Genomic DNA, 69,305 nt, shown 5'->3' with positions numbered 1-69,305 from the left:
ACTACCGATGTCAGGCTTACCGGTCTGTAATTCCCCGCTTTCTCTCTACCACCTTTTTTGAACAGTGGGGTAACAGTAGCTACCCTCCAATTCATGGATACTGTTCCAGAGTCTATCGAATTTTGGAAGATGACCAGCAATGCATCTACAATTTCTAGGGCCACTTCCTTAAGTACCCTAGGATGTAGATTATCTTCTATGTTTCTATGTATTCAATCTTTCCTTGTAGCTGAAATTCTCTAGTCCTGGCAACATCCTCGTAAATCTCCCGTCTCGAGCAGTCACATCTTTCCTGCAATGGGGCGAGCAGAACTGCACGCAGCACTCTAGCCGGTGGCCTAACTGGTGTTTTGTACAGTTCAAGCAGAACCTCCCTGCTCTTACATGATACAGAAAGAGGCACTGCCCCTTTAAATACCTGGGGGGCACCCATTCCCCTTTAAATGGCCAAGCAATTGTTTTTGTTGAAAAGGGGCTGCAGTCCCCTTTGACTCACCCCCCCACCCTCTCACACACCACAAATACTCACAAGAGAGAGAGGAGGAAAAATGCTGTTCTTTGTCCCTTTAAAAGTGGCTGCCCACCAAAATGTTCACAGCACCAGGGCTCTTTGTTCTGGATAAAAGTCAAAAAGAGAAAAGGTTCACTTATTTTTAAATGAATGCACTTGATGAATAACCTTGCAATAAAGGTAATGCAAAGGAATAAACACTCACAAGCTGAGTTTTTTTTCCACCCCCTCCTCCCCTTCCCTTTAACAGCTCCTGCAGACAATGAAAGCAGGAAAGCGGCCTGCAGCCCACCGAGGTCCCGCCCCCCTCCCTCCCGCGGTGCCATTGGTTGGAGGACCGTCAGCCCGCCCGGTCCTCCCAGCGTTGACCGCGCTCCTGATTGGCGAGCGCCTTGCGTCAATCACCCCCCTCCGGTTACGCGCTCACGCCAGCACGCAACGCCCAGGGGTCGGTTGGATCGGCGCACGCCACCGCAAGGTAAAAAAAAGACACCCCACACAAATGAGGAAAAACAATAATAATAATAATCGCACTTTAGAGGGGAGGAGGTTGGGGGAATTAATGAGTGTTTTCAATTTGTTTCGGAAAAAAATATTTGAAAAGCTTCCCAATGGTTCGAGGCGGGCTGCGCATGCGCTCCAGCCAGCCTTTGACTCCCCCACGTGGGCCCGGGGGCCGGACACGCCCACTTGCCTTCCCCTGCACCAATCACAGCGCGGGCAGGCGCTTCTATCAATCGTCACCTGTCAATCACCCTCCCTTCCCCCTCGTGGTGTCGATTGACAGCGGTGTCAGCCAATGAGGTGCAGGAAGGGGCGGGACCAGGGCCAGGACTGACAGCAAGCCTGAACGAACTCAATTAAATACCTGCATGCAGCCAAAAAAAAACTTTTATTTAGTCAGCCAAAAAACAGCAAAGCAAATGAGGTTTGCTGAGTCAGCAAAGTCTATTTTAGAAACATAGAAATATAGAAGATAGGAGCAGGAGTCGGCCATTCGGCCCTTTAATGAGATCATGGCTGATCATCCAAATTCAGTACCCTGTCCCTGCCTTCTCCCCATACCCCTTGATCCCTTTAGCCTTAAGAAATATATCCAACTCCTTCTTGAATATATTTAATGAATTGGCCTCCACCGCCCTCTGTGGTAGAGAATTCCACAGGTTCACCACTCTCTGGGTGAAGAAATTCCTCCTCATCTTTGTCCTAAGTGGCTTACCCCTCATCCTTAGACTGTGACCCCTGGTTCTGGACTCCCCAACCATCGGGAACATCCTTCCTGCATCTAGTCTGTCTAGTCCTGTTAGAATTTTATAGGTTTCGATGAGATCCCCTCTCAATCTTCTAAACTCCAGTGAATATAAGCCCAATCGACACAATCTCTCCTCATACGTCATTCCTGCCATCCCAGGTATCAGTCTGGTGAATCTTTGCTGCACTCCCTCCATGGCAAGAACATCCTTCCTCAGATAAGGTGACCAAAACTGCACACAATACTCAAGGTGTGGTCTCACCAAGGCCCTGTACAACTGTAGCAAGACATCCTTGTTCCTGTACTTGAACCCTCTTGCTACGAAGAGGGCCAATATACCATTTGCCTTCCTAACCGCCTGTTGCACCTGCATGCTTACCTTCAGCGACTGGTGTACAAGAACACCCAGGTCTCTTTGCACTTCCCCTTCTCCCAATCTATTGCCATTCAAATAATAATCTGCCTTCCTGTTTTTGCCACCAAAGTGGATAACCTCACGTTTCTGCCCAATCACCCAACCTGTCCAAAAAGTACTGGAGTTTCACGACATCCTCCTCACAGCATACCCTCCCACCCAGCTTTGTGTCGTCTGCAAATTTGGAGATATTACATCCAATTCACTCGTCCAGATCATTAATATATATTGTGAACAGCTGGGGTCCTAGGACCGATCCTTGCAGTACCCCACTAGTCACTGCCTGCCACTCGGAAAACGACCCATTTATTCCAACTCTTTGCTTTCTGTCCGCCAACCAGTTCTCTATCCAAGTCAATACCTTGCCCCCCAATCCCATGTGCCTTGATTTTGCATGCTAATCTCTTATTCTCCAGTCTCTCCACGTAACTGAAGTCCCTCATCCCTGGTACCACTCTGGTCAATCTCCCCTTAACCTTCTCTGCTCTAAGGAGAACAAACCCAGCTTCTCCAGTCTCTCCACGTAACTGAACTCCCTCATCCCTGGAACCATTCTGGTAAATCTTTTTTGCAGCCTCTCTAAGGCCTTCATATCCTTCCTAAAGTGTGGTGCCCAGAATTGGACACAATAAGAAAGAAAGAAAGACTTGCATTTATAAGAACATAAGAAATAGGAGCAGGAGTCGGCCATTCGGCCCTTCGAGCCTGCTCCACCATTCAATGAGATCATGGCTGATCTTCTGCCTGAACTCCATTCACCGGCCCTATCGCCATATCCCTTGATGCCCTTACTGGTCAGAAATCTATCGACTTCTGTTTTGAATATACCCAATGACTGAGCCTCCACAGCCCTCTGGGGTAGAGAATTCCAAAGATTCACCACCCTCTGTGTGAAGAAATGTCTCCTCATCTCGGTCCTGAATGGCCTACCCTTTATCCTGAGGCTGTGGCCCCTGGTTCTAGACTCCCCAGCCAAGGGAAACATTCTCCCAGCATCCACCCTATCAAGCCCTGTAATCATTTTGTATGCTTCAATGAGATCTCCTCTCATTCTTCTGAATTCAAGAGAATACCGGCCTAGTTTACTCAATCTATTCTCATATGACAGTCCCACCATCCCAGGAATCAATCTCGTGAACCTTCATTGCACTCCCTCTATGGCAAGTATATCCTTCCTTAGGTAAGGAGACCAAAATTGTACACAGTACTCCAGGTGTGGTCTCACCAAGGCCCGATATAATTGGAGGCAGCGTTGGTGGTACCTCCAGTGATTTGAGGTGCACTGGAGAGGTACCACCAATGCTGCCTCTGCAAGATCCTGCACATTCATTGGCAGGATAGACGCACCAACGTCAGTGTTCTCGCTCAGGCCAATATCCCCAGCATCGAAGCTCTGACCACGCTCGATCAGCTCCGATGGACGGGTCACATTGTCCGCATGCCCGATATGAGACTCCCAAAACAAGCGCTCTACTCGGAGCTCCGACACGGCAAGAGAGCCCCAGGTGGGCAGAGGAAACGCTTCAAGGACACCCTCAAAGCCTCCTTGAAAAGGTGCAACATCCCCACTGACACCTGGGAATCCCTGGCCCAAGACCGCACAAAGTGGAGGAGAAGCATCCAAGAAGGTGCCGAACACCTCGAGTCTCTTCGCCGGGAGCAAGCAGAAGCCAAGCGCAAGGAGCGCACGTCAACCCAAGCACCCCACCCACCTGCCCCATCAACCACCGTCTGCCCCACCTGTGTGGACTCATCAGTCACCTGAGAACTCATTTTTAATGTGGAAGCAAGTCATCCTCGGTTCCGAGGGACTGCCTAAGAAGAAGACATAACTGGAGTAAGACTTCTTTACTCCTGTACTCAAATCCTCTTGTAATGAAGGCCAGCATATCAGTTGCCTTCTTAACCACCTTTCATGACCAGCGGAGGACCCAAAGCGCTTTACAGCCAATGAAGTACTTTTGAAGTGTAGTCACTGTTGTAATGTGGGAAACACGGCAGCCAATTTGCGCACAGCAAGCTCCCACAAACAGCAATGAGATAATGACCAGATAATCTGTTTTTTCGTCATGTTGATTGAGGAATAAATATTGGGCTCAAAACACCGGGGATAACTTCTTCGAAATAGCACCACGGGATCTTTTACATCCACCTGAGGGGGCAGATGGGGGCCTCGGTTTAACATCTCATCCATAAGACAGCACCTCCGAAACTGCAGCGCTCCTTCATTCCTGCCCCTCCGACAATGTGGCGCTCCCACAGCATTGCTTCCCCCGACAGTGCGGCGCTCCCGCAGTACTGCCCCTCCAATGGAGCAGCGCTCCCTCAGTACTGCCCCTCCTACAGTGCAGCGCTCCCTCAGTACTGCCCCTCCAACAGTGCGGCACTCCCTCAGTACTGCCCCTCCGACAGTGCAGCGTCCCTCAGCATTGCCTCTCCGACAATGCGGCGCTCCCTCAGTACTGCCCCTCTGACAGTGCGGCGCTCCCTCAGTACTGCCCCTCCGACAGTGCGGCGCTCCCTCAGTACTGCCCCTCCGACAGTGCGGCGCTCCCTCAGTACTGCCCCTCCGACAGTGCGGCGCTCCCTCAGTACCGCCCCTCCGACAGTGCGGAGCTCCCTCAGTACTGCCCCTCCGACAGTGCGGTGCTCCCTCAGTACTGACCCTCCGACAGTGCGGAGCTCCCTCAGCACTGCCCCTCCGACAGTGCGGCGCTCCCTCAGCACTGCCCCTCCGACAGTGCGGCGCTCCCTCAGCACTGCCCCTCCGACAGTGCGGCGCTCCCTCAGTACTGCCCCTCCGACAGTGCGGCGCTCCCTCAGTACTGCCCCTCCGACAGTGCGGCGCTCCCTCAGTACCGCCCCTCCGACAGTGCGGAGCTCCCTCAGTACTGCCCCTCCGACAGTGCGGTGCTCCCTCAGTACTGACCCTCCGACAGTGCGGAGCTCCCTCAGCACTGCCCCTCCGACAGTGCGGCGCTCCCTCAGCACTGCCCCTCCGACAGTGCGGCGCTCCCTCAGCACTGCCCCTCCGACAGTGCGGCGCTCCCTCAGTACTGCCCCTCCGACAGTGCGGCGCTCCCTCAGTACTGCCCCTCCGACAGTGCGGCGCTCCCTCAGTACTGCCCCTCCGACAGTGCGGCGCTCCCTCAGTACTGCCCCTCCAACAGTGCGGCGCTCCCTCAGTACTGCCCATCCGACAGTGCGGCGCTCCCTCAGCACCGCACTGGAGTGTGAGCCTCGCTTTATGTGCTGAAGTCCCTGGAGCGGGACTTGAACCTGTTGGTGAAAAATAGATTCACTCGAGTCTGTCTCAAAGTAGAAGCTCACAGTTTATTGGTCAGAGGGCTCTGGGAGGAGAGCCATCGACCCCGTGGTCTAGTGATCACCTTCTCACCATTCAGTGGTATCGGAACTTCTTTTATACAGACAAAACATTGCACACAAATGTGTTCACCCAACCATGTTCCCCCAGCAACAATTCTCTTGTCCTCACCCAATCACGTTCCCCCAGCAACAAGGTATTGAAACTTCTTTTATACATTCTCGCAAAATATTACACACAGGTGTCTTCAACCAATCTCGCTCCCCCAGCAACAACTCCCCGGTCCTCACAGGATACTAGTTTGGCAACATAAAATGATATGGAACCTTCCAGAACTTTGGGCACTTTTTAATGGTTAATTACAAAATGGGCAGTTTTGCAGCTACCAATTACTGTAACTCATCAATACTCACAATTCTGATTCATCGACTTTGCATCATAGAATAGTAGAATTACATTAATACATCCAAAGGGCTTCCAGCAAATAGTTTGCAGAAGGCTGCACCACTGAATAAATGTGAAATATTTAGTGTTTCCCACATTCAATAACTGTTCATTTTATTTTGCCTCATTTGAACACATTAATCTGACTGGCTGAAGGGCACTGATGTAATTTGATTGGAGGCCTTCTATCAATTATCTTGCCTACCCTCAATCTGGCAAGAAACTACTTAAAAATGTCGACTATTCCTCAATTCAATCAATGTCAAGCACAATGGTTTTAATGGGAACAGACACAAACAGTTAATTCCTGCCCCTTGCCCACCACAACAGCACTTAGACACACTATGGGGAATCCTCATGGGACAAAGATGGAAGTTTTGTGAATTTAACACAAAATGGGGGCAGCGAATGTTGTAAAGCCTAAGGGGGAATTACAGTTTGTGTCCCGAGCTGAGCCGCCCCGTCTTAAGCTGAGTTTGTTTTGTCTTGTTTCTTATTTACAAGTTCACTTCTTACAATACATTCTTTAATTCTTTATGTTGCTGCTTTAAGCTATATAATTTTCACCCTAACAGATATGTACTTGAAGTGCCGTAACCTACAAGGCTGCGGACCAAGTGCTGGAAAGTGGGATTAGGGAGGATAGCTCTTTGTCGGCTGGCATGGACAAGATGGGCCGAATGGCCTCCTTCTGTGCTGTAAATTTCTATGATTATATGATTCATTGATCATCCCATTCCCAAGCTGCCTCTGTGTTAACACCTCAGATGAGCCGTCGCACGTAGGGTGACTCCCTCAACCTGTTCTCCCGGTTACAGGACCAGTTTGTGTCTCTCAGGAATGCCCAAGGCTCTGTTGTCTGGGCACCAACTCACTCGTGACCTCACATGTTGCAACAAGTCTGCTGCCTGAGCAGTTTGCAGTGTTATTGGGTCTGTGGGTCTCTTAGCAACCACCTTCCTTATCTAGGCAAAGGGCTCATCTCCTGACTTTGGGTGTTATCATTCCAAACTTCAGCATTCTCTGTCTTTTAGCTTCAATCTGTCTGTGTCCACCCAGTGACAACACTGAGCTCCTCCCTCCAACCACTGACACTCGCCCTATTGCTGAGAAAGAAAGACTTGCATTTATATAGCACCTTTCACAACCTCAGGACATCCCAGAGTGCTTTACAGCCAACGAAGAACTTCTGAAGTGTAGTCACTGTTGTAATGTAGGAAACGCGGCAGCCAATTGGTGCACAGCAAGCTCCCACAAACAGCAATGTGACAATGACCAGATAATCTATTTCAGTGATGTTGATTGAGGGATAAATATTGGCCCCAGGACACCGGGGAGAACTCCCCTGCTCTTCTTCAATGTAGTGCCATGGGATCTTTTACATCCACCTGAAAGAGCAGACGGGGGCCTCGGTTTAACATCTCATCCGAAAGACGGCACCTCTGACAGCGCAGCACTCTCTCAGTACTGGAGTGTCAGCCTAGATTTTTATGCTCAAGTCTCTGGACTGGGACTTGAACCCACGACCTTCTGACTCAGAGGTGAGAGTGCTGCCCACTGAGCTAAAGTGCCTGGAGCTAAGCCAGCTGGGATACTTGACATAGGATTACATCGGATATACGGCACAGAAACAGGCCATTCGGCCCAACCAGTCCATGCCGGTGTTTATGTTCCACTCGAGCCTCCTCCCGTCTTTCCTCATCTAAATCTATCAGCATAACCCTCGATTCCCTTCTCCCTCATATGCTTGTCTAGCCTCCCCTTAAATGCATCGATACTATTCGCTTCAACCACTCCCTGTGGCAGCGAGTTCCACATTCTCACCACTCTCTGGGTAAAGAAGTTTCTTCTGAATTCCCCATTGGATTTCTTGGTGACTATCTTATATTGAGGCCTCTAGTTATGCTCTTCCCCACAAGTGGAAACATTCTCTCTGTATCCACTCTATCAACATTTTTCATAATTTTAAAGACCTCTATTAGGTCACCCCTCAGCCTTCTGTGTTCAAGAGAAAAGAGACCCAGCCTGTTGATCCTTTCCTGATATGTATACCCTCGCATTTCTGGTATCATCCTTGTAAATCTTCTCTGCACCCTCTCCAGTGCCTCTATATCCTTTTTATAACATGGCGACCAGAACTGTACGCAGTACTCTAAGTGTGGTCTAACCAAGGTTCGATACAGGTTTAGCATAACTTCCCTACTTTTCAATTCTATCCCTCTAGAAATAAACCCTAGTGCTTGGTTTGCTTTTTTTATGGCCTTGCTAACCTGTGTCGCAACTTTTAGTGATTTGTGTATTTGTACTCCGAGATCCCTTTGTTCCTCTACCCCACCTAGACTCGCACCCTCCAAGTGATAAGTGACCTCCCCATTCTTCCTACCAAAATGTAATACCTCACATTTATCTGTTTAGGCCTTGGTCACTCTGCAAAAACTCTGAAATGTTTCATAATGAAATCAGGGAGCCAAAAAGCTCAGGTGAGGCAGTTTAAAAAGACAGTCCCTGACCAGAGATTGCTGGATGCTGACACTTGGTGCTCACGAGGATAGAATGTCCCATTCCCCAGGCACGGACATCCAGCACCTCAATCACAGCAACAATTCACAAAACACTGGCAATATAACTTGGAGCAGAGACGGTTAAATGGAGCTGTGATCGAGGTGCTCAAAATTATGAGGGGTTTTGATCGAGCAAACAAGGAGAAGCTGTTGTCACTGGCAGGAGGGTCGGTAACGAGAGGACACAGATTTCAGATCATTGGCAAAAGAATCTAGAGAGGAAATGAGGAGACTTTTTTTACACAGCGAATTGTGATGATCTGGAATGCACTGCCTGAATGGGAGGTGGAAGCAGATTCAATAGTAACTTTCAAAAGGGAATTGGATATATACTAAAAGCAGAAATTTGCAGGGCTGTGGGGAAAGAGCAGGGCAGTGGGACTAATTGCATCGCTCTTTCAGAGAGCTGGCACCAGCACGATGGGCCGAAAGGCATCCTACTGTGCTCTATGATTCTATAACATCAGCTTCTCTCTGCTCACGACTACTGAGAGAACAGGGAATAATCTTTAAATCCAGCCCAGTTATTGGGGTTTTAACATTAACAAGCCCCAGTTGCCTGAATTAACATGGTTCAGTCCTGGATGTGATTAAAGGCATCGGAAACAGTGGAATCGACCCACCGCAGTCACACTGTGGACACTCTGGTGTGTCAGCGGGTGGGATACACCAGGGAATCCCTTTCCACACACTGAGGTTGACTCTAATGATCGGGAGTCCCAGGTTTTCGGATACCAGATAATCAAGCTCACAAGAACACAAATTGTCTCTCCAGACTTTATTAAGAGCGCTGCATAACACAGATCGGGTGATAATTCCCTCAATCTGGAGAATAGAAGTACAGTGGATTCACGCGCGATCTTCTCGAGTCTGTTCCAACTGACAACGGCTTAAGTGGCCTGTTCTTATACACAAGCTTGGTTACCGCTCAGGAAATGGGATTGTTTGGACCCGTCTGTTGACCGCCTCCTGAACTCCTGGTAATTCAGGGAATTTAGTCCATCTGTGACCAGACTATAACCACAAGCCCGTCTGGTTATCACACCTATACGGTCCGTGAGGTTATTATTAGATTCACACCCAGACGTTGTGCCTTCACTTGTCTGGCACTTCATCGCATAACACGGGTACAGAGGCTCAGTAATGTTTCATTCATCAGAAAAAGACAAAGTACAAAATACTGGTCAGCTTAACAGAATCTCATCATAATTATGTGGCTCTAAATATAAAAGTCACTGATAAATCCAGGAGGGAATTCAGGAGAAACTTCTTTACAGAGAGTGATGAGAATATGGAACTCACTACCACAGGGAGTAGTTGAGGCCAATGGCATAGATGTATTTAAGGAGAAGCCAGATAAACATAGGAGGATATGTCGGAGGAAGCTCGCGTGGAGCATAAACCCCGGCATGGACCAGTTGGGCCGAATGGCCTGTTTCTGTGCTGTACATTCAATGTAATAACATGAACAGTCCACCGGTGCGCTCGAGGCCTTCCGCGACCGGTGGGTACCGGAGGGACTGGCGTGCATCATCACCACCGAAAATAGAATCTTAAATTAAATTAAGTTTCCTTTAAACTTTTTTTGTTATGTTACAGGTTTTATTGGTAGTGATGGTTGACTTTTAATAGGCAATTGCCTGTGATAAGGAGAAAAACAAAAATAACCAACAGTCAAATCAAGGGAATCATCAGCACAACAGATTGAAAGATTAAACAATAGTACAAGAATTTATAAAACATTCATCCATTCCACGTTCATGTCACCCCAGCTGTCTACAGGGCCCTGCATTACAGACAGTGTGAACTCGCTGGTGTCTCAGCAGGTCAATGGAGCTTTTAAAGCTCTTCCCACAGTCAGAACATGTAAACGGTCTCTCATCAGTGTGAACAAGCTGGTGTGGCAGCAGGTTGGTGGACTGCAAGAATCCCTTCCCACACACAGAGCAGGTGAATGGCCTCTCCCCAGTGTGAACTTGCTGGTGTCTGATCAGAGCCCCGGAGCTTTTAACACTCTTCCCACAGTCAGAACATGTAAATGGTCTCTCATCAGTGTGAACAAGCTGGTGTCTGGTCAGAGCCCCGGAGCTTTTAAAGCTCTTCCCACAGTCAGAACATGTAAATGGCCTCTCATCAGTGTGAACAAGCTGGTGTTCCTTCAGGTCCCCGGAGCTTTTAAAGCTCTTTTGACACACAGAACATTTAAAGGCTCTCTCATCAGTGTGAACAAGCTGGTGTCTCAGCAAGTTAGATGAATCAGTGAATCCCTTCCCACACACAGAGCAGGGAAATGGCCTCTCCCCAGTGTGAACTCGCTGGTGTCTGGTCAGATCCCTAGAGCTTTTAAAACTCTTCCCACAGTCGGAACATGTAAACGATCTCTCATCGGTGTGAACAAGCTGGTGTTCCTTCAGATTCCTGGAGTATTTGAAGCTCTTCCCGCAGTCAGAACATTTAAATGGTTTCTCATCAGTGTGAACAAGCTGGTGACTCAGCAGGGTAGATGAATCAGTGAATCCCTTCCCACACACAGAGCAGGGAAATGGCCTCTCCCCGGTGTGAACTCGCTGGTGTCTGGTCAGATCCCTCCCACCTTTACCCGGTTTCTCCCCGGTGTGATGGTGCACGTGTCTCGCCAAGGCAGGCAATCGGCTGAAGGCGAGTCCACACACTGAACACGTGAGCGGTTTGTCAGCGCTGCGATCACTGCTCTCTCCTTCCATGTGCAAAGGCCGATGATATTCAGGTCCGGATGAATCGAGCGACTGTCAGATCTTGACGTGATGTTTGATTTGAGCTTCCTGTCTGTAAATGCTCCACTTCTAAAACCCTGTAAAAGGAGTGTAGAAAGGGGTAAGAGGGAGAATGTTGTCTCATGTCCCCTTTTCCAGCCCAGGGGCAGTGAAGCTGATTTTCAGGCCCCAGCTGCTGCACAGGTTGGTTGAAAGGATCAACAGTAATGGCGGCTGCAATCCCCACAAGCCCCCGCGCTCCAGAAAGCGCTCCGGCCGCCGCACTGAGTTGTGGCTGACCCCGCGCATGCACCCCATGGCCCCACCCTCTCCTGCTCCACAGGCGCCCGGCCTGCACCGCGCATGCTCAGCACACCCCCTGGGCCCCTGTCAATCATCCTCCCCCGTGCCTGCGCGCTGGGCCCGAGCTCCAGGCTGCCACACGGGGCTTTCTTTGTAAAGTTGGTGCTGGTTAAGAGCCACGATCAGTGAGGGAAACATAGAAACATAGAAGATAGGAGCAGGAGTAGGCCATTCGGCCCCTCGAGCCTGCTCTGCCATTCAACAAGATCATGGCTGATCATCCACATTCAGTACCCTGTCCCTGCCTTCTCCCCATATCCCTTGATCCCTTTAGCCTTAAGAAATATATCTAACTCCTTCTTGAATATATTTAATGATGATTTGGCCTCAACTGCCTTCTGTGGTAGAGAATTCCACAGTTTCACCACTCTCTGGATGAAGAAATTCCTCCTCATCTCTGTCCTAAATAGCCTACCCTTTATCCTTAGACTGTGACCCCTAGTTCTGGACTCCCCGACCATCAGGAATATCCTTCCTGCATCTAGTCTGTCTAGTCCTGTTAGAATTTTATAAGTTTCAATGAGATCCCCTCTCATTCTTCTAAACTCCAGCGAGTACAAGCCCAATCGACCCAATCTCTCCTCATACGTCATTCCTGCCATCCCAGGTATCAACCATTTGCCTTCTTAACCGCCTGCTGCACCTGCATGCTTACCTTCAGCGACTGGTGCACAAGGACACCCAGGTCTCGTTGCACTTCTCCTTCTCCCAACCTATTGCTGGTCAGATAATAATCTGCCTTCCTGTTTTTGCCACCAAAGTGGATAACCTCGCATTTATCCAAATTATACTGCATCTGCCACGCTTCTGCCCAATCACCCAACCTGTCCAAATCATACTGGAGTTTCTCGGCATCCTCCTCACAGCACACACGCCCACCCAGCTTTGTGTCATCTGCAAACTTGGAGATATTACATCTAGTTCTCTCGTCTAGATCATTTGTATATATTGTGAATAGCTGGGGTCCTAGGACCGATCCCTGCGGTACCCCACTAGTCACTGCCTGCCACTCGGAAAAAGACCCGTTTATTCCAAGTCTTTGCTTCCTGTCTGCCAACCAGTTCTCTATCCAAATCAATACTATAGTGTCCGTGTGTTGATAGAGACACTGAAGACAGGAGTTGGTTCATAGGTGTTTATTAAGCAAAGTCTGGAGGGGTACTAACGGATATAACACAATATACAGGCTTATATAGCCCGAGTGGCCATTACCGGCATTACAGCACATATGGGGCTCTTAAAGGCACATACACCACAATTCCTCCCCTTTTAGCTAACTAATACATCATATTTTAAGTAATTATTAATTACATGTTATAAGAAAAATAATATATACATTGCTGTAGTTAATTAATTATAAGTCAATCTCTCTGGAGGCTTCCTGACTCGGTCCGGATAACGCCTCGGTGGTGTAGTAGGTTCTTTTGGCAAGGCTGATTCGGCTTGAATGCCAGTGTCGGGTTCATTGGGTTCCAGTATCACCGGATCGGAGGTAGATATGGGTATCTCTACTTCATCGTTTGCCGTATAGATTTGCGGTGTAGGTTGTCCCTTTTCGGATGACTCTATGATTTGGTCAGCATGGCGCCTTATTATGCTTTCTCCGATGTCCACGGTATACATCAGTGGTCCTAGTCATGTGCAGATAGTTCCAGGCTGCCATTTCTCGGTACGGCAGTCCCGGGCCAAATCTTGTTGACCTATCTGGAAGGTTCTAGTTGGCCTTTCATTCATGCCTTGAAATTGCCGGTTCACCACGTCTCTTCTGATGTTGGGCTTGACCAAATCCAGCCGGCATCTTAGGTTTCTATTGAAGAACATCATGGCGGGAGTTTGGTTGGTAACCATATGTGTTGCATTCCTGTATGCGAACAAGAAGTTATCCACCTTGTGCTGAAGTTTTATGTCTTCATTACCCATGGCCTTTATGGCCTTCTTGAAGGTCTGGACAAACCTTTCAGCCAATCCATTGGTGGCAGGATGGTATGGGGCGGACGTGTAGTGCTTAACCCCATTGTTTTTTTAAGAACTTCCTGAATTCTTCAGACACAAATTGCGGTCCATTATCAGAACAGATCTGTTCCGGCAGCCCATTCCTGGCAAATATGGTCCTTAATACTGTAATGGTTTTTTCCGTGGTGGTGGAGGACATCTTTATTACCTCCAGCCACTTGGAGTGTACATCAACCGTGATTAAGAACATTGAGTCCATAAATGGACCAGCAAAGTCGATGTGCACCCTTTGCCAGGGAGATGAGGGCCACTCCCATGGATGTAGAGGGGCTTGTGGTGGAGCGTTTTGGACCTTCTGGCATCCTAGGCAGCTCTTGGTCATTTCTTCGATGTCTCCATCGATACCTGGCCACCATACAAATGCCCTGGCTAGGTTCTTAATTTTCACTCCACCCAGATGCCCCTCGTGAAGCTCCTTTAGCACTTTATCCTGGAGTTTGGGTGGAATCACCACTCTGGAGCAACACATCAAGGTTCCTCGGCACACTGACAGCTGTTCTCTTCTTTGCGAGAATGCTGGCAACAGTGGTTCGCCATGTGCTGGCCATCCCTTCACTGTTAAATCGTAGACCCGTGAGAGAGTCGGGTCATTTCTCGTTTCTCTTTCAATGGCAGAATTTGTTACTGGGAGACATTCCACTATGGTAGAGTGGAACATCTCAACTGGGTCTAATGTAGGTGCCTCTTCTACCGTTGGCAACGGTAGGCGCGATAAACCGTCAGCATTCCTATGCTGTTTTTATCCTTTGTATTCTATGTTGTATTGGTGTGCCCCTAGAAAAAGGGACCACCTCTGTAGCCTTTGCGCTGTCATAATGGGAACACCCTTTTTAGGGTTGAATATGGAGATGAGGGGTTGATGGTCAGTCAACAAGGTAAATTTTTGTCCGTGTAGGTAATGGTTGAATTTCTTCACTCCCCATACCAGGCTGAGTGCTTCCCTGTCGATTTGGGCATAGTTACGCTCAGCTGAGTTCAATGAGTGTGACGCAAAAGCTATCGGCCGTTCCGAGCCATCAGGGAATTTATGCGATAATACTGCTCCTATGCCATAAGGGGATGCATCGCACGCCAGTCTGATTGGCAGTGATGGGTTGTAATGAGCCAAAACTTCTTCGTATGTGATTAAGTCTTTGCATTTATGGAAGGCATGTTTACAGTCTTCGTTCCATTTCCCAATCACTCCTGTTTGTAGAAGTTCATTAAGAGGGTGTAGAAGAGTTGATAAGTTCGGTAAAAATTTATGATTTATTAATCCCAGGAACGACCTTAATTGTGAAACATTTTCAGGTGCTGGGGCTTTTATGACCACTTCAATTTTTTCAGGTGACTTATGCAACCCTTCCTCATTTATTATGTGGCCACAATATGATATTTGATTTTGGAAAAATTTGCACTTGGGGCGATTTGCTCGTAGGCCCCATTCTCTCAGCCTAGTGAGCACCTGCTCCAAATTGGCAAGGTGCTCGTTGTCGTTTTCTCCTGTTACAAGGATGTTGTCTAGGTAGCATTGAGTCCCCGGAATCCCTTGCAGGACTTGCTCCATAGCTCTTTGCCAGATAGCTGGAGCTGATGCTACTCCAAAAACCAGTCGATTGTACTGGTACAGGCCTTTGTGTGTGTTTATCGTGAGATACTTTTTAGAGGCCTCCTCAACCTCCATCTGTAGATATGCCTGTGCCAAGTCAATTTTGGTGAAACGTTTCCCTCCGGATAGTGAGGCAAAAATATCTTCTATCCTCGGAAGAGGATACTGTACTGTGTGAAGGACTGGGTTTACAGTCACCTTGAAGTCTCCACAGATGTGAATTTTTCTCTGTTCTTCAGATATATCATTATTCAATGCTTTTTTCATGACTGGAACGATGGGTGTTGCCCACTCGCTCCAATCTATTTTGGATAATACGCCTGCCTTTTCCAAATTCTCCAGCTCTGCCTCGACTGCTGGACGAATTGCGTATGGCACCGGTCTTGCCTTAAAAAATTTGGGAATTGCTGCATCTTCCACTTTTATTGAGGCGGTGATGCCTTTCAAGGTTCCTAGTTTCTCTTGAAACACTTCTTTGGCGTTGGCCAAGATGTCTTTTAATCGTTCAGGTATGATGTCATCATTGTTTTTTTTCTTGCTGGTCACCGTCAGTGCCTGAATGGAGTGCCAGTCTAAACGTATCTTTCTGATCCATTCACGTCCCAACAACGGTGGACCACCATCTTGTCGAATGTATAAATACAGCTTTTGTATTTCTTTGCCGTTGTATACCACAGGCACCTTTATTTTTCCTTTGGGGTATACTTTCTGCCCCGTATATGTTTTTAAGATAATGGATGTGTCTTTTAGAGGTATATGCGAAAATAGCCTCTCGTAATCCCGTCGATTTATTACGGTTAGAGCTGATCCTGTATCCAGCTCCATTTTAACTGGGGACCCTGCTATTGTGAGGGTAACCCAAATGGTTTGGTAATCCTCTTTGGCAAGTACATTATGTAATTTGAGACAGCTTAGTCTCTTGTTTTCGGAGTCGCTAGCGCTCTTCTGGTCTTCGGAGCTACTGTCAGTCATCATTTGTACCTTCCTGTACTTTCCTTTATTGATTTTTTTTTTTCTGTCTGTGGATTTATTTTGTCCAGATCGGCATACCCGTGCAATGTGTCCAATCTTTCTGCATTGCCTGCATGCTTTGTCCTTGAACCAGCAGTCCCTCTGGTTATGGGTGGATCTGCCGCAGCGATAACATATTTCGAAACCCTGTGTCATTTCATGGGTGCCGAAGTCCTGTGTCTTTTGTTGTATCTCTGCAGCTCCTCTTGCTGCTGCTTCGTATGATACAGCCATACTGAAAGCTTTGTCCAATATTAAATCTTTTTCAGAAAGCAGCCTTTTTTGTGTTCCTTCACTTAAGAGACCGCAAACGAATTTGTCTCAAAGATAATCTGATAGTCCTGCCCCGAATTGGCAGTACTTTGATAGCTTTCTCAATTTGGCTAGGTAATCAGCGTTACTTTCATACTTGATTTTCTTGAAGAATTTGAATCGTTCTGCTATCAGCAGCGTTGTTGGGCTTATGTGCTCCTGCAGGGTATCAACAATTTCTTTAAAATTCTTGTCCTTTGGTTTGGCTGGAGTGATTAAATTTTGTAACAGCCCGTTTGCCTTTGCGCCCATTAGGTTCAGTAGTACTGAAGCTTTTCTTTCATCTTCTATTCCATTTGCAGTGCAATATACCTCTACTCTGTCCACGTATGTGGTCCAATCTTCTATTTCGCCATCAAAAGCATCAATATAGCCAGACTTAGGCATTTCAGAAAAGATATGGCGCTTCCCGCACTTTTCTTTCTTTTCTGCAGCAAAGATATGGTGCTTCCCGTGCTTTCCCGCCGCTGCTGCCGATAACAACGCTGTTTCCCGTGGTTTCCGTTCTTTTTTCTTTTTATTTATTTACAGTTAGAGACTCGTTCCCGCCGGACTTTTTCTCCAGGTCTGAACGCTGACCTGCTTGCCACGCCGGCTGTCTCCCGAGTGCTCCCTCCCAGTCCGTTATTGCTTGCCTCCGATTTCGCCGCCTGTCTCAGCTGTAGAGCCAGCCGCTGGAGCCCCAGCCTGACGCCCAGGAAGGATTAGCGCAGTACCTGCTACCAGCTTGGCCAGCTGGTGAAACCACAGCTTCTCTCACTTTCTTGAGTCTTCTGGACGCCCGAGGAATCGATGTCCTTGAGGTGCTGCCGAATTGCAGGTAAGTCCGTTTCCACTTCGTCACCACTGTAGTGTCCGTGTGTTGATAAAGACACTGAAGACAGGAGTTGGTTCATAGGTGTTTATTAAGCAAAGTCTGGAGGGGTACTAACGGATATAACACAATATACAGCCTTATATAGCCCGAGTGGCCATTACAGCACATATGGGGCTCTTAAAGGCACATACACTACAAATACCTTGCCCCCAATCCCATGTGCCTTAACTTTACACGCTAATCTCTTATGCGGGACCTTATCGAAGGCCTTCTGAAAGTCCAAATACACCACATCCACTGGTTCTCCCTTATCTATTCTACCAGTTACATCCTCAAAAAATTCCAGTAGATTAGTCAAGCACGATTTACCTTTTGTAAATCCATGTTGACTTTGTCCAATCCTGTCACTGTTTTCCAAGTGCTCTGCTATTACATCTTTTATAATGGACTCTAGCATTTTCCCCACTACCGATGTCAGGCTTACCGGTCTGTAATTCCCTGTTTTCTCTCTACCACCTTTTCTGAACAGTGGGGTAACATTAGCTACCCTCCAATCCATGGGTACTGTTCCAGATTCCATCGAATGTTGGAAGATGATCAGCAATGCATCTACTATTTCTAGGGCTACTTCATTAAGTACCCTAGGATGTAGATTATCAGGCCCTGGGGATTTATCGGCCTTCAATCCCGTCAATTTCCCTAACACCATTTCCCTACAAATACTGATTTCTTTCAGTTCCTCCCTCTCATTAGCAGTAACATAGAAGATAGGAGCAGGAGTAGGCCATTCAGCCCCTCAAGTCTGCTCCACCATTCAATGAGATCATCGCTGATCATCCAAACTCAGTACCCTGTCCCTGCTTTCTCCCCATATCCCTTGGTCCCTTTAGCCTTAAGAAATATATCTAACTCCTTCTTGATGCGCTGTCCCCAGGTGAGAGTAGCTCAGTCAGCACAGAGCTGGGGCTGGAATCTGGGAGAGGGGCCGCAGGCAGCGGGCCTGGCAAAGGGACAATCACTGATTGAATAATAAACAGGGGTAAGGACACACTAACCTCACATCATATATATCTATAGCTTAAGTAGACAGATTTTAAGCCAAACGATGGGACCGATGGCTGCAATTCCCATGCCATGCGGGAACTCTGGGACGCTTCACGTGTCCTGGTGAACCGCGTGTGCAGGTAGCGCCTCCCGTGGCTGGAACTCAAGCTTAGGGTCTCTGAGCTTGGGGAGCGGCTGGAGTCACTGCCGGGCAGACGGGAGGCTGAGAGGTTCCTGGAGCACACGTTCCAGGAGGGGGTCACCCCGCAGCCACAGAGTTCGTGGGAATTGTAACTGGGTGGCCGCCCAGCAGGGTTTGAGGAGGCAAGGCAGTGCAGGAATCCCCCGGGAGTGCGGCGCTCTCAAACCGGTTTTCAGTGCTGAATCCCGGTGAGGGTGACGACACCTCGGGGGGAGAGTGCAGTCTAGAGCGCATCCACTGCACTGTGGGGCAAGGCCAATTTCAGTGGGATGAGAATGGATCCGGCCCGGGTAAATTGGAATCAAAGATTGGCAGGAAAAACTGTAGAGGAACAATGGGCTGCCTTTAAAGAGGAAATAATTCAGGTACAGTCGAGGTACATTCCCACTAAGGGGAAATGTAGGGCAACTAGTCAGCTGGGAAGGCAAAGCAAATATGTGAAGGCAAAAGAGAATATGGCAGGGCTGGAAGGCATTTATTTTAATGCAAGGAGTCTTGCAAATAAGGTGGATGAACTGAAGTTGTTGTTGAACACATGGGAGTACGATATTGTTGCTATCACGGAGACATGGTTGAGGGAGGGTCAGGACTGGCAGCTCAATATTCCGGGGTATAGAATCTTCAGGCGAGACAGAGGGGGGTGTAAAAGGGGAGGGGGTGTTGCAATATTAATTAAGGAGTCAATTACTGCTGTAAGGAGGGATGATATATTAGCGGGTTCCTCTAATGAGGCCATATGGGTAGAACTTAAAAACAAAAAGGGGGCAAGCACTTTGCTGGGAGTGTACTATAGGCCCCCAAACAGTCAGGGGGAGATAGAGGAACAGATATGTAGGCAAATCTCAGAAAAGTGCGAAAATAATAGGGTAATAATAGTGGGGGATTTCAACTTCCCCAATATAAATTGGGATAGTCAGAGTGTGAAAGGCTTAGAGGGTGCAGAATTCTTAAAGTGCATCCAGGAGAGCTTTTTGAGCCAACATGTAGAAAGTCCTACAAGAGAGGGGGCGGTACTGGACCTAATTCTGGGGAATGTAGCCGGGCAAGTGGTGGAAGTGTCAGTAGGAGAGCATTTTGGCGACAGTGACCACAATTCGGTGAGATTTAAGGTGGTCATGGAAAAAGACAAAGACGGCCTGGAAATAAGGGTTCTAAATTGGGGGAAGGCCGATTTTAATATGATAAGGCAGGATCTGGCCAAATTGGACTGGGAGCAGCTACTTATAGGAAAATCCGCATCAAAACAGTGGGAGACTTTCAGAAGGGAAATAGAGAGAGTACAACGCCAACATGTTCCTGTAAAGGTCAAGGGTGGGACCAACAAGCAAAGGGAACCTTGGATGACAAGGGATATACAAAAATGCATTAGAAATAAAAGGGGGGCTTTTGGCAGTTACAAAAGACTAAAGACGGAAGAAGCCCTAGAGGAGTATAAAAAATGCAGGGGCATACTTAAAAAAGAAATTAGGAGGGCGAGGAGGGGCCATGAAATAACACTGGCGAGCAAAATAAAGGAAAATCCTAAGATGTTTTATAAGTATATTAAGGGCAAGAGGATAACCAGGGAAAGGGTAGGGCCCATTAGGGACCAAAGTGGCAATCTGTGTGTAGAGCCAGATGATGTAGGCGGGGTTTTAAATGAATTTTTTGCATCTGTGTTCACTATGGAGAAAGACGATGCAGACATAGAAATCGGGCAAGGGGGCTGTGACATACTTGAACATATTAGCATCGAGAGGGAGGAGGTGCTAGCGGTTTTAGCAGGCCAAAAAGTGGATAAATCCCCAGGCCCAGACGAGATGTATCCCAGGTTGCTGTGGGAGGCAAAGGAGGAGATTGCAGGGGCTCTGACACAAATTTTCAGAACCTCTCTGGCCACAGGGGATGTACCAGAGGACTGGAGAACAGCTAACGTAGTACCATTATTCAAGAAGGGTAGCAGGGATAAACCAGGGAATTACAGGCCAGTGAGCCTAACATCTGTGGTAGGGAAATTATTGGAAAAAATTCTGAGGGACAAAATTAGTCTCCACTTGGAGAGGCAAGGATTAATCGGGGATAGTCAGCATGGCTTTGTCAAGGGTAAATCATGTCTGACAAATCTGATTGAATTTTTCGAGGGGGTGACTAGGGGGGTGGATGAGGGAAATGCTGTGGATGTGGTTTACATGGACTTCAGTAAAGCTTTTGACAAAGTCCCACATAGGAGACTGGTCAAGAAGGTAAGAGCCCATGGGATCCAGGGTGCCTTGCTGTTTGTGATTTGGATGAGAATGTAAAAGGTATGATCAGTAAGTTCGCAGATGACACGAAAATTGGTGGGGTGGTAAATTGTGAGGAGGAAAGCCTCAGGCTACAGGACGATATAAATGGGTTGGTCAGATGGGCGGAAAAGTGGCAAATGGAATTTAACCCTGAAAAGTGCGAGGTGATGCATTTTGGACGGACAAATAAGGCAAGGGAATACACAATGAGTGGTAGGACCCTAGGAAGTACAGAGGGTCAGAGGGACCTTGGTGTACATGTACATAGATCCCTGAAGGCAGCGGAACAGGTAGATAAGGTGGTTAAAAAGGCATATGGGATACTTGCCTTCATTAGCCGAGGCATAGAATATAAGAGCAGGGAGGTTATGATGGAGCTGTACAAAATGCTGGTGAGGCCACAGCTGGAGCACTGTGTGCAGTTCTGGTCGCCTCACTATAGGAAGGATGTGATTGCTTTGGAGAGGGTGCAGAGGAGATTCACGAGGATGTTACCTGGGATGGAGCGCTTCAGCTATGAAGAGAGGCTGGACAGGCTGGGGTTGTTTTCCTTAGAGCAAAGAAGGCTGAGGGGGGACCTGATTGAGGTGTACAAAATGATGAGGGGTATAGATAGGGTAGACAAAGAGGAACTTTTCCCCTTAGTAGGGGGGTCAATAACAAGGGGGCATAGATTCAGGGTAAGGGGCAGGAGATTTAGAGGGGATTTGAGGAGGAACTTTTTCACCCAGAGGGTGGTTGGAATGTGGAACTCACTGCCTGAAAGGGTGGTAGAGGCAGGAACCCTCACAACATTCAAGAAGCATTTGGATGAGCACTTGAAACGCCATTGCATACAAGGCTATGGACCAAATGCTGGAAAATGGGATTAGACAGGACAGGGATGGATGGTCGGCGCAGACACGATGGGCCGAAGGGCCTCTTTCTGTGCTGTAAAACTCTATGGCTCTATGAACTAAAGTCAGAGCTCCCTGGATGATGAAAAAGATAGAGAGTAAGATGAAGCAGAAAAAGAGCGCGTATGACAGATGTCAGGTCGAGAATACATCGGAAAATCAGGCTAAATATAGAAAGTTCAGAGGAGAAGTGAAAAAGAAAATACGAGGGGCAAAGAGAGGGTATGAGAATAGAATGGCAGCTAACATAAAAGGTAATCCAAAAGTCTTCTATAGGCATATAAATAGTAAACGGGTAGTAAGAGGAGGGGTGGGGCCGATTAGGGACCAAAAAGGAGACCTACGCACGGAGGCAGAGGGTAAGGCTGAGGTACTAAATCAGTACTTTGCATCTGTCTTCACCAAGGAAGAAGATGCTGCCATAGACATAGTGAAGGAGGAGGTAGAGGAGACACTGGATGGGATAAAATTGATAAAGACAAGGTACTAGAAAGGCTGGCTGTACTTAAAGTAGATAAGTCACCAGGACCGGATGGGAAGCATCCTAGTACGCTGAGGGAAGTGAAGGAAGAAATTGCGGAGGTACTGGCCATAACCTTCCAAATCCTCATTAGAAACTGGGGTGGTGCCAGAGGACTGGAGAATTGCAAATGTCACACCCTTGTTCAAAAAAGGTTGCAAGGACAAACCCAGCAACCACAGGGCAGTCAGTTTGACCTCAGTAGTGGGGAAGCATTTAGAAACAAAAATCAGGGACAAAATTAACAGTGTGGATTAATTAAGGAAAGCCAGCATGGATTTGTTAAAGGCAAATCGTGTTTAACCAACTTGATGGAGTTTTTTGATGAGGTAACAGAGAGGGTTGATGAGGGCACTGCGGTTGACGTGGTGTGCATGGATTTCCAAAAGGCGTTCGACAAAGTGACACATAATAGGCTTACCAGCAAAGTTGAAGCCCATGGAGTAAAAGGGACAGTGGCTGCATGGATAGGGAATTGGCTAAGTGACAGGAAACAGTGAGTAGTGGTGAACGGTTGTTTTTCAGACTGGAGGAAGGTACACAGTGGTGTTCCCCAGGGGTCGGTTCTAGGGCCACTGCTTTTCTTGATATATATTAATGACTTGGATGTGGGTGTACAAGGCACAATTTCAAAATTTGCAGATGACACAGAACTTGGAAGTATAGTGAACAGTGAGGAAGATAGTGATAGACTTCAAGTGGACATAGACAGGCTGGTGGAATGGGCGGACACGTGACAGATTAAATTTAATGCAGAAAAGTGTGAAGTGATACATTTTGGTAGAAAGAATGAGGAGAGGAAATCTAAACTAAAGGGTACAATCCTAAAGTGGGTGCACGAACAGAGAGAGCTGGGGGTATATGTGCACAAATCATTGAAGGTAGCAGGTCAGGTTGAGAAAGCAGTTAAAAAAGCTGATGGAAACCTGGGCTTCATGAATAGAGGTATAGAGTACAAAAGTGTGGAAATTATGATGAACCTTTATAAAACACTAGTTCGGCCTCAACTGGAGTATTGTGTCCAATCCTGGGCACCGCACTTTAGGAAGGATGTGAAGGCCTTAGAGAGGGTGCAGAAAAGATTTACGAGAATGATTCCAGGGATGAGGGACTTCAGTTACATTGATAGACTGGAGAAGCTGGGGTTGTTCTCCTTGGAGCAGAGAAGATTGAGAGGAGATTTGATAGAGGTGTTCAAAATCAAGAGGGGACTGGACAGAGTAGACAGAGAGAAACTCTTCCAATTGGCAGAGGGGTCGAGAACCAGAGGACACAGATTTAAGGTGATTGACAAAAGAACCAAAGGCGACATGAGGGAAAACTTTTTTACACAGCGAGTGGTTAGGATCTGGAATGCACTGCCTGAAAGGGTGGTGGAGGCAGATTCAATCACCGCTTTCAAAAGGGAATTGGAGAAGTACCTGAAAGAGAAATATTGCAGGACTTCAGATTCCTGGGGCAGGAGGGACCAGTTCTGGGGCAGGAGGGACCTGTCCAAGGTGGACGGGTTGCACCTCAACAGAGCTGGGACCAATGTCCTCATGGGGCGGTTAACTAGTGCTGTGGGGGAGGGTTTAAATTAATTTGACAGGGGGATGGGCACCAGGATGAAACATTAGAGAGGAGAAACAAGGTGAAGAGAGGACTGGGAGAGACAAGTAGCACTAGAGGGACAGAATTGCTGGTCATCTTCCAAAATTCGATAGACTCTGGAACAGTTCCCATGGATTGGAGGGTAGCTAATGTTACCCCACTATTCAAAAAAGGTGGTAGAGAGAAAACGGGCAATTATACCTGGGTCCATTGCTTCCATCGCATACCCATCGGTAGTGGGGAAAATGCTAGAGTCCATTATAAAAGATGTAATAGCAGAACACTTGGAAAACAGTGACAGGATCGGACAAAGTCAACATGGATTTACAAAAGGTAAATCGTGCTTGATTAATCTACTGGAATTTTTTGAGGATGTAACTGGTAGAATAGATAAGGGAGAACCAGTGGATGTGGTGTATTTGGACTTTCAGAAGGCTTTCAATAAGGTCCCGCATAAGAGATTAAAGTGTAAAGTTAAGGCACATGGGATTGGGGGCAAGGTACTGACTTGGATAAAGAACTGGTTGGCAGACAGGAAGCAAAGAGTTAGAAACATAGAAGATAGGAGCAGGAGTAGGCCATTCGGCCCCTTGAGCCTGCTCCGCCATTCAATGAGATCATGGCTGATCATCCAAATTCAGTACCCTGTCCCTGCCTTCTCTCCATATCCCTTGATCCCTTTAGCCTTAAGAAATATATCCAACTCCTTCTTGAATATATTTAATGAATTGGCCTCTACTGCCTTCTGTGGTAGAGAATTCCGCAGGTTCACCACTCTCTGGGTGAAGAAATTCTTCATCTCAGTCCTAAATGGCTTACCCCTTATCCTTAGACTGTGACCCCTGGTCCTGGACTCCCTGACCATCGGGAACATCCTTCCTGCATCTCGTCTGTCTAGTCCTGTTAGAATTTTATAAGTTTCAATGCGATCCCCTCTCATTCTTCTAAACTCCTGCGAATATAAGTCCAATCGACGCAATCTCTCCTCATACGTCATTCCTGCCATCCCAGGTATCAGCCTGGTGAATCTTCGCTGCACTCCCTGCATGGCAAGAACATCCTTCCTCAGATAAGGCAAACAAAACTGCACACAATACTCAAGGTGTGGTCTCACCAAGGCCCTGTACAACTGCAGCAAGACATCCTTGTTCCTGTACTCAAACCCTCTCGCTACGAAGGCCAACATACCATTTGCCTTCTTAACCGCCTGCTTCACCTGCATGCTTACTTTCAGCGACTGGTGAACCAGGACCAGTACAAGATAGATTAAGGCGATACTTAGTACAACAAAATCAGGAGGTACAAGCAGTAAATAAAGAAGTAAGGAACCAACAACAGATTAAAGATCCAGAAAGGCAGAATGCTGGACTTAAACCAGACGAGTTGCCCAGAATAGGTCAACAAGTAATGACGCAAGTTATCGGAAGAAAGGGAATGGGGCCCGTTGGATGGGGCCATGCACTGTATTAATGACAAGTGATACGTGTGTTTGTCTACAGGAACCGATGGGTATGCGATGGAAGCAATGGACCCAGGTGAAACCATTTAACACTAAAGACCCCCATTCTACCCTCTCCTCTAGGGGAAAGAGCTCGGAAGACAACCAGACCTCTGTTTAAATTACAGATAAACATGGATCCAGTCGACCCTTTATATCAGAGGGTCCGTCTCGGGGAGAAGCAGCTCTCCTGGTTTACCCTTACACCCGAGAACTCATTTTGAATGTGGAAGCAAGTCATCCTCGGTTCCGAGGGACTGCCTAAGAAGAAGATATAATTGGAGTAAGACTTCTTTACTCCTGTACTCAAATCCTCTTGTAATGAAGACCAGCATACCATTTGCCGCCTTAACTGCCTTTCACGACCACCGGACGTCCCAAAGCGCTTTACAGCCAATGAAGTACTTTTAGAGTCATAGAGTCATAGAGTTATACAGCACGGATAGAGGCCCTTCGGCCCATCGTGTCCGCGCCGGCCATCAAGCCCTGTCTAATCTAATCCCATATTCCAGCATTTGGTCCGTAGCCTTGTATGCTATGGCATTTCAAGTGCTCATCCAAATGCTTCTTGAATGTTGTGAGGGTTCCAGCCTCCACAACCCTTTCAGGCAGTGAGTTCCAGACTCCAACAACCCTGTGGGTGAAAAAGTTCTTTCTCAAATCCCCTCTAAACCTCCCGCCCTTTACCTTGAATCTATGCCCCCTAGTTATTGACCCTTCTACTAAGGGAAAAAGCTCCTTAGTATCCATCCTATCTGTGCCCCTCATAATTTTGTACACCTCAATCATGTCCCCCCTCAGCCTCCTCTGCTCCAAGGAAAACAAACCCAATCTGCCCAGTCTCTCTTCATAGCTGAAGCGCTCCAGCCCTGGTAACATCCTGGTGAATCTCCTCTGCACCCTCTCCAAAGCTATCACATCCTTCCTGTAGTGTGGCGACCAGAACTGCACACAGTATTCCAGCTGTGGCCTAACCAGTGTTTTATACAGCTCCATCATAACCTCCTTGCTCTTATATTCTATGCCTCGGCTAATGAAGGCAAGTATCCCATATGCCTTTTTTACCACCTTATCCACCTGTTCCGCCGCCTTCAGGGATCTGTGTACTTGCACACCCAGATCCCTCTGACCCTCCGTCTTGCCTAGGGTCTTACCATTCATTGTGTATTCCCTTGCCTTGTTAGTCCCCCCAAAGTGCATCACCTCGCACTTTTCCGGGTTAAATTCCATTTGCCACTGTTCCGCCCATCTGACCAACCCATCTATATCGTCCTGCAGACTGAGACTACCCTCCTCGCTATTTACCACCCTACCAATTTTTGTATCATCCGCGAACTTACTGATCATACCTTTTAGATTCATATCCAAGTCATTAATGTAGACCACAAACAGCAAGGGACCCAGCACCGATCCCTGTGGTACCCCACTGGCCACAGGCTTCCAGTCACAAAAACAACCTTCGACCATCACCCTCTGCCTTCTGCCACTAAGCCAGTTTTGTATCCAATGTGCCAAGGCACCCTGGATTCCATGGGCTCTTACCTTCTTGACCAGTCTCCTGTGCGGGACTTTATCGAAGGCCTTACTGAAATCCATGTATACCACATCCACTGCGTTACCCTCAGCCACACACCTAGTCACCCCCTCAAAAAATTCAATCAAATTAGTCAGACATGATCTTCCCTTGACAAAGCCATGTTGACTATCCCTGATTAATCCTTGCCTCTCCAAGTGGAGACTAATTTTGTCCCTCAGAATTTTTTCCAATAATTTTCCTACCACTGATGTTAGGCTCACTGGCCTGTAGTTCCCCGGTTTTTCCCTACTCCCCTTCTTGAATAATGGTACTACATTAGCGGTTCTCCAGTCCTCTGGCACATCCCCTGTGGCCAGAGAGGTTCTGAATATATGTGTTAGAGCCCCCGCAATCTCCTCCTTTGCCTCACACAGCAGCCTGGGATATATTTCGTCCGGGCCTGGGGATTTATCCATTTTTAGGCCTGCTGAAACCGCCAATACCTCCTCCCTCTCGATGTTAATATGTTCGAGCATGTCACAGTCCCCTCGCTCTATTTCTATGTCTACATCGTCCCTCTCCATAGTGAAAACAGATGCAAAAAATTCATTTAGAACCCCTCCTACATCTTCCGGCTCCACACACAGATTGCCACTTTTGTCCCTAATGGGCCCTATTTTTTCCCTAGTTATCCTCTTACCCTTAATATACTTATAAAACATCTTAGGATTTTCCTTTATTTTGCTCGCCAGTGTTATTTCATGGCCTCTCCTTGATCTCCTAATTTCTTTTTTAAGTATCCCCCTGCACTTTTTGTACTCCTCTAGGGCTTCCTCCGTCTTTAGCCTTTTGTATATGCCAAAAGCCCTCCTTTTTTTTCTAATCCATTTTCGTATATCCCCTGACATCCACGGTTCCCTGTGGTTTTTGGAACCACCCTTGACCTTTACGGGAACATGTTGCCATTGTATGATCTCAATCTCCCTTCTGAAAGCCTCCCATTGCTCCGATACGGATTTTCCTACAAGTAGCTGATCCCAGACTATTCACTGTTGTAATGTGGGAAACGCGGCAGCCAATTTGCGCACAGCAAGCTCCCACAAACAGCAATGTGATAATGACCAGATAATGTTTTTTCATCATGTTGATTGATTGAGGGATAAATATTGGGCTCAAAACACCGGGGATAACTTCTTTGAAATAGCACCACGGGATCTTTTACATCCACCTGAGGGGGCAGACGTGGGCCTCGGTTTAATGTCTCATCTGTAAGACAGCACCTCCGACACTGCAGCGCTCCTTCATTACCGCCCCTCCGACAATGCAGCGCTCCCTCAGTACTGTCCCTCCGACATTGCGGCGCTTCCGCAGTACTGCCCCTCCGACAGTGCGGAGCTCCCTCACTACTGCCCCTCCAACAGCGTGGCGCTCCCTCAGTACTGCCCCTCCGACAGCGCGGCACTCCTTCAGTACTGACCCTCCGACAATGCAGCGCTCCCGCAGCACTGCCCCGCCGACAGTGCTGCGCTCCCTCAGTACTGCCCCGCCGACAGTGCGGCGCTCCCTCAGTACTGCCCCTCCGACAGCGCGGAGCTCCCTCAGTACTGCCCCTCCGACAGTGCGGCGCTCCCTCAGTACTGCCCCTCCGACAGTGCGGCGCTCCCTCAGTACTGCCCCCCCGACAGTGCGGCGCTCCCTCAGCACCGCCCCTCCGACAGTGCGGAGCTCCCTCGGTACGGACCCTCCGACAGTGCGGTGCTCCCTCAGTACTGACCCTCCGACGGTGCGGCACTCCCTCAGCACCGCACTGGAGTGTCAGCCTCGCTTTATATGCTCAAGTCCCTGGAGCGGGATTTGAACCCACAACCTTCTGGCTCTGCTATCCACTGAGCCACAGCTGACTCCAGTCTTTTACACAGTTTCATCATAACTTCCTTGCTTTTGCACTCTGCGCCTCTCCTAAAGCAGGGGAGTTATGATGAATTGTTAAACAGTGTTTTTTGCAGAGTGACCAAGGCTGTCTGTAGGAAACAATTGTGCATTTGAAAGCAGCTTGTATTGTGAAGCTTGTGCCCCTTTGCCAGGCCCGCTGCCTGCGGCCCCTCTCCCAGATTCCAGCCCCAGCTCTGTGCTGACTGAGCTGCTCTCACCTGGGGACAGCGCGTCACAATCGGCCCCAGCGCACCTGAGCTGGAGAGAAGGTCCCGCCCCCTAGCCGCGCCGCCATTGGTCGGAGGACCCGGGCCCGCCTTCGTGCTATTGGTCAGCGTTCCCGTCAGTCAAAATCACATTGCTCCGGCTCACTCCGCCACCCCGCGCGCAGGTCAATCGCTCCGTTCGGCGTCCGCGGAGGTCCCGCTCGCCCGACTCTCAGGTTTGGTTTTTCTCGTATTTTACTTTATAATCCCGCTCTCCGCCTCACCTCGATTTAAATCGATTCCCCAACACATTACTTTACCCCGGCCGCTGATTCCGCCACGTCCCCGGCCTTCTGTCTGCTACCCGGAGACCCCGCGCAGGCCCACTGGCAGCCTCGTGTTGCGCCTGCCCGCGCTGTGATTGGTGCAGGGGAAGGCAAGTGGGCGTGTCTGGCCCCCGGGCCCACGTGGGGAGTCAAAGGCCGGCTGGAGCGCATGCGCAGCCCGCCTCGCACCGTTGGGAAGCTTTTCAAATATTTATTTTTGCGAAACAAATTGAAAACACTCTTTAATTCCCCCAACCTCCTCCCCTCTAAAGTGCGATTATTATTATTTTTGTTTTTCCTCATTTGTGTGGGGTGTCTTTTTTTTACCTTGCGGTGGCGTGCGCCGTTCCAACCGACCCCTGGGCATTGCGTGCTGGCGTCACCGCGTAATCGGAGGGTGTTGATTGACGCGAGGCGCTCGCCAATCAGGAGCGCGGAAAACGCTGGGCGGACCGGGCGGGCTGACGGTCCTCCAACCAATGGCGGGCGGGGCCTCGGTGGGCTGCAGGCCGCTTTCCTGCTTTCATTGTCTGCAGGAGCTGTTAAAGGGAAGGGGAGGAGGGGGTGGAAAAAAACCCAGCTTGTGAGTGTTTATTCCTTTGCATTACCTTTATTGCAAGGCTATTCATCAACTGCATTCATTTAAAAATAAGTGAACCTTTTCTCTTTTCGACTTTTATCCAGAACAAAGAGCCCTGGTGCTGTGAACATTTTGGTGGGCAGCCACTTTTAAAGGGACAAAGACCAGCATTCTTCCTCCTCTCTCTCTCTTGTGAGTATTTGTGGTGGGTGAGAGGGGAGGGGGGGGGTGAGTCAAAGGGGACTGCGGCCCCTTTTCAACAAAAAAAATTGCTTGGCCATTTAAAGGGGAATGGGTGCCCCCCAGGTATTTAAAGGGGCAGTGCCTCTCTCTTTCTGTATCATGTAAGAGCAGGGAGGTTCTGCTTGAACTGTACAAAACACCAGTTAGGCCACCGGCTAGAGTGCTGCGTGCAGTTCTGCTTGCCCCATTGCAGGAAAGATGTGACTGTGCTCCAGACGGGAGATTTTCGAGGATGTTGCCAGGACTAGAGAATTTCAACTACAAGGAAAGATTGAATACATAGAAACATACAAGATAGGAGCAGGAGTAGGCCATTCGGCCCCTCGAGCCTGTTCCCCCATTCAATGAGATCATGGCTGATCATCCAAATTCAGTACCCTGTCCCTGCCTTCTCCCCATATCCCTTTAGCCTTAAGAAATATATGTACAGGAGTAAAGAAGTCTTACTCCAATTATAAAGGGCCTTGGTGAGACCACACCTGGAGTACTGTGTACAATTTTGGTCTCCTTACCTAAGGAAGGATATACTTGCCATAGAGGGAGTGCAATGAAGGTTCACGAGATTGATTCCTGGGATGGCGGGACTGTCGTATGAGAAGAGATTGAGTAAACTAGGCCTGTATTCTCTTGAATTCAGAAGAATGAGAGAGGATCTCACTGAAACTTATAAAATTCTAACAGGACTAGACAGACTAGATGCAGGAAGGATGTTCCCGATGGCGGAGGAGTCCAGAACCAGGGGTCATAGAAACATAGAAGATAGGAGCAGGAGTAGGCCATTCGGCCCTTTGAGCCTGCTCCGCCATTCAATGAGATCATGGCTGATCATCCAAATTCAGTACCCTGTCCCTGCTTTCTCCCCATACCGCTTGATCCATTTAGCCTCAAGAAATATATCCAACTCTTTCTTGAATATATTTAATGAACTGGCCTCCACTGCCCTCTGTTGCAGAGAATTCCACGGGTTCACCACTCTCTGGGTGAAGAAATTCCTCCTCATTTCAGTCCTAAATGGCCTACCCCTTATCCTTAGACTGTGACCCCTGGTTCTGGACTCCCTGGCCATCAGAAACATCCTTCCTGCATCTAGTCTGTCGAGACCTGACAGAATTTTATAGGTTTCGATGAGATCCCCTCTCAATCTTCTAAACTCCAGTGAGTATAAGCCCAATCGACACAATCTCTCCTCATACGTCATTCCTGCCATCCCAGGTATCAGCCTGGTGAATCTTCGCTGCACTCCCTCCATGGCAAGAACATCCTTCCTCAGATAAGGCGACCAAAACTGCACACAATACTCAAGGTGCGGTCTCACCAAGGCCCTGTACAACTGTAGCAAGACATCCTTGTTCCTGTACTCGAACCCTCTTGCTACAAAGGCCAACATACCATTTGCCTTCTTAACCGCCTCCTGCACCTGCATGCTTACCTTCAGCGACTGGTGCACAATAACACCCAGGTCTCTTTGCACTTCCCCTTCTCTCAATCTATTGCCATTCAAATAATAATATGCCTTCCTGTTTTTGCCACCAAAGTGGATAACCTCACATTTATCCACATTATAGTGCATTTGCCATGTTTCTGCCCAATCACCCAACCTGTCCAAATCGTACTGGAGTTTCACGACATCCTCCTCACACCATACCCTCCCTCCCAGCTTTGTGTCGTCTGCAAATTTGGAGATATTACATCCAATTCCCTCGTCCAGATCATTAATATATATTGTGAACAGCTGGGGTCACAGTCTAAGGATAAGGGTAAGCCATTTAGGACAGAAATGAGGAGGAATTTCTTCACCCAGAGAGTGGTGAACCTGTGGAATTCTCTACCACAGAAGGCAGTGGAGGCCAATTCATTAAATATATTCAAGTAGGAGTTAGATATATTTCTTAAGGCTAAAGGGATCAAGGGATATGGGGAGAAGGCAGGGACAGGGTATTGAATTTGGATGATCAGCCATGATCTCACTGAATGGCGGAGCAGGCTCGAGGGGCCGAATGGCCGACTCTTGCTCCTATTTTCTATGAAAGAGAGGCGGAGAGGTTCAGAGAGGGAATTCCAGAGCTTAGGGCCGAGGCAACAGAAGACACGGCCACTGATGGTGCAGCGATTATAATCAGGGATGCTCAAGAGGGCAGAATTGGAGGAACGCAGATATCTCCGGGGGGGGAGGAGGTTGTTTTCTTTGGAACCGAGGAGGCTGAGGGGAGACCTGATTGAGGTGTATAAAATTCTGAGGGGCCGAGATAGGAAGGACCTATTTCCCTTGGCAGAGGGGTCCACAACCAGGGGGCGTAGATTTAAAGTAATTGGTCGGAGCTTTAGAGGGGAGATGAGGAGAAATGTTTTCACCCAGTGGGTGGCGGGGGTCTGGAACTCACTGCCTGACAGGGTGGTAGAGGCAGAAACTCTCATCACATTTAAAAAGTACTTGGATGTGCACTTGAAGTGCCGTAACCTACAAGGCCATGGACCAAGTGCTGGAAAGTGGGATTAGTGTGGATAGCACTTAATCGGCTGGCACGGACAAGATGGGCCGAATGGCTTCCTTCCGTGTCATTATTTTTCTGTGATTCTATCGCGGGGGGCAGGTGGTTGTGAGGCTGAAGGGAATAACTAAGATAGGGAGGGGCAAGGCCATGGAGGGATTTGAAAACAAGGATGAGAATTTTGAAATCGAAGCATTGCTTAACCGGGAGCCAATGTAGGTCAGCGAGCACAGAGGTGATGGGTGAACGGGACTTGGCGTTGAGTTACGACACGGGTAGTTTTGGATCACCTCAAGTTTACGTGGGGTAGAATGTGGGAGACCAGCCAGGAGTGCACTGGAATAGTCGAGTCCAGAGGTAACAAAGGGCCGGGTGAGGGTTTCAGCAGCGGATGAGCTGAGGCAGGGGTGGAGATGGGCGATGTTACCGAGGTGGAAATAGGTGGTCTTTGTTATGCTGCGGATATGTGTTCGGAAGCTCATTTCAGGGTCAGATATGACACCAAGGTTGTTAACAGTGTGGTTCAGCCTCAGAGAGATGTTAGGGAGAGGGATGGAGTCAGTGGCTAGGGAACAGAGTTTGTGGCAGGGACTGAAAACAATTGCTTTAGTCTTCCCAATATTTAATTGGAGAAAATTTCTGCTCACCCAAAACCGGATTAGAGATTGTGGAGGGGTCAAGAGAAGTGGTGGTGAGGTAGAGCTGGGTGTTGTCAGCGTACATGTGGAAACTGATGCTGTGTTTTCAGATGATGTCACCAAGGGGCAGCATTTAGATGAGAAATAGGAGGGGCCCAAGGATAGATCCTTGGGGGCACCAGAGGTAACGATTCGGGAGCGGGAAGAGAAGCCGTTGCAGGTGATTCTGTGGCTACGATTAGATAGATAAGAATGGAACCAGGCGAGTGCAGTCCCACCCAGCTGGACGACGGTGGAGAGGCGTTGGGAGAAGGATGGAGTGGTCAACCGTGTCAAAGGCTGCAGACAAGTCAGGAAGGACGAGGAGGGATAGTTTACCTTTGTCACAGTCACAAAGGATGTCATTTGATGAGACTTTGATGAGACTTGATTTGACTTTAGGGCCAAGTCAGTGAGGTGGATTGGGCTGTTTCTGGCCCGCTGGTTAATGTGGGCACGGCAGGACACCAGTGGGACCGGCTCTGCCCTGTTTGTTCTTTGAGGCAAAATAAGCCAAAAAAGATTCCTGCTTCCCCCCTTACCCTTTCTACACTCCTTTTACAGGGTTTTAGAAGTGGAGCATTTACAGACAGGAAGCTCAAACCAAACAGCACCTCAAGATCTGACAGAGTTACACGTTTCCTCAGGACCTGATTCAGTCGCTCATCCAATCTGCTGGCACAGCCGTGAGTTCACACTGATGAGAGACCTTTTAAATGTTCTGAGTGTGGGAAGAGCTTCAAAATCTACAAGTACTTGAAGCGACAACAGTGGTTACACACTGGGGAGAAACTGTTCACCGGCCCCGTGTGTGGAAGGGATTAATTGCACCATCCGTGCTGCTGAGACACCAGCTTGTCCACACCGATGAGAGACTGTTGACCTGCTCTGTATTTTTAATGTGATTCACTCATTCTTCCACCCTCCTGAGACACCAGCTTGTTCACAGTGATGAGAGACCGATTAAATGTTCTGACTGTGGGAAGAGATTTAAAAGGTCCCAGGAGCTGAAGAGACACCAGCTGGAGAGAGCAGGAGAGATTCTGTTCACCTGCTCCGTGTGTGGGAAGAGATTCACTCGGTCCTCGAATCTGTTGGCACACCAGCGAGTTCACACTGGGGAGAGGCCGGTGAAACATTCCGACTGTGGGAAAAGCTTTCAAATGTCCCAGGAGCTGAAGGGACACCAGCTGGAGAGAGCAGGAAAGAGACCATTCACCTGCTCCGTGTGTGGGAAGGGATTCATTCGGCCATCCCACCTACAGGCACACCAGCGAGTTCACACTGATGCGAGACCATTTAACTGTTCTGCCTGTGGGAAGAGCTTTAAAACCTCTTGGGATCTGAAGCAACACCAGCGAGTTCACTCTGATCAGAGACCATTTATATGTTCTGTCTGTGGGGTGAGCTTTAAAAGCTCCAGCACTCTGAACGGACACCAGCGAGTTCACACCGGGGAGAGGCCATTCACCTGCTCCGTGTGTGGGAAGGGATTCACTCAGTCATCCCACCTGTTGGGACACCAGCGAGTTCACACTGATGAGAGACCATTTAAATGTTCTGACTGTGGGATGAACTTTAAAACCTCTGGGGATCTGAAGGAACACCAGCGACTTCACTCCGATCAGAGACCGTTTACATGTTCTGTCTGTGGAATGAGCTTTAAAAGCGCTGGGATTTTGAATGGACACCAGCGAGTTCACACTGGGGAGAGGCCATTCACGTGCTCCGTGTGTGGGAAGGGATTCACTCAGTCATCAAGCCTGGTGGCACACCAGCGAGTTCACACTGGGGAGAGGCCATTCACCTGCTCCATGTGTGGGAAGGAATTCACTCGATCACCCCACCTGTTGAGACACCAGCGAGTTCACACCGATGAGAGGCCGTTTAAATGTCCTGACTGTGGGAAGAGCTTTAAAAGCTCTGGGGATCTGATGGGACACCAGCGAGTTCACACTGGGGAGAGGCCATTCACCTGCTCTGTGTGTGGGAAGAGATTCACTCGGCCATCCCACCTACTGACACACAAGCAAGTCCACACTGGAGAGAGGCCATTCACCTGCTCTGTATGTGGGAAGGGATTCACTCAGTCCTCCAACCTGCTGATGCACCAGCGAGTTCACACTGGGGAGAGGCCATTCACCTGCTCCGTGTGTGAGAAGGGATTCGCTCAGTACTCCAGCCTACTGAGACACCAGCACGTTCACACGGTTCCAGTCACAGTCATAGAGTCATAACGGCACAGAAGGAGGCCATTCGGCCCATCAAGTCTGTGCCGGCTCTCTGTAGAGCAATCCAGTCACTCCCATTCCCCCGCTCTATCCCCGTAGCCCTGCAAGTTTATTTCCCTCAAGTGCCTATCCAGCCTCCCCTTGAAAACATTGAGTGTCTCCGCTTCCACCACTTCCGTCGGCACCGAGTTCCAGGTCCTCACCACTCGCTGCGTAAAAAAGTTTTTGCTCACGTCCCCCCTGTATCACTTGCCCATAACCTTAAATCTGTGTCCCCTAGTCCTTGTACCATCAACTAGTGGGAACAGCCTTTCACCGTCTAGCCTATCCAAACCCGTCATAATCTTGTACACCTCTATCAAATCACCCCTCAACCGCCTTTGCTTTAATGAAAACAAATCCAGCTTCTCCAACCTGTCCTTGTAGCTAAGATCCCCCATCCCCGGAACCATTCTGGTAAATCTCCTCTGCACCCTCTCAAGGGCCTTCACATCCTTCCTAAAGTTTGGTGACAAGAACTGGACGCAATACTCAAGTTGTGGCCTAACCAGCGCTTTATCAAGTTTCAGCATAACTTCTCTACTTTTGTACTCAATATCTCTATTTATGAAGCCCAAGATCCCATATGCTTTGTTAACCACTCTCTCAATATGTCCCGCCACCTTCAGGGACCTATGCACATTAACTCCCAGGTCCCTCTGTCCCTGCACACTCTTTAAAACTGTGCCATTAAGTGTATATTGCCTCTCCCTGTTCCTTCTGCCAAAATGCATCACCTCACACTTCTCTGTATTAAATGCCATCTGCCACTTGCCTGCCCATTCTGCTAGCCTTTCTATGTCCTGTTGCAGTTGATTGGTGTCATCCTCACTGTTTGTCACACCCCCAAGTTTGGTGTCATCGGCAAATTTAGAAATTCTACACTGAATTCCAATATCCAGGTCATTTATATATATCAAAAAAATTATATAACTGCTGTGCTGATGATTCTATAGACACTGGAACAGTTCCCATGGATTGGAGGGTAGCTAATGTCACCCCACTGTTCAAAAAAGGTGGTAGAGAGAAAACAGGGACTTATAGACCGGTAAGCCTGACATCGGTAGTGGGGAAAATGCTAGAGTCCATTATAAAAGATGTAATAGCAGAGCACTTGGAAAACAGTGACAGGATCTGACAAAGTCAACATGGATTTACAAGAAGGTAAATCGTGCGTGACTAATCTACTGGAATGTTTTGAGGATGTAACTGGTAGAATAGATAAGGGAGAACCAGTGGATGTGGTGTATTTGGACTTTCAGAAGGCTTTCGGTAAGGTCCCGCATAAGAGATTAGCGTGTAAAGTTAAGGCACATGGGATTGGGGGCAAGGTACTGACTTGGATAGAGAACTGGTTGGCAGACAGAAAGCAAAGAGTTGGAATAAACGGGTCTTTTTCCGAGTGGCAGGCAGTGACTAGTGGGGTACCGCAGGGATCGGTCCTAGGACGCCAGCTATTCACACTATAAATGATCTAGACGAGGGAACTAGATGTAATATCTCCAAGTTTGCAGACGACACAAAGCTGGGTGGGCGTGTGTGCTGTGAGGAGGATGTTGAGAAACTCCAATATGATTTGGACAGGTTGGGTGATTGGGCAGATGCCTGACCGATGCAGTATAACGTGGATAAATGCGAAGTTATCCACTTTGGTGGCAAAAACAGGGAGGCAGATAATTATCTGAACAGCAATAGATTGGGAGAAGGGGAAGTGCAACGAGACCTGGGTGTCCTTGTGCACCAGTCGCTGAAGGTAAGCATGCCGGTGCAGCAGGCAGTTAAGAAGGCAAATGGTATGTTGGCCTTCGTAGCGAGAGTGTTTGAGCACAGCAACAAGGATGTCTTGCTGCAGTTGTACAGGGCCTTGGTGAGACCACATTTTGAGTATTGTGTGCAGTTTTGCTCACCTTATCTGAGGAAGTATGTTCTTGCCATGAGTGCGGCTAAGATTCACCAGACTGATACCTGGGATGGCAGGAATGACTTATGAGGAGAGATTGGGTCGACTGGGCTTATACTCGCTGGAGTTTAGAAGAATGAGAGGGGATCTCATTGAAACTTATAAAATTCTAACAGAACTAGACAGACTAGATGTAGGAAGGAAGTTCCCGATGGTGGGGGAGTCCAGAACCAGGGGTCACAGTCTAAGGATAAGGGGTAAGCCATTTAGGACTGAGATGAGGAGGAATTTCTTCACCCAGAGAGTGGTGAACCTGTGGAATTCTCTACTACAGAAGGCAGTAGAGGCCAATTCATTAAATATATTCAAGAAGGAGTTGGATATATTTCTTAAAGCTAAAGGGATCAAGGGATATGGGGAGAAGGCAGGGACAGGGTACTGAATTTGGATGATCAGCCATGATCTCATTGAATGGCGGAGCAGGCTCGAGGGGCCGAATGGCCTATTCCTGCTCCTATCTTCTATGTTTCTATGATTCCCTTCTTTTGACTGTTCTTGGTGTTACATAGAATGTACAGCACAGAATCAGGACTTTCAACCCAACTGGTCCATGCCGGTGTTTATGCCCCACACCCACCCTACTTCAATTAACCCCATCAACATATCCTCCTATTCCTTACACACTCATGTGGCTTCCCCTTAAATGCATCTGTACTTTTAGCCGCAACTACTCTTTGTGGTGGCGGGTTCCACATTCTCACCACTCTCTGGGTAAACACGTTTCTCCTGAATTCCCTCCTGGATTTATTAGTGGCCATCTTATATTTCGTGGATATTAAAACCCCAATAACTGGACTGGATTTTAATATTCTGTATCAATAAATCAGCTTTGTTTGAAACACCCAGTCTATTGAGGCCCTGTTTCTAAGATAAGACGAGAGCTAATTGATGACTTGTTACAGACATTCCTGGTCCTCTCAATGTCGGTGTCCAGGGGAGAAGCTGATGGGTTTGTGTTACTTTCTTGAAGTGAATTTTTGTGTTCATGAAGGTGCTGGATGTCACTGTGGGGAAAAGGAACATTTTAACATTCTCAGCACCTGGTGTCAACATCAAACACTCCCTGGGCAGGTACAGCACGGGTTAGATACAGAGTAAAGCTCCCTCTACACTGTCCCATCAAATACTCCCAGGGCAGGTACAGCACGGGTTAGATACAGAGTAAAGCTCCCTCTACACTGTCCCATCAAACACTCCCAGGGCAGGTACAGCATGGGTTAGATACAGAGTGAATCTCCCTCCACACTGCCCCATCAAACACTCCCAGGGCAGGTACGGCATGGGTTAGATACAGAGTAAAGCTCCCTCTACACTGTCCCATCAAACACTCCCAGGGCAGGTACAGAACAAGTTAGATACAGAGTAAAGCTCCCTCTACACTGTCCCATCAAACACTCCCAGGGCAGGTACAGCACAGGTTAGATACAGAGTAAAGCTCCCTCTACACTGTCCCATCAAACACTCCCAGGGCAGGTACAGCACAGGTTAGATACAGAGTAAAGCTCCCTCTACACTGTCCCATCAAACACTCCCAGGGCAGGTACAGCACAGGTTAGATACAGGGTAAAGCTCACTCTACACTGTCCCATCAAACACTCCCAGGGCAGGTACGGCACGGGTCAGATACAGAGTGTCAGCCGTGGCTCAGGCGGCAGCACTCTCTCCTCTGAGTCAGAAGGTTGTGGGTTGAAGTCCCACTCCAGAGACTCGAGTCTAAAACTCTGTGCTGCCCCTCCAGTGCAGTGCTGAGGGAGTGAAGCCCAGTGCAGAGTAAAGTTCCCTCTGCACTGGTCCACTAACAGGCCTGAGCCCCAAACTCAGAAGAGCGCCCTCTGCTGCATTCCACTTGTCTCAGCAGCGGGAGAAGCAGGCGGTTAAGAAGGCAAATGGTATGTTGGCCTTCGTAGCGAGAGGGTTCGAGTACAGGAGCAAGGATGTCTTGCTGCAGTTGTACAGGGCCTTGGTGAGACCACACCTTGAGTATTGTGTGCAGTTTTGGTCGCCTTATCTGAGGAAGGATTTTCTTGCCATGGAGGGAGTGCAGCGAAGATTCACCAGGCTGATACCTGGGATGGCAGGAATGACGTATGAGGAGAGATTGGGTCAATTGGACTTGTACTCGCTGGAGTTTAGAAGAATGAAAGGGGATCTCATTGAAATTGTAAAATTCTAACAGGACTGGACAGACTAGATGCAGGAAGGATGTTTCTGATGGTCGGGGAGTCCAGAACCAGGGGTCACAGTCTAAGGATAAGGGGTAAGCCATTTAGGACTGAAATGAGGAGGAATTTCTTCACCCAGAGAGTGGTGAACCTGTGGAATTCTCTACGACAGAAGGCAGTGGAGGCCAATTCATTAAATATATTCAAGAAGGAGTTGGATATATTTCTTAAGGCTAAAGGGATCAAGGGATATGGAGAGAAGGGAGGGACAGGGTACTGAATTTGGAATAACAACAGAAAATGCTGGAAATACTCAGCAGGCCAGGCAGCATCCGTGGAGAGAGAAACAGAGTTAACGTTTCAGGTCTGGGACCGTTGATCATTCACTGTTTTCCTGGACAATCTTTGTTTCCAGTCCACCTGTGCTCGATCCCTTCTCAAATCACTGAAACTGGCTCTCTTCCAGCTGGGTATTTTCACCGCTGATTTTATTATGTCCCTTTCCATAACTACTTTAAACCTAATGATATTGTGATCACTGTTAACCAGATCCCTCCTGCCCCAGAACCGATGAGAGACCCTTTAAATGATCTGACTGTGCAAAGAGGTTTCAGAGTTCATCCCACCTGCTGAGTCACCAGCGAGTTCACACAGATCCTCAAAAAAGGAAGAAGTTTTAGAAAGGCTGGTGGCAGTAAAAGTTCGCAGCCATCTCAGAGCAGTGTCCCTTTAATTACAATCTCGCAAAACAAGGAGAATTGCTGTCCCTTTAACTACCACAAATCCCTGTGTGGAGGAGAGAGGAGATACAGTCTGTCCCAGTAACTGTCGCAGAACAGAATTAACGACCCTGTCCCATAACGGCCCTCCTGCCATCTGGGAGACGCTACAGATGCATTCGCACCTGAACGACCAGATTTAGGAACAGCTTCTTTCCCAGGGCTGTCATCCAACTGAACTCCACAAATAAACTCTAAAGCCTGCACATCTGCCAATGCACTTTATTATGGTTATGTTTATGTTAATGTATTACAAGCCAAATGAATGTTGAATGTTTAAATGTCTTAATCTAAATGTACACTCTCGGGAGCCGCAAGCCTACATTTCGTTGTACTGCACTTGTGCACTAACAATGACAATAAAGTTGATTGTTATTATTATCCCTGCTTTTCTTCAAGTGTCTCATCCTTAAAATTTTCATCCTTGTTTTCAAATCCCTCCGTGGCCTCGCCCCTCCCTATCTCTGGAATCTCTTCCAGCCCCGACAACCTTCCGAGATATTTGCGCTTCTCTAATTCAGGCCTCTTGAGCCTCCCCAATTTTAATCGCTCCACCATTGGCGGCCGTGCCTTCAGCTGCCTGGGCCCTAAGCTCTGGAATTCCCTCCCTAAACCTCTCCATCTCTCTACCTCTCTCTCCTCCTTTAAGATGCTCCTTAAAACCTACTTCTTTGACCAAGCTTTTGGTCATCTGCCCGAATATCGCTTTATGTGGCTCGGTGTCAGATTTTGTTTTCTAACGCTCCTGTGAAGAGCCTTGGGATGTTTCACTACATTAAAGGCGCTTTATAAATACAAGTGGTTGTTGTTGTTTCCTGAAACTAATAACTAATTCCCCAGAGGGGAAAAAACTTGTACTTTTACTCCCAAATATTAAAAAGTTTGTGCCACAGAAGCACGAGGTTTATCTGCTTTTATTCATGAATTTAAAAAGTCTGAATTGCAATCTGAGCCTGTGGGTTGTGAGCCAAAGAGCCTTGTGTCCAATGAGGGGAATAAAGGGCCACAGCCTCCCCGGGACCCGGGCCCTGAACAAGGGACTGGAGAAACTCGCTGCCCTGCGGATCAGACAATCAGCCGGCACAAGTCCCGCCCCTCAGGCTCCCCGATTGGTTGGAGGACCCGCCGCCAGCTCACTCCTCCAGCCCCGCCCTGCTCGCTTCCTGTTGGTCGGAAGCTCCCGTCAATCAGTCACTGGGCCCGGGTCACGTGTCCCTCACCGACTTTACAAGAAAACCCTGCACGGTCGCCGGGCGGAGCTGCAGGTCGGCGGGAGCGGGGTCGGGAGATTAATAAACTGCGGGTAGGCCACGCCGCAGGGTTTATAAAGTTGGAGAACGGCCTCAGGCCCGAATGAGATTCAGTGGCCCGGTCTGTGTTCCACCAGACGGCAGCTGTGAGGCTTTTTCTCGGTGACAGGCCCGGGTTACGCGCCGCCATCTTGGTGGAGGAAAGGCAGACCGGTTCCACCTACAGCACGGCGCATGTGTGGCCATCTTGGTACAGGAACAAAGAGTGGGCAGGGCTTCAGGATCCCCGTGACCAGGAGAGACAATCATTGACTCATTGATTTTATTCTCACTCTGCACACAGCGGGCGTGGAACTGAACCCAACCAGAGTAGAGGGAGGGGGAAAACTGGGAGTGGAGGAAAGAAATGTTGGAGATGGTGCGATGGGTTTGGATTTCAGCACAGGGAGGAGGGAGAGTGTGTGGGACCGGGATTTACAGCTTTGGGGGAACAAGAGGGGAAAGAATGTTCCACAGAAACTAGAATTGTCTTCTGAATTTCTATCCTGTATTTACAGTGATGGCTTTTGTAAACTCCTTTTACAGGGTGTGAGAAGGGCAGGATTTACAGACGGGAAACTCAAACCAAACATCACATCAAGATCTGACAGAGTCACTCCATTCATCAGGACCTGAATATCATTGACCTTTGAATATGGAAGGACAAATGTTTGTCTGTTCTGTCTGTGGGAAAAGATTTCAAACATCCGTGTGACTGGAAAACACACACCCGAGTGAGAGTGTTCCAGTGCACTGACTGTGGAAAGAGGTTTAACCAGTTACACAGCCTGAAAAAACATCGCACCATTCACAGCGGGGAGAAACCGTACACGTGTTCTGTGTGTGGATGAGGCTTCAACTGATCGTCCAACCTGGAGAGACTCAAGGACACCCGCACCACGGAGAAATGGTGGAAATGTGGAGACTGTTGGAAGGGATTCGATTGCCCATCCCAGCTGGAATCTCATCGATGCAGTCACACCGGGGAGAGGCCGTTCACCTGCTCCGAGTGTGGGAAGGGATTCACTCGGTCCTCCCACCTGTTGACACACCAGCGAGTTCCCACCAGGGAGAGGCCGTTCACCTGCTCCGTGTGAGAAGGGATTCGCAGAGTTATCCAAGCTCCAGATGCACCAGCGAGTTCACAATGGGGAGAGGCCGTTCACGTGTATTGAATGTGGGAAGGGATTCACTCAGTCATCCAGCCTCCATAGACACCAGCGAGTTCACACAGGGGAGAGGCCGTTCACCTGCTCTGTGTGTGGGATGGGATTCACTCAGTCCTCAACTCTGCTTGAACACCAGCGAGTTCACACTGGAGAGAGGCCGTTTAAATGTTCTGACTGTGGGAAGAGGTTTAAAAGCTCTGGAAATTTGACGACACACCAGCGTACTCACACTGGGGAGAAGCTGTTCACCTGCTCCGTGTGTGGGAAGGGATTCACTCTGTCATCCCACTTGGTGAGACACCAGCGAGTTCACACTGATGAGAAACCATGTAAGTGTTCTGACTGTGGTAAGAGCTTTAAATCGGCGAAGGACCTGAAGAGACACCAGCGAGTTCACACTGTTCTGTAGCTGGGGCGACATGAACGTGGAATGGATGAATGTTTTATAAATTCTTGGACTGCTGTTTAATCTTTAAGACTGTTGTGCTGATGATTCCCTTCGATTGACTGTTCATGGTGTTACATAGAATACAGCACAGAAACAGGCCATTCGGCCCAACTGGTCCATGCCAGTGTTTATGCCCCACACCCACCCTATTTCAATTAACCCGATCAACATCTCCTCCCATTCCTTTCTCCCTCATGTGGCTTCCCCATAAATGCATCTGTGCTGTTCACCTCAACTACTCCCTGTGGTAGCGAGTTCCCCATTCTCACCATTCTCTGGGTAAAGACATTTCTCCTGAATTCCCTACTTAATATATCAGAGACTATTTTATATTGATGGCCCCATAAATATGATGAGATTCTATTAAGCTGACCTGTATGTTGTTGTACTTTGTCTTTGACCCCTACATAAACCTGAGGTCGTCCAAAACTCGGCTGCCCGTGTCCTAACTCGCACCAAGTCCCGTTCACCCATCACCCCTGTGCTCGCTGACCTACATTGACTCCCTGTTAAGCAGCACCTTGATTTCAAAATTCTCATCCTTGTTTTCAAATCCCTCCATGGCTTCGCCCCTCCCTTTCTCTGTAATCTCCTCCAGCCCCGCAACCATCCAAGATATCTGCGCTCTTCCAATTCTGGCCTCTTGTGCATCCCTGATTTTAATCGCTCCACCACTGGTGGCCATGCCTTCTGTTTCCTAGGCCCTAAGCTCTGCAATTCCCTGCCTAAACCTGCCCACCTCGCTACCTCTCTTTCATAAGAACATAAGAAATAAGAGCAGGAGTCGGCCATACGGCCCCTCGAGCCTGCTCCGCCATTCAATAAGATCATGGCTGATCATCGACCTCAACTCCACTTTCCCACCCGATCTCCATATCCCTTGATTCCCCGAGAGTCCAAGGATCTATCGATCTCAGCCTTGAATATACTCAACGACTCAACTTTCCCCCTTTAAGACGCTCCTTAAAACCTACCTCTTCGAACAAGCTTTTGGTCACCTGCCCTAATTTATCCTTATGTGGATCGGTGTCAAGTTTTTTGACTTAAAATACTCCTGTGCAGCGCTTTGGGACGTTTTACTATATTAAAGGCGCTATATAAATACAAGTTGTTGTTGTTCTGATGAATGAAACATTACTGAGCCCCTGTACCCGTGTTATGGGATGAAGTGCCAGACAAGTAAAGACACAACGTCTGGGTGTGAATCTGATAACCTCACGGACCGTGTAGGTGTGATAACCAGACGGCTTGTGGTTATAGTCTGGTCACAGATGGACTGAATTCCCTGAATTAGCAGGAGTTCAGGAGGCGGTCAACAGACGGGTCCAAACAATCCCATTTCCTGAGCGGTAACCAAGCTTGTGTATAAGAACAGGCCACTTAAGCCGTTGTCAGTTGGAACAGACTCGAGAAGATCGCGCGTGAATCCACTGTACTTCTATTCTCCAGATTGAGGGAATTATCACCCGATCTGTGTTATGCAGCGCTCTTAATAAAGCCTGGAGAGACAATCTGTGTTCTTGTGAGCTTGATTATCTGGTATCCGAAACCCTGGGACCCCCGATCATTGGAGTCAACCTCGGTGTGTGGAAAGGGATTCCCTGGTGTATCCCACCCGCTGACACACCAGAGTGTCCACAGTGTGACTGCGGTGGGTCGATTCCACTGTTTCCGATGCCTTTAATCACATCCAGGACTGAACCATGTTAATTCAGGCAACTGGGGCTTGTTAATGTTAAGAGCCCCCAATAACTGGGCTGGATTTAAAGATTATTCCCTGTTCTCTCAGTACTAGTGAGCAGAGAGAAGCTGATGTTATAGAATCATAGAGCACAGTAGGATGCCTTTCAGCCCATCGTGCTGGTGTCGGCTCTCTGAAAGAGCGATGCAATTTGTCCCACTGCCCTGCTCTTTCCCCACAGCCCTGCAAATTTCTGCCTTTAGTATATATCCAATTCCCTTTTGAAAGTTACTATTGAATCTGCTTCCACCTCCCATTCAGGCAGCGCATTCCAGATCATCACAATTCGCTGTGTAAAAAAAGTCTCCTCATTTCCTCTCTTGATTCTTTTGCCAATGATCTGAAATCTGTGTCCTCTCATTACCGACCCTCCTGCCAGTGACAACAGCTTCTCCTTGTTTGCTCGATCAAAACCCCTCATAATTTTGAGCACCTTGATCACAGCTCCACTTAACCGTCTCTGCTCCAAGTTATATTGCCGTTGTTTTGTGAATTGTTGCTGTGATCGAGGTGCTGGATGTCCGTGCCTGGGGACTGGGGCATTCTATCCTCCGTAGCCTTGTAGGTTACAGCACTTCAAGTGCATATCCAAGTACTTTTTAAATGTGATGAGGGTCTCTGCCTCGACCACCCTTTCATGCACTGAGTTCCAGACCCCCACCACCCGCTGGGTGAAAAAAAAATCTCCTCAAACCACCTCTAAACTTCTGACCAATTACTTTAAATCTGTGCCCCCTGGTTATTGACCTCCCTGCTAAGGGAAATAGGTCCTTCCTGTCCACTCTATCTAGGCCCCTCATAATTTTATACACCTCAATTAGGTCTCCCCTCAGCCTCCTCTGTTCCAAAGAAAACAACCCCAGCCTCTCCAATCTTTCCTCATAGCTAAAATTCCCCAGCCCAGGCAATATCCTCGTAAATCTCCTCTGCACCCTCTCTGGTGCAAGCACACCCTTCCTGTAATGTGGTGACCAGAACTGCACGCAGTATTCTAGCTGCGGCCTAACTAGTGTTTTATACAGTTCAAGCATAACCTCCCGGCTCTTATAGTCTATGCCTCGGCTAATAAAGGCAAGTATGCCGTGTGCCTTCTTAATCTCCTTATCTACCTGTCCTGCTACCTTCAGGGATCTGTGGACATGCACTCCAAGGTCCCTCTGATCCTCTGCACTTCTCAGTGTCCTACCATTTATAGTGTATTCCCTTGCCTTGTTAGCCCTCCCCAAATGCATTACCTCACACTTCTCCAGATTGAATTCCATTTGCCACTGTTCTGCCCACCTGACCAATCCATTGATTTCTTCCTGCAGTCTGCAGCTTTCTTCTTCATTATCAACCACACGGCCAACTTTTGCATCATCTGCAAACTTCTTAATCATACTTCCTACATTCAAGTCCAAATCATTGATATATACCACAAAAAGCAAAGGACCCAGTACTGAGCCCTGTGGAACCCCACTGGAAACAGCCTTCCAGTCACAAACACCCTTCAACCTTTACCCTTTGTTTCCTGCCTCTGAGCCAATTTTGGATCCAACTTGTCCCTTTGCCTTGGATCCCACGGGCTTTTACTTTCTTGACCAGTCTGTCATGTGGGACCTTATCAAAAGCCTTGCTAAAATCCATATAGACTACATCAAACACACTACCCTCATCGACCCTCCTTCTTACCTCCTCAAAAATGCAATCAAGTTAGTCAGACACAACCTTCCCTTAACAAATCTATGCTGACTGTCCCTGATTAATCTGCATCTTTCTAAATGAAGATTTATCCTGTCCCTCAGTATTTTTCCCAATAATTTTCCCACCACCGAGGTTAGGCTGACTGGCCTGTAATTACTCAGTCTATCCCTTTCTCCCTTTTTAAACAATGGTACCACGTTAGCAGTCCTCCAGTCCTCCGGCACCACCCCTGTAGCCAGAGAGGATTGGGAAATGATGGTCAGAGCCTCTGCTATTTCCTCCCTTACTTCTCTTAACAGTCTGGGATACATTTCATCCGGGCCTGGGGATTTATCGACTTTCCAAGATGCTAAACCCCTTAATACTTCCTCTTTGACTATGTTTATTTCATCTAATATTTCACACTCCTCCTCCCTGATTGCGATGTCTGCATCATCCCTCTCTTTTGTGAAAACAGATGTAAAGTATTCATTCATATATATCTGATCTGATGTGAGGTTAGTGTCCCCTTACCCCTGTTTATTATTCAATCAGTGATTGCTCCTTTGCCAGGCCCGCTGCCTGCGGCCCCTCTCCCAGATTCCAGCCCCAGCTCTGTGCTGACTGAGCTGCTCTCACCTGGGGACAGCGCGTCACAATCGGCCACAGCGCACCTGAGCTGGAGAGGAGGCCCCGCCCCCTTGCCGCACTGCCATTGGTTGGAGGACCCGCCGCCAGTCCGCTCTGCCCGTGCTCTTCCTATTGGTCAGAGCTCCCGTCAGTCACAGGCCCCGCGATCACGTGCTGCTGTTCACTCCGCCCGCTCGCAAAACTCACTTTCCCTCACTGATTGCGGCTCTTCACCAACACCGACTTTACAAAGAAAGCCCCGTGCGGCAGCCTGGAGCTCAGGGGCCCAGCAGGCAGGCACGGGGGAGGATGATTGACAGGGGCCCAGGGTGTGTGCTGAGCATGCGCGGTGCGGGCCGGGCGCCTGTGGAGCAGGAGAGGGCGGGGCCATGGGGTGCATGCGCGGGGTCAGCCACAACTCAGCGCGGCGGCCGGATCTGATGAGAGACACAAGAACATAAGATGTAGGAGCAGGAGTAGGTCATTTGGCCCCTCGAGCCTGCTCCACCATTCAATAAGATCATGGCTGATGTGATCTTGGCCTCAACTCCACTTCCCTGCCCACTCCCCATAACCCTTGACTCCATTATTGTTCAAAAACCTGTCTATCTCCACCTTAAACACACTCAATGACCCAACCTCCACAGCTCTCTGGGGAAGAGAATTCCAAAGGTCAGAGGCTGGGTATCCTGTGGCAAGTGTCTCACCTCCTGACTCCCCAAAGCATTTCTACCATTTACAAGGCACAAGTCAGGAGTGTGATAGAATACTCTCCACTTGCCTGGATGAGTGCAGCTCCAACAACACTCAAGAAGCTTGACACTGTGGAAACGTGAATAAAATGGGCAATGAATTGGCTTACAAAAATGGCTTCACACAAGGAAAGTCTAGATTAGATTAAAAAGCAGCCCCAGCTGTGCAAAGTGCAAAAGCTAGCAGAACAGAGAATCTGCCTCAGCCTGAGGCCAAGTGTTAACGAAGTGCTAACGACCAGATCAGGGCCACTGAAAGGGCCTAACTGCTGACTAGAGAATGATTGACTAGCCATTGTTCGGTGCCCACAGCAGTGAGACAAGTCAGGACCTGCTTGCCAGACTGAAGACCAGGTCATGGTCAAACCGAAAGGGCTTGAGTGATTCCCATTGGAGAACGCGTGTTGCCAGGGAAGTGATGTAACAAAACACTTGTTGCCAGGGAAGTGATGTAGTGACCCTTGTCCCACGGTATAATAGGGGCTTCCCCACCGGTATTCTCTCTCACTTAGCCAGAAGGCGTGTGGAACATCAAGAGGGTCAGACATCTCCCGGGGACATAAATGCTGGCACCACGTGTCTAACCCGGGGTGACCCTCGGGACACGAATGTACTGTCGATATGCTGTATGACCACTCCGGACAGTAATGAATAAAATGATGTTGTTTTAACTCTCCGAACCCTCGAGCCTGGAATTCTTCGTACTACGGAACTCAAGAAGAGGACCAGAAAAACCCGGTTCTTACAACTTGGCGTAATCGGCAGGATCGCAAGACATCAAGAAAGGGGAAAAAGGTAAGCACTGGAATTTATTGTGCCCTTTTTGCACCCTGTCTCTGCGATCTTTATTGAATGAACCAACCGGGTAGCGTACCCTCTGGCTGGCGGTTAATGGACCACAGGTCCCATTGCTAGCTAGCACGCAGCAGAGTCCGGGGTGACTCCAGTCTATTTTAAACTTATTCGTTAAGTCTACGACCTGTGGCAACATGACGGAACCAAGTAGAAAACCAACGACGGAAAAAGGAGGCAGAGCCCCTCCTGAGACCACGTTAGAAGAAATAGTAATCCAACTCAAACAGTATATAGAAAGTACATTCGATGTCCCACACATATCAGCACAGTGGCATAGTGGTTAGCACTGTTGCCTCACAGCGCCAGGGACCCGGGTTCGAATCCGGCCTCGGGTGACTGTCTGTGTGGAGTTTGCACATTCTCCCCGTGTTTGCGTGGGTTTTCTCCGGGTGCTCCGGTTTCCTCCCACAGTCCAAAGATGTGCGGGTTAGGCTGATTGGCTATGATAAATTGACCCTTAGTGTTAGGGGGATTAAATACATGGGGTTACGGGGATAGGGTGGGATATGTGTTGGTGTAGTGGTTACGGGGATCGGGTGGGATATGTGTCGGTGCAGGCTCGATGGGCCGAAATGGCCTCTATCTGCACTGTGGGGTTTCTGTGATTCTGTGAACATGAATATAATATCGAACAAAAATTTGGTGCCTCAAAAGGACGATGGTCCCTTGATGATATAAAAAGAGCATGGGGCAAGACCACCTGTATGAAAGGAGGGAAAAGAAAAATGGGCTGGGTATTGGCCACCTTGAAACAGTGTAGGCAGAGAGGGGAAATAACTCGGAAGGCGGCAGAGGCCAAAGAAAAAGAACAAAAAACAGCTCTCCATGAACAGATAACAAAATACAGAACCGAGTTAGAGAAACACCAAAAATGCCTTGAAAAAGCAAACGAAAGAGCAGAAAAGTGGAAGGCAAAAACCAAGGAGGAAAGGGAAATACATAGGGAAAATCCCGGAGTGGTGACGATTACTCCAACGCCCTTGTATCCTACCTATCCTGCAGCACCCCCTACAGCCCCTCCGGCATATGAACAGCCCACGCTCCAACCCCAATCAAACGAAGCCCATATTGCTAAAATAAATACTCCTCTTACGGACTCATCAGACGAAGAAGATATAACCAAGAAACCACACCCACGCCTTGCCCCCATCAGGTTACAAAAACATGAAGTAGGCGGCCGAAATCTCCGAATTTATACCTTTTACCTGGCCAACCCAAAAGATATCGATCAATGGGCAACTGATATGCCGCACCCAAAGAAAAGCAGAGTAAAAGCCTGGCAGTTCTTGGAAAGAAAAAGAACAATCTATAACCTGCACCCATTTGATGGATGCCAGGTTATAGCAGTAGTAGTGAGCGCAAGAGAGTCGGCCGCCCTGACAGCAATAGTAATGGCCGTCACCAGACGAGCAAACGCCCTACTTAACGCAGCCAGGCAAGCACACCAAGTGGCCTTAGCGGCGCATCAAGCAGCCAACCCACTTCCAGCTGCCGGAGCCCAACCCCCTGCCGTACAACCTCCAGCACCACCAGTCCTAATAGTCCCCCCTGACCTAGCTCTGATAGAATCAGAAGCCGATAGGACAGAAGGGTGGACGGCCATTAGAAATTGGCTACAGGAAAGGGGCCTGACCAATCCAGACTGGTCCAAAATAGCCTCCTGTGTCCAAAAAGAAAAAGAAGACCCCAATGACTTCGCCGGTCGTTTCGCCAACCAGTGGTTAGAGTACTCTGGCATGGGACAGAATACCGAAGCAGAGGTGGATGCCTGCACCCATGAACCATTGAAAAACACCTTTATGAATGGTTTGAGACCTGACCTGGCAAAATTGGTAAAATTAACAATGGCAAACTGGAAAACAAACGCAGTTTCTTTTGCGGACCTGACCCAACAAGCCGTAACCCAGGATAGAGAACACTGTGCCAAGCTCCGAGTCATGAAACGAAACCCCCGGAGCGAGTAAACTCTGCACCCCCCCTGGGAAAACCCAGATAAGAAACCAGGCACTTGCCACAAATGTGGGAAAGAAGGACACTGGGCTAGAACATGCCGAGTGGGCAACAGGGGTAGAGGAAGAAGCAATAACGGAGGAAGAGGTGGGGGAGGACAATGGCAAGGACAGGCAGTCCCAGATAATCAACCCGGCACAAATCCGTGGCAGACCCTGGGCGCCGCCGGCCTGGATGACACCCAGGCAATTACCCCCTCCCCACCGACCCTTAGCCCTGGAGAGATGGCGATGATAGAAATGTACCGGAACTCAAACTCCACCGGAAGGGAAACCTTCGACAGCATGGCCCGACAGCATTCAAAAAACCAATAGACCCCACCAACGAACCCCCGAAGGTAGAGATACCTTGGCAACTGAGAGCTTTAATCACCCAAGCCAGGGACGGCCTCTATATGACTTTGTTGGTGGGAAAAACAGATAACTCACCCCCACTGGAAGTAGACTGCCTATTGGATACAGGAGCAGAATTGACGGTCCTCCCCACACAATATGCCCAAGACTGCCCATTAGATGGAAAAACTAAGAAAGCCTTAGGGGCCAGCGGAGAAGACATCATCTTACATAGAACCCACAAAATGACCTTGTGTTTCGGCCCCTATGAAACAAGGGAACATATATGGATTGGGCCCGTCATCGCCCCCATCATAGGCTTGGACATATTGACAAAGCTAGACTTTAGCCTACACTTCACTGGGAATGGAGACATAGGCTGGATGATCCAAAACAGCCCCCGCAGGATAAGAGCTGTGAAAGAGAATAGTAAGGACGAGTGGGGCCTGAAGGACCATCCTATCTGGGCGCGAGATAAATATGAGTGCGGAACCCTACGAATGGACCCCGTAACGTTCACAGGGAAGCCGCCACCTTCCACAAAACAGTACCCTATAAGCCCCGCCGCCATCGCCGGCATTTTGCCTATAATCGAACAATTAGAAAAACGAGGGGTGTTAATTAAGACACACTCTGCCTCCAACAGTCCCGCATGGCCAGTGGAAAAATCCAATGGACAATGGCGACTGACCATTGATTATCGAAAGGCCAACGAGTGCATAGAACAAAAGACCCAATTGGTGGCGGACCCATCAGTTATCTTTAACTCCTTGGGATCTGAGGAAGAAATATTCTCAGTAATAGATATGGCCAATGGCTTTTGGGCCGTACCCTTAGCCAAAGAGGTGCAGCCGTGGTTCGCCTTTACGGTAAACCAACAACAGTACACCTGGACAAGGATGCCACAGGGCTTCCACAGTAGTCCTACGGTATACCACCGAGCGATACAGACGGACCTACGAACACTGCCCCCTCTGGAATCTACGGTGATCCAATATGTAGATGATATCCTTATAGCCTCAAAAACAAAAGAGCAACACCAAAAAGACCTTCTGATAATCCTAGGGCACCTAGAGCGGGCAGGACACAAAGCAACGTGGGATAAAGCACAGATTAATAGAACCACAGTCACATACCTAGGACAACAGATATCCAAGGGAAATAGGGGACTGACAGAGGATAGAAAAAAAGCAATTCAAATGGCCGCATGCCCACGAACTGTAAAAGCCCTGAGATCATTTCTAGGCCTGTGTAACTTCAGCCGCCTCTGGATAGAATCATACAGCCAAAAAGCGCAGCCTTTGACCAAACTGCTAAAGGACAATCTGGGTCTCAGGGATCAGATCGCATTAAATCCAGAGCAAATGCGGACGTTCAAAGAACTGAAGCGCACTCTATGTAGCGCACCGGCTTTGGACATTCCCGATGCGCGGATGCCATTCCGCCTCTATGTACACGAAAAGGACGGCTATATGACAGCAGTACTAACCCAGGCCCACGGAGATAGACACAGGCCCGTAGGATACTATAGTACCCAGTTGGATTTGGTGGCCCAAGGATGGGGTAGCTGTCTGAGAGCTATGCAAGCAACCTGCCTAGCAATAGAAGTTACAGCCCCGGTAGTTTTATCACAAAAGCTGGTGGTCCAATGCCCACACACCGTCCATGCCATGTTAGGAATGAATAAGGTAGCTCAAGTGACCGCCTCTCGATGGACCACGATTATGGAAACAGATAATTTGACCATTACTAAATCCGGGCCGGGCAATCCAGCAAGCATGATGCCCCTGACAAACCCCGGAGAACTAGAAAGTGATCACGACTGTGTAAACCTGTTAGACGCCATGCAGCAGAGGGCTGAGACGCAGGAACTACCCTTACACAATCCCGAAATGGCCCTTTACACGGATGGGTCATCCTTTGTGGAAAAAGGAACCCGATTGGCAGGGTGGGCGGTCACAACAGAATTCGCAGTAGTACGAGCAGGAAGTATGGGAGGAGGGGACTCAGCACAACAGGCAGAACTAGTCGCACTCACCCAAGCCTGCCTCTATCCTCGAGACAAGACGGCCAATATATATACCGATTCTAGATATGCCTTTGGCATCGCTCATGACTTTGGACAATTATGGAAACAAAGAGGTTTTCTGACAGCTGCAGGTACACCCATAAAAAATGGAAGAGAGGTAACAGCATTAATGGAGGCCATCCAGTTACCCGAAGAATTGGCCATACTAAAATGTAAGGGCCATAGCAAAGAGGATACCCCTGAAGCTAGGGGCAACGCTAGGGCAGATGAAGCAGCAAAATACGCCGCCCGTACCATTACCCCCCCAACACCTCAGGTGCGATATATCACGACAAACAACGACCAAGGGGACATCCTACTAATGCAAAGAGGGACCCCAAGGGAGGAACAATGGACATGGTTAGAAAATGGGTTGCAACCCAATAAAGATGGCATATGGCAACATCTTAAAATGGGAGCAGTAGGATGCCCAAAGAAACTGATGCCGTTTTTGGCCCAACAAATACACTCGTGTGGACACATAGCCGCACAGCAAATGACAGCCAGATTCCAGAGAAATTGGTGGGCAAAAGGGTTTCGAACTCAAGCTCAAAGAATAGTGGAGCAATGTGTGACATGCCAGAAAGTAAATCCCGGACAAAAAATTGAAGTACCAATGTTAAAAGCACCTGCTCCGGCAGGGCCCTTCCAACATTTGCAGGTCGACTATATTTCCTTGCCAAAATGTCAGGGATATACAGATGTATTGGTGATAGTCGATCACTTTTCACGATGGATTGAAGCCACCCCAGTTCGAAGCACCACCGCTGCTGCAACTGCGAAAGTCTTGTGTAAAGATTACATTCCTAGATGGGGCGTGCCCTTATGTATTGACTCAGACCAAGGCACACATTTTACGGGGGAAATAATTAAAGAACTTTGCAGACTACTACAAATACAATGGTCATTGCATTGCCCATACCACCCCCAATCATCGGGACAAGTGGAAAGAGCAAACAGGACAATTAAACAACGGCTCACTAAGTACCACTCTGAAGGAGTGCCATGGCCTCAGGCCCTACCCCTTGTCCTATGTAGTATTCGAGCCACCCCGAATAGGACCACTGGACTCAGCCCCTATGAGGTCGTTACCGGTAGACCAATGTCGCTACCCGGAACAATAGATCTACGTAGGGCTGACATTCATCTTCTAAGTGACACAGTACTAAAGTATTGCAAAGATCTAACAGATGCTGTCAGTTTTGCTTCCCAACAGGTCAGCGCAGCTTGGCAAGAACCCCCACGGGGAGGACACAGCTTAGTCCCCGGGCTACAAGTTTGGGTAAAGAAAATAAAGCCAGCCCCCCTGGAAGACAAGTGGGAAGGTCCGTATGTCATCCTGTTGACTACAGGAGCAGCCGTGAAAGTACAAGGAAAGAAGGCTTGGATACACGCGTCACACATGAAAAGAGATACGACAGGAGCCCCAACAGAAGAATAAATTGGACTTATTGTGTACCATGATTCCCATCAACATATTGCTAGCCATCTCCTTTACCCCTTTTCTAACATGGGTAGGAGGCATAGAGAATAACTTATTTGAAGGATGATTTACATGGCTGAAAACATTGGGACAGAAATGACTGTATGGTTTGATTGTTATAAGTGGTGTAATTTTGGGAATTATTATTGTTGTAAATAGTATCAAATGTTGTATAAGTCATGCAGGAGCTACTATACCCCCTCGCCTCTCCCGAATTAGGGTAGAAGTAGACACAGCAAAGCAGGGGGAACCCCCAGAGGAAGCCTGTTCGGTCCTACACAGTTATCTGTAAATTCGAAATTAAAACCCTTTTGGTTGTGTTCATGGCCAGAACACAGACAAAACGGAGACACAGGGTATGTTTTTGATAAAGTGCACTATCAAGAGTATACCTTGTATATAATGATTCTTGTAGATTGTATAAAGAATCAAAGGGAGGGATGTGGAAACGTGAATAAAATGGGCAATGAATTGGCTTACAAAAATGGCTTCACACAAGGAAAGTCTAGATTAGATTAAAAAGCAGCCCCAGCTGTGCAAAGTGCAAAAGCTAGCAGAACAGAGAATCTGCCTCAGCCTGAGGCCAAGTGTTAACGAAGTGCTAACGACCAGATCAGGGCCACTGAAAGGGCCTAACTGCTGACTAGAGAATGATTGACTAGCCATTGTTCGGTGCCCACAGCAGTGAGACAAGTCAGGACCTGCTTGCCAGACTGAAGACCAGATCATGGTCAAACTGAAAGGGCTTGAGTGATTCCCATTGGAGAACGCTTGTTGCCAGGGAAGTGATGTAACAAAACACTTGTTGCCAGGAAAGTGATGTAGTGACCCTTGTCCCACGGTATAATAGGGGCTTCCCCACCGGTTGTGATGAAATATTCCATTCGTCACTGCCTGTGACTGTGGTCGGTTTCAGTGTCATTTCCCTTCCCCCAGTCCTCATTGTATTGTTTATTGGAATGTGCTGGAATGTGCTGTGTGTAGGGCTCCGCCCATACCTGGCCCCTTTTGTAAGCCAGCTCAGTCTGGCCTCAGTCTCCAGAAGCAAGATACCTCTCTCTCTTATGTGTTACTTTCTAAGTTAATAAAAGCCTTGTTTTGTTTCGCTAACATCGAGTCTCGGAATTATTGAGGCACATCAATTTTATTAACTTATTTTTCAACACTATGGATCAACTCCTGAAACCCGAACGTTTGGATTTGGATCAACATGCTCCGGAGGCATCAGCACGCTTTGGACACTGGTTTGAGTGTATGGAATTCTTCCTGGACAATTCCGCAGCCGTCAAAGACGCTACGGACGCTGCGAGGATGAGACTCGGAATTCTGCGGAATTGGGTAAGCCACCGGGTTTACCCACTCATCCAAGACGCCGATACGTACCTGGCCGCCTGCGACATCTTAAAGGCGCATTACCAGCAGCCTACGAATGAGGTGTATGCTAGGCATCTGCTCGCTACTCGTGCACAGCGACCTGGGGAATCGGTGGAGGAGTTCCTAAGCACCCTGAAAATGCTTGGCAAAGACTGCAAGTGCTGAGATGTAAAAGCCGCAGTGTACACTGACGAGCTTGTTCGCGATGCCTTTATCACAGGCCTCAGCTCCACTTACATCCGGCAAAGACTGCTGGAAAAAACGGGGTTGGACCTGAAACAGGCTGCGGACACCGCGCGATCCCTGGATGTGGCCCAGAGAAACTCGGACGCCTACTCTTCAGCCCGCACCGTCCACGCCGCCACGTGTGCACCGAGGGCGCCGCCATCTTGGAAGGCATCTTCCCCGCCCGGCAGCCCGACACCGGCGGGGCCCCGCTCTCCCCCCAGAAGCCCTACGACAGCCGCGACGCGTCAGGGACCCAACTGCTACTTCTGCGGGCAGCCAAAACACACCAGAAACCTGTGCCCGGTGAAAGGCACCACCTGCTTTAAGTGCGGTAAGAAGGGGCACTTCGGGAAGGTGTGCAGAGGGAACCCCGCCGGAAAACCAACCGCCGGAAAACCCGCCACCGCCGCGTGTGCGCCGTGGTAGCGGCCATCTTGGGCGCCATCTTGCCCGACCTCGTGGGGTCCGCCATCTTATGAGCAGACAGCGTGGACGCCATCTTGTATCGATCAGGGCCCTACAGTGGCATCGGTCACAGTGGACCAGACCAGGCCGCACCCGCTATCCAAATCAATGGTGGACATCGAGGTAAACGGGTGCCGGGTTAAATGTTTAATTGACAGTGGAAGCACGGAGAGTTTTATCCACCCTGAACTGGCACAACAACTCTCCCTAAAGGTGGTCCCTGCTCAGGGTACCATCTCTATGGCTGATAAAACCCAGACATCGACCATTCTGGGTTACTGCACGGTACAATTGGGCGTTAACGGAACTGTATACGATAATTTTAAAGTATTAATCATGAAGAACCTATGTGCGAGCGTGATCTTGGGCCTGGATTTCCAGTGCAACCACCAAAGCATCACGCTCAAGTACGGTGGGTCCCAGCCGCCCCTCACAGTGTGCGGTCTGGCTACCCTGAAGGTAAAGCCGCCTTCGCTATTCGCGAACCTTACCCCTAACTGCCGGCCAATAGCGACCAAAAGCAGGAGGTACAGCTGGGAGGACAGGTGGTTTATCGCGACCGAGGTAGACAGGCTCCTGAAAGAGCGCATTATTGAACGCAGCAACAGCCCGTGGCGCGCCCAAGTGGTAGTGGTAAGGGGTAGCAAGAAGAAACGGATGGTGATCGACTATAGTCAAACGATCAACAGGTACACCCAACTAGACGCCTACCCGCTACCCCGCATATCAGAAATGGTGAACCAAATCGCCCAATACCGGGTGTTCTCCACCATCGACCTCAAGTCAGCGTACCACCAGCTCCCTATCAGACCAGAGGACCACCCGTACACCGCCTTCGAGGCGAACGGACGCCTCTACCAATTCCTCAGAGTCCCCTTTGGGGTGACGAATGGGGTCTCGGTCTTTCAGAGGGAGATGGACCGCATGGTCGATGACCACCACTTGCAGGCAACCTTCCCCTACCTCGACAACGTCACCATCTGCGGCCACAATCAGCAGGATCACGACTCGAACCTCGAGAGGTTCCTGGAAACCGCACAAAAACTCAACCTCACCTACAACGAGGACAAGTGCGTTTTCAACACCACGCGCCTCTGCATACTAGGCAGCGTGGTGGAGAATGGGGAAATCGGACCAGACCCCGACCGATTGCGCCCCCTACGGGAGCTGCCCCTGCCCAACACTCCCAAAGCCCTGAAAAGGTGACTGGGTTTATTTTCTTATTATTCCCAATGGGTCCCCAACTACTCCGACAAAGCCCGCCCCCTCTTGAAAGCATCCTCTTTTCCGCTCTCTGCTGAGGCCCACGCCGCCTTCAAAAGCATTAAGCAGGATATTGAGCGGGCCACGCTACAGGCAGTGGACGAGAACACTCCATTTCAAGTGGAAAGTGATGCGTCTGACTTCGCCTTGGCGGCCACCCTCAACCAGATGGGGCGGCCCGTAGCTTTCTTCTCGAGGACCCTCCAAGGGCCCGAGATCAGACACTCCTCCGTGGAAAAGGAGGCCCAAGCCATCGTGGAGGCAGTGCGCCACTGGCGCCACTACCTAGCCGGCAAACGCTTCACCCTACTTACCGACCAGCGGTCGGTAGCGTTTATGTTCAATAATAAACAGAGGGGGAAGATTAAAAATGATAAGATTCTTAGGTGGCGGATCGAGCTCTCCACCTTCGAGTACGACATCATTTACCGGCCAGGGGCCCTTAACGAATCCCCTGACGCCCTCTCACGAGGGATGTGTGCCAGCGCCACCGGGGATCGGCTACAGACCCTCCACAACGACCTCTGCCACCCAGGGGTCACGCGGCTGTTCCACTTCATAAAGTCCCGTAACTTACCCTACTCGATTGAGGAAGTTCGGTCTCTGACCAGGAACTGCCACACTTGCGCTGAGTGCAAGCCTCGGTTCTACCGCCCAGATAGAGCCCACTTAATCAAAGCTACACGGCCCTTTGAGCGGCTCAGCTTAGATTTCAAGGGCCCCCTCCCGTCCGTCGACCGCAATGTTTACTTCCTGAACATTGTGGACGAATACTCCCGGTTCCCATTCACCTTCCCCTGCCCAGACATGACCAGCGCCACGGTCATTAAATGCCTCAACAGCCTGTTCTGCCTGTTCGGTATGCCGAGCTACATCCATACGGATAGGGGGGCGTCCTTCATGAGTGAAGAGCTACGCCAGTACATGCTGTCCAAGGGGATCGCCATGAGACGTACCACCAGCTACAACCCCCGGGGTAACGGCCAAGTGGAACGAGAGAACGGGACAGTATGGAAAGCAGTCACTCTAGCTCTAAGGACCAAGGGCCTCCCTATCTCCCGCTGGCAGGAAGTCCTCTCGGATGTGCTCCATTCGATATGGTCGCTATTGTGTACGGCCACTAATGCCACGCCTCATGAACGAATGTTTGTCTTTCCCCAGAAATCCACCTCAGGCGTATCCATGCCGTCATGGCTCTCCACCCCAGGTCCGGTACTCATGCAAAGGCATGTGAGGGGCCACAAGACGGACCCTCTCGTGGAGCCAGTACACCTACTCCACGCCAACCCCCAATACGCATATGTCCGGCACGCCGACGGAAGGGAGGACACCATGTCCATAAAAGACGTCGCCCCAGCCGGCATCGACAACAACCACGGCAATAGCAGCAACAACGATCACAGCAACTCTTACCCACCCACTACTCTTTCATCACCCCCAGAAGAACATCGACCAATGGCACCCCCACCAACTACCCCTTCAACAACCCTGGCGGCACCCCCGGCAGAGACCCAGGAGGCTACTGGGGACACCCAGCCGACACCCGCGGCACCACAACAGCCACGTCGGTCGCAAAGGACTATCAAACCCCCGAACAGACTAAATCTATAGAAGGGGTGAATGTGATGAAATATTCCATTCATCACTGCCTGTGACTGTGGTCGGTTTCAGTGTCATTTCCCTTCCCCCAGTCCTCATTGTGTTGTTTATTGGAATGTGCTGGAATGTGCTGTGTGTAGGGCTCCGCCCATACCTGGCCCCTTTTGTAAGCTAGCTCAGTCTGGCCTCAGTCTCCAGAAGGAAGATACCTCTCTCTCTTACGTGTTACTTTCTAAGTTAATAAAAGCCTTGTTTTGTTTCGCTAACATCGAGTCTCGGAATTATTGAGGCACATCACCGGTATTCTCTCTCTCTTAGCCAGAAGGCGTGTGGAACATCAAAAGGGTCAGACATCTCCCGGGGACATAAATGCTGGCACCACGTGTCTAACCCGGGGTGACCCTCGGGACACGAATGTATTGTCGATATGCTGTATGACCACTCCGGGCAGTAATGAATAAAATGATGTTGTTTTAACTCTCCGAACCCTCGAGCCTGGAATTCTTCGTACTACGGAACTCAAGAAGAGGACCAGAAAAACCCGGTTCTTACAACACCATCCAGGATAAAGCAGCCCGCTTGATTGGCACCCCAGCCACCACCTTAAATATTCACTCCCTCCACCACCAGCGCACTGTGGCTGCAGTGTGTACCATCTACAAGATGCACTGCAGCAACTCGCCAAGACTTCTTCAGCAGCACCTCCCAAACCCACGACCTCTACCACTTAGAAGGACGAAGGCAGCAGGTGCATGGGTACACCACCACCTGTAAGTTCCCCTCCAAGTCACACACCATCCTGACTTGGAAATATATCGCCGATCCTTCGTCGTCACTGGGTCAAAATCCTGGAACTTCCTCCCTAACAGCACTATGGGAGCACCTTCACCACAAGGACTGCAGCGGTTCAAGAAGGCGGCTCACCACCACCTGCTCAAGGGCAATTAGGGATGGGCAATAAATGCTGGCCTTGCCAGCGATGCCCACATCCCATGAATGTAAAGGGAGCTGTATTCTGTATCTCATCCCTGCTGTACCTGTCCTGGGAGTTTTTAATGGGACAGTGCGGAGGGAGTCTTAATCTGTATCTAACCCATGCTAATCATCCACTTAATTTTTTTAATAGAATAATAAACTATAACAATTTAATCTCATCTTCTAACCCTTTCTAAAATTGTGCTAGTTGCCCATGCACTGAGTGTATCCGAGCATTGCTCCAATGGACGCCGCACGGCTCATCCCGGTATCTGAAATCACAGGAATCAACTTTCATTGATCTTCTCCTCCTCCTCCTATTGCTTGCTCCAAATGTATCTCTGCGCTACTCAGCCGACCGAGACAATGGCGGTGGTTGTTACCCAGAATGCCCTATCTATAAACGCGACTTTTTCCAACTGGCAGGCAGTGACTAGTGGGGTACCGCAGGGATCAGTCCTAGGACCCCAGCTATTCACAATATATATTAATGATCTAGACGAGGGAACTAGATGTAATAGCTCCAAGTTTGCAGATGACACAAAGGTGGGTGGGCGTGTGTGCTGTGAGGAGGATGCAGAGAAACTCCAGTATGATTTGGGACAGGTTGGGTGATTGGGCAGATGCATGGCAGATGCAATATAACGTGGATAAATGCGAGTTTATCCACTTTGGTGGCAAAGACGGGAAGGCAGATTATTATCTGAACGGCAATAGATTGGGAAAAGGGGAAGTGCAACGAGACCTGGGTGTCCTTGTGCACCAGTCGCTGAAGGTAAGCATGCAGGTGCAGCAGGCGGTTAAGAAGGCAAATGGTATGTTGGCCTTCATAGCGAGAGGATTCGAGTACAGGAGCAAGGACGTCTTGCTGCAGTTGTACAGGGCCTTGGTGAGACCACACCTTGAGTATTGTGTGCAGTTTTAGTCGACTTATCTGAGGAAGGATGTTCCTGCCATGGAGGGAGTGCAGTGAAGATTCACCAGACTGATACCTGGGATGGCAGGAATGACGTATGAGGAGAGATTGGGTCAACTGGGCTTATATTCGCTGGAGTTTAGAAGAATGAGAGGGGATCTCACTGAAACTTATAAAATTCTAACAGAACTAGACACTAGATGTAGGAAGGATGTTCCCGATGGTGGGGGAGTCCAGAATCAGGGGTCACAGTCTAAAGATAAGGGGTAAGCCATTTAGGACTCAGATGAGGAGGAATTTCTTCACCCAGAGAGTGTTGAACCTGTGGAATTCTCTACCACAGAAGGCAGTAGAGGCCAATTCATTAAATATATTCAAGAAGGAGTTAGATATATTTCTTAAGGCTACAGGGATGTTAAACTATGCCATGTTCTTCGCAGCCTTCAACATATCATCGATGACGACGAACACCTTGCTAAGGCCATCCCCACGCCGCCACTACTCGCATTCAAACAGCCGCCTAACCTCAAACAGACGATCTTTCGCAGCAAATTACCCAGCTTTCAGGAGAACAGCGACCACGACAACACACAACCCTGCCACAGCAACCTCTGCAAGACATGCCAGATCATCAACACAGATACCGTCATCACACGTGAGGACACCACCCACCAGGTACATGGTACATACTCATGTGACTCGGCCAACGTTGTCTACCTCATACGTTGCAGGAAAGGATGCCCCGGAGCATGGTACATCGGCGAGACCATGCAGACACTGCGACAACGGATGAACGGACACCGCGCAACAATTGCCAGGCAGGAGTGTTCCCTCCCAGTCGGGGCACACTTCAGCAGTCAAGGACATTCAGCCTCCGATCTTCGGGTAAGCATTCTCCAAGGTGGCCTTCGAGACACACGACAACGCCAAATCGTCGAGCAGAAACTGATAGCCAAGTTCCGCACTCATGAAGACGGCCTCAACTGGGATCTTGGGTTCATGTCACGCTACATGTAACCCCACCTGACGTAGGGTCATCCAGACTCGAGTCGTCGTTGGCTTGTTCTCTCTACACAGATGCCACTGGACCTGATGTGATTTCCAGCAAAAAAAAATGATTTTTGTCTGTTTTTTGTTTTCCATACAGACCCCAGCATCTGCAACATTTGACCCCTTGTGACCCCACCTCATTGTTCTTTGATATAATGTTTTCCTGACTGACCTGTTTGGACACCATTCACACCTTTGATTCATAGAAGATAGGAGCAGGAGTAGGCCATTCGGCCCTTCGAGCCTGCTCCGCCATTTAATGAGATCATGGCTGCCGAGTTGTGATAAATGGCAGTTAGAAAGATTACCTGTAATCATCTGGCATTATTCTCTGACTATATAAGCTGTGTCTTTATGCATCTCTTCACTTCACCTGACGAAGGAGCAGCACTCCGAAAGCTTGTGATTTCAAATAAAGCTGTTGGACTATAACCTGGTGTTGTGTAACTTCTTACATTTGTCCACCCCAGTCCAACATCGGCATCTCCACACCATGGCAAATGGAATTCAATCTGGAGAAGTGTGAGGTAATGTATTTGGGGAGGGCTAACAAGGCAAGGGAATACACTATCAATGGTAGGACACTGAGAAGTGCAGAGGATCAGAGGGACCTTGGAGTGCCTGTCCACAGATCCCTGAAGGTAGGACAGGTAGATAAGGTGGTTAAGACAGCACACGGGATACTTGCCTTTATTAGCCGAGGCATAGAATGTAAGAGCAGGGAGGTTATGCTTGAACTGTATAAAACACTAGTTAGGCCACAGCTAGAATACTGCGTGCAGTTCTGGTCACCACATTACAGGAAGGATGTGATTGCACTAGAGTGGGTGCAAAGGAGATTTAGCAGGATGTTGCCTAGGCTGGGGAATTTTAGCTATGAGGAAAGATTGGATAGGCTGGGGTTGTTTTCTTTGCAACAGAGGAGGCTGAGGGGAGACCTAATTAAGATGTATAAAATTATGTGGGGCCTAGATAGAGTGGATAGGAAGGACCTATTTCCCTCAGCAGAATGGTCAATAACCAGGGGGCATAGATTTAAAGTAGTTGGTCAGAAGTTTAGAGGGGATTTGAAGAGAAATGTTTTCACCCAGGGGTTGGTGGGGGTCTGGAACTCACTGCCTGAAAGGATGGTAGAGGCAGAAACCCTCATCACATTTAAAAAGTACTTGGATATGCACTTGAAGTGCCGTAACCTACAAGGCTACGGACCAAGTGCTGGAAAGTGGGATTAGGGTGGATAGCTCTTTGTCGGCCGGCACGGACAAGATGGGCCGAATGGCCTCGTGTGCTGTAAATTTCTTTGATTCTATGATTCATTGATCATCCCATTCCCAAGCTGACTCTGTGTTAACACCTCAGGCGAGCCGTCCCACATAGGGTGACTCCCTCAACCTGTTCTCCCGGTTACAGAACCAGTTTGTCTCTCAGGAATGCAGAAGTCTCTGTTGTCTGTCCACCAACTCACTCGTGACCTCACATGTTGCAACAAGTCTGCTGCCTGAGCAGTTTGCAGTGTTATTAGCGCTGTCGGTCTCTTAGCAACCACCTCCCTTATCGAGGCAAACGGCTCATCTCATTCCAAACTTCAGCATTCTCTGTCTTTTAGCTTCAATCTGTCTGTGTCCACCCAGTGACAACACTGAGCTCCTCCCTCCAACCACTGACACTCACCCTCTTGCTGAGAAAGAAAGACTTGCATTTATATAGCGCCTTTCACAACCTCAGGACGTCCCAGAGTGCTTTACAGCCAATGAAGTACTTCTGAAGTGTAGTCACTGTTGTAATGTAGGAAACGCAGCAGCCAATTGGCGCACAGCAAGCTCCCACAAACAGCAATGTGACAATGACCAGATAATCTATTTCAGTGATGTTGATTGAGGGATAAATATTGGCCCCAGGACACCGGGGAGAACTCCCCTGCTCTTCTTCAATGTAGTGCCATGGGATCTTTTACATCCACCTGAAAGAGCAGACGGGGGCCTCGGTTTAACATCTCATCCGAAAGACGGCACCTCTGACAGCGCAGCACTCCCTCAGTACTGGAGTGTCAGCCTAGATTTTTATGCTCAAGTCTCTGGACTGGGACTTGAACCCACGACCTTCTGACTCAGAGGTGAGAGTGCTGCCCACTGAGCTAAAGTGCCTGGAGCTAAGCCAGCTGGGATACTTGACATAGGATTACATCGGATATACGGCACAGAAACAGGCCATTCGGCCCAACCAGTCCATGCCGGTGTTTATGCTCCACTCGAGCCTCCTCCCGTCTTTCCCTCATCTAAATCTATCAGCATAACCCTCGACTCCCTTCTCCCCCATATGCTTGTCTAGCCTCCCCTTAAATGCATCGATACTATTCGCTTCAACCACTCCCTGTGGCAGCGAGTTCCACATTCTCACCACTCTCTGGGTAAAGAAGTTTCTTCTGAATTCCCTATTGGATTTCTTGGTGACTATCTTATATTGAGGCCTCTAGTTATGCTCTTCCCCACAAGTGGAAACATTCTCTCTGTATCCATTCTATCAACATTTTTCATAATTTTAAAGACCTCTATTAGGTCACCCCTCAGCCTTCTGTTTTCAAGAGTAAAGAGACCCAGCCTGTTCATCCTTTCCTGATATGTATACCCTCGCATTTCTGGTATCATCCTTGTAAATCTTCTCTGCACCCTCTCCAGTGCCTCTATATCCTTTTTATAATATGGTGACCAGAACTGTACGCAGTACTCTAAGTGTGGTCTAACCAAGGTTCGATACAGGTTTAGCATAACTTCACTACTTTTCAATTCTATCCCTCGAGAAATAAACCCTAGTGCTTGGTTTGCTTTTTTTATGGCCTTGCTAACCTGTGTCGCAACTTTTAGTGATTTGTGTATTTGTACTCCGAGATCCCTTTGTTCCTCTACCCCACCTCGACTCGCACCCTCCAAGTGATAACTGACCTCCCCATTCTTCCTACCAAAATGTAATACCTCACATTTATCTGTTTAGGCCTTGGTCACTCTGCAAAAACTCTGAAATGTTTAATAATGAAATCAGGGAGCCAAAAAGCTCAGGTGAGGCAGTTTAAAAAGACAGTCCCTGACCAGAGATTGCTGGATGCTGACACTCGGTGCTCACGAGGATAGAATGTCCCATTCCCCAGGCACGGACATACAGCACCTCGATCACAGCAACAATTCACAAAACACTGGCAATACAACTTGGAGCAGAGACGGTTAAGTGGAGCTGTGATCGAGGTGCTCAAAATTAGGAGGGGTTTTGATTGAGCAAACAAGGAGAAGCTGTTGTCACTGGCAGGAGGGTCGGGAACGAGAGGACACAGATTTCAGATCATTGGCAAAAGAATCGAGAGAGGAAATGAGGAGACTTTTTTTTACACAGCGAATTGTGATGATCTGGAATGCACTGCCTGAATGGGAGGTGGAAGCAGATTCAATAGTAACTTTCAAAAGGGAATTGGATATATACTAAAAGCAGAAATTTGCAGGGCTGTGGGGAAAGAGCAGGGCAGTGGGACTAATTGCATCGCTCTTTCAGAGAGCCAGCACCAGCACGATGGGCCGAAAGGCATCCTACTGTGCTCTATGATTCTCTAACATCAGCTTCTCTCTGCACACTAGTACTGAGAGAACAGGGAATAATCTTTAAATCCAGCCCAGTTATTGGGGGCTTTTAACATTAACAAGCCCCAGTTGCCTGAATTAACATGGTTCAGTCCTGGATGTGATTAAAGGCATTGGAAACAGTGGAATCGACCCACCGCAGTCACACTGTGGACACTCTGGTGTGTCAGCGGGTGGGATACACCAGGGAATCCCTTTCCATACACTGAGGTTGACTCTAATGATTGGGAGTCCCAGGGTTTCGGATACCAGATAATCAAGCTCACAGGAACACAAATTGTCTCTCCAAGCTTTATTAAGAGCGCTGCATAACACAGATTGGGTGATAATTCCCTCAATCTGGAGAATAGAAGTACAGTGGATTTGCGCACGATCTTCTCGAGTCTGTTCCAACTGACAACAGCTTAAGTGGCCTGTTCTTATACACAAGCTTGGTTACCCCTCAGGAAATGGGATTGTTTGGACCCGTCTGTTGACCGCCTCCTGAAATCCTGCTAATTCAGGGAATTTAGTCCATCTGTGACCAGACTATAACCACAAGCCTGTCTGGTTATCACACCTATGCGGTTCGTGAGGTTATTATTAGATTCACACCCAGACGTTGTGCCTTCACTTGTCTGGCACTTCATCCTATAACACGGGTACAGGGGCTCAGTAATGTTTCATTCATCAGAAAAAGACAAAGTACAACAACATACTGGTTAGCTTAACAGAATCTCATCATATTTATGTGGCTATAAATATAAAAGTCACTAATAAATCCAGGAGGGAATTCAGGAGAAACTTTGTCCAGAGAATGGTGAGAATGGGGAACTCACTACCACAGGGAGTAGTTGAGGTGAACAGCACAGATGGATTTATGGGGAAGCCACACAAGGGAGAAAGGAATGGGAGGATGTGTTGATCGGGTTAACTGAAGTAGGGTGGGTGTGGGGCATAAACACTGGCATGGACCAGTTGGGCCGAATGGCCTGTTTCTGTGCTGTACATTCAAGTAACACCATGAACAGTCAATCGAAGGGAATCGTCAGCACAACAGTCTTAAAGATTAAACAGCAGTACAAGAATTTATAAAACATTCAAACATTCCACGTTCATGTAACCCCAGCTGTGTACAGGGCCCTGCGCTACGGAACAGTGTGAATTTGCTGGTGTGTCAGCAGGTGGGCTGACCGAGTGAATCCCTTCCCACACACGGAGCAGGTGAATGGTCTCTTTCCTTCTCTCTCCAGCTGGTGTCTCTTCAGGCCCGTCGAACATTTAAATGTCTTACCACAGTCAGAACATTTAAATGGTCTCTCATCAGTGTGAACTTGCTGGTGTGTCAGCAGGTTGGATGGGTAAGTGAATCCCTTCCCACACACGGAGCAGGTGAATGGCCTCTCCCCAGTGTGAACTTGCTGGTGTGTCAGCAGGTTAGATGACCGAGTGAATCCCTTCCCACACACAGAGCAGGTGAACGGACTCTCCCCAGTGTGAACTCGCTTGTGTCCGCTCAGATTCCTGGAGCTTTTAAAGCTCATCCCACAGTCAGAACATTTAAATGGTCTCTGATCGGTGTGAACTCGCTGGTGTTCCTTCAGATCCCCAGAGGTTTTAAAGCTCTTCCCACAGACAGAACATGTAAATGGTCTCTCATCAGTGTGAACTCGCTGGTGTCTCAACAGGTGGGATGACTGAGTGAATCCCTTCCCACACACGGAGCAGGTGAATGCCCTCTCACCAGTGTGAACTCGCTGGTGTCCCTTCAGATCCCCAGAGGTTTTAAAGCTCTTCCCACAGACAGAACATGTAAATGGTCTCTGATCAGAGTGAACTCGCTGGTGTTCCTTCAGATCCCCAGAGGTTTTACAGCTCTTCCCACAGGCAGAACATTTAAATGGTCTCTCATCAGTGTGAACTCGCTGGTGTCTCAACAGGTGGGATGGCCGAGTGAATCCCTTCCCACACACGCAGCAGGTGAACGGTCTCTTTCCTGCTCTCTCCAGCTGGTGTCCCTTCAGCTCCTGGGACATTTGAAAGCTTTTCCCACAGTCGGAATGTTTCACCGGCCTGTCCCCAGTGTGAACTCACTGGTGTGCCAGCAGATTCGAGGACCGAGTGAATCTCTTCCCACACACGGAGCAGGTGAACAGAATCTCTCCTGCTCTCTCCAGCTGGTGTCTCTTCAGATCCTGGGACCTTTTAAATCTCTTCCCACAGTCAGAACATTTAATCGGTCACTCATCACTGTGAACAAGCTGGTGTCTCAGGAGGGTGGCAGAATGAGAGAATCACTTCAAAAACACGGAGCAGGTCAAAGGTCTCTCATCGGTGTGGACAAGCTGGTGTCTCAGCAGCACAGAGGGTGCAATTAATCCCTTCCCACACACCGAGTGGTGTAAAGGTCTCTCCCTTGTGTGAATTTGCTGGTGTATCATCGGAGCGGGTGGCTGAGTGAATCTCTTCCCACACACGGGGCCCGGGTTTCCCCCAGTGTGTGGCCACTGGTGTTGCTTCAGGTATTTGTAGATTCTGAAGCTCTTTCAGAACATTTAAAAGGTCTCTCATCAGTGTGAACTCACGGGGATGCCAGCAGATTCAAGGAGCAATTGAATCAGGTCCTGAGGAATCATGTAACTCTGTTAGATCTTGAGGTGATGTTTGGTTTGAGCTTCTTGTCTGTAAATGCTCCACTTCTAAAACCCTGTAAAAGGAGTGTAGAAAGGGTAAGGGGGGAAGCAGGAACTTTTTTGGCTAATTTTGCCTCAAAGAACAAACAGGGCAGTGCCAGTCCCACTGGTGTCCAGCCATGCCCACAATAACCAGCGGGCCAGATACAGCCCAATCCACCTCACTGACTTGGCCCTGAAGTCAAATCAAATCTCATCAA

The 69,305-nt window shown here is 48.8% G+C and overlaps 1 protein-coding gene across 1 annotated transcript; it reads right to left on the bottom strand.

Moving 5' to 3' along the window:
• Positions 1–9,357: 9,357 nt before the first annotated feature.
• LOC147084069 (uncharacterized) lies at positions 9,358–29,414 on the bottom strand. The gene is made up of 2 exons (XM_085979901.1): positions 29,300–29,414; positions 9,358–11,338 (listed from the first exon to the last, which is right to left on the bottom strand). The coding sequence occupies exon 2, from the start codon at positions 11,229–11,231 to the stop codon at positions 10,272–10,274; it is 960 nt and encodes a 319-aa protein (XP_085836027.1). The 5' UTR covers positions 11,232–11,338; positions 29,300–29,414; the 3' UTR covers positions 9,358–10,271.
• Between the last annotated feature and the right edge of the window lie 39,891 nt (positions 29,415–69,305).

This window comes from Somniosus microcephalus, unplaced genomic scaffold, assembly GCF_052327205.1.
Source record: "Somniosus microcephalus isolate GS21.2 unplaced genomic scaffold, FLI_Smic_1.0 scaffold2, whole genome shotgun sequence".
Taxonomy (NCBI): Eukaryota; Metazoa; Chordata; class Chondrichthyes; order Squaliformes; family Somniosidae; genus Somniosus; species Somniosus microcephalus.
Note: the sequence above shows the minus strand (reverse complement) of the source record. Positions and strands in the feature narration are given on the sequence as shown.

Excerpts from the sequence above, each read along its gene's own strand:
- LOC147084069 (XM_085979901.1), bottom strand. The coding sequence starts at position 11,231 with ATGGAAGGAGAGAGCAGTGATCGCAGCGCTGACAAACCGCTCACGTGT.